The sequence below is a fragment of the Oncorhynchus mykiss genome, chromosome 7 (assembly GCF_013265735.2).
Source record: "Oncorhynchus mykiss isolate Arlee chromosome 7, USDA_OmykA_1.1, whole genome shotgun sequence".
Lineage (NCBI taxonomy): Eukaryota > Metazoa > Chordata > Actinopteri > Salmoniformes > Salmonidae > Oncorhynchus > Oncorhynchus mykiss.
Window position 1 is genome coordinate 8463649 of NC_048571.1, and position 58971 is coordinate 8522619.

General features: G+C 43.2%; 2 protein-coding genes across 9 annotated transcripts; one reads left to right on the forward strand and one right to left on the reverse strand.

The window, feature by feature from the left end:
• The first annotated feature begins 15097 nt into the window (after positions 1–15097).
• LOC110527258 (voltage-dependent L-type calcium channel subunit beta-4) lies at positions 15098–39483 on the forward strand. 5 transcript variants are annotated; one of them, XM_036982414.1, is made up of 14 exons: positions 15098–15309; positions 18083–18166; positions 24067–24249; positions 24611–24733; positions 26945–27072; positions 27672–27748; positions 28597–28616; positions 29563–29643; positions 31192–31250; positions 31677–31786; positions 32268–32419; positions 32872–32967; positions 35733–35918; positions 36123–39483. In XM_036982414.1, exons 1-14 carry the CDS (start codon positions 15244–15246, stop codon positions 36396–36398), a joined length of 1641 nt encoding a protein of 546 aa, XP_036838309.1. In that variant the 5' UTR covers positions 15098–15243; the 3' UTR covers positions 36399–39483. The 5 variants fall into 5 exon arrangements, with proteins under 5 accessions (XP_036838309.1, XP_036838308.1, XP_036838310.1 ...); XM_036982413.1 differs by having other exon boundaries at positions 15101–15309; positions 36120–39483; XM_036982415.1 differs by lacking the exon at positions 27672–27748 and having other exon boundaries at positions 15102–15309; positions 28598–28616; positions 36120–39483.
• A 2446-nt stretch (positions 39484–41929) lies between these two features.
• On the reverse strand, positions 41930–56432 carry LOC118965235 (ETS translocation variant 5-like). 4 transcript variants are annotated; one of them, XM_036982421.1, is made up of 11 exons: positions 56268–56432; positions 52048–52206; positions 51719–51857; positions 50993–51043; positions 48585–48705; positions 47908–48183; positions 47380–47678; positions 46340–46468; positions 45340–45509; positions 44541–44642; positions 41930–44268 (listed from the first exon to the last, which is right to left on the reverse strand). In XM_036982421.1, the coding sequence occupies exons 2-11, from the start codon at positions 52093–52095 to the stop codon at positions 44026–44028; spliced, it is 1578 nt and encodes a 525-aa protein (XP_036838316.1). In that variant the 5' UTR covers positions 52096–52206; positions 56268–56432; the 3' UTR covers positions 41930–44025. The 4 variants fall into 4 exon arrangements, with proteins under 4 accessions (XP_036838316.1, XP_036838314.1, XP_036838317.1 ...); XM_036982419.1 differs by having other exon boundaries at positions 44535–44642; XM_036982422.1 differs by having other exon boundaries at positions 51719–51854; positions 56268–56430.
• Between the last annotated feature and the right edge of the window lie 2539 nt (positions 56433–58971).

Here is a 58971-nt window from a genome sequence, read left to right on the forward strand (position 1 = left end):
TTGTGAAGAATCAACAACAAGTGGGACACAATCATGAAGTGGAACGACATTTATTGGATATTTCAAACTTTTTGAACAAATCAAAAACTGAAAAATTGGGCGTGCAAAATTATTCAGCCCCTTTACTTTCAGTGCAGCAAACTCTCTCCAGAAGTTCAGTGAGGATCTCTGAATGATCCAATGTTGACCTAAATGACTAATGATGATAAATACAATCCACCTGTGTGTAATCAAGTCTCCGTATAAATGCACCTGCACTGTGATAGTCTCAGAGGTCCGTTAAAAGCGCAGAGAGCATCATGAAGAACAAGGAACACACCAGGCAGGTCCGAGATAATGTTGTGAAGAAGTTTAAAGCCGGATTTGGATACAAAAAGATTTCCCAAGCTTTAAACATCCCAAGGAGCACTGTGCAAGCGATAATATTGAAATGGAAGGAGTATCAGACCACTGCAAATCTACCAAGACCTGGCCGTCCCTCTAAACTTTCAGCTCATACAAGGAGACGACTGATCAGAGATGCAGCCAAGAGGCCCATGATCACTCTGGATGAACTGCAGAGATCTACAGCTGAGGTGGGAGACTCTGTCCATAGGACAACAATCAGTCGTATATTGCACAAATCTGGCCTTTATGGAAAAGTGGCAAGAAGAAAGCCATTTCTTAAAGATATCCATAAAAAGTGTTGTTTAAAGTTTGCCACAAGCCACCTGGGAGACACACCAAACATGTGGAAGAAGGTGCTCTGGTCAGATGAAACCAAAATTGAACTTTTTGGCAACAATGCAAAACGTTATGTTTGGCGTAAAAGCAACACAGCTGAACACACCATCCCCACTGTCAAACATGGTGGTGGCAGCATCATGGTTTGGGCCTGCTTTTCTTCAGCAGGGACAGGGAAGATGGTTAAAATTGATGGGAAGATGGATGGAGCCAAATACAGGACCATTCTGGAAGAAAACCTGATGGAGTCTGCAAAAGACCTGAGACTGGGACGGAGATTTATCTTCCAACAAGACAATGATCCAAAACATAAAGCAAAATCTACAATGGAATGGTTCAAAAATAAACATATCCAGGTGTTAGAATGGCCAAGTCAAAGTCCTGACCTGAATCCAATCGAGAATCTGTGGAAAGAACTGAAAACTGCTGTTCACAAATGCTCTCCATCCAACCTCACTGAGCTCGAGCTGTTTTGCAAGGAGGAATTGGAAAAATTTCAGTCTCTCGATGTGCAAAACTGATAGAGACATGCCCCAAGCGACTTACAGCTGTAATCGCAGCAAAAGGTGGCGCTACAAAGTATTAACTTAAGGGGGCTGAATAATTTTGCACTCCCAATTTTTCAGTTTTTGATTTGTTAAAAAAGTTTGAAATATCCAATAAATGTCGTTCCACTTCATGATTGTGTCCCACTTGTTGTTGATTCTTCACAAAAAAAGACAGTTTTATATCTTTATGTTTGAAGCCTGGAATGTGGCAAAAGGTTGCAAAGTTCAAGGGGGCCGAATACTTTCGCAAGGCACTGTATTTACAACTTTAACCCTCCACTTCTCCCTCTTCCTCCTGTCCCCCTCTTCTTTTCCACTGACCACTCACTCACTCACTCACTCACTCACTCACTCACTCACTCACTCACCTTGTGTAAAAGTAGAGCACCGCCATATAAATATTGAACAGGTGTTGGAGGACGTTCACTGAGTGTTTCATTCAGCTGTTTTGTCTTCACTCTCCCTCCCTTTACTCTGAGTAACTTCATTGAGATGGATGGCCATACTACACGTTGCCCTTGGACAGGATTGTATATCAGTCTATAAAGCTGGAAGCACCACTGTCATCACTCAGAGTTTCACTGTGTCGTTCTCCTGCGTTTAAATGTTAGTTTAGCGCTTGTCCTCCTTGAAACTCGTGTCAGCACTTCCTTGACAAGTACGCACACACGCACGCACACACGCGCACACGCGCACACACGCACACACACGCACACAGTCAAAAGCAGAGAGGAGCGCAATAAAGCTTTTTACTGCAGAGCCATTAGAAACCTAACCTGTTGTTGTTTACATAATGGCTGAGGTACTGCAGGTACAACAACCTTCCTTTTGCCTATGCACCATCTCCTGCCGTTATGCCCTTGAGCAAGGCACTTAACCCCCCCACAATTGCTCTGCATCCAAGGGCGCTGCATTGCTGCTGACCCTGTGCCTTTCAACGGGCTTCTCAACATGCCTCGCAACGTGCCTCTCAACGTGCTTCTCAACGTGCCTCTCAACGTGCCTCTCAACGTGCCTCTCAACGTGCCTCTCAACGGGCTTCTCAACGTGCCTCTCAACGTGCCTCTCAACGTGCTTCTCAACGTGCTTCTCAACGTGCCTCTCAACGTGCTTCTCAACGTGCCTCTCAACGTGCCTCTCAACGTGCCTCTCAATGTGCTTCTCAACCTGCCTTTCAACGTGCCTCTCAATGTGCTTCTCAACGTGCTTCTCAACGTGCCTCTCAACGTGCTTCTCAACGTGCCTCTCAACGTGCCTCTCAACGTGTGTGAATCCTGGGTTTATTGGGATAGGCAGAAGATGAACTGCCGTTCTAACCAGTGGACAATAAAGTAATATTCTATTCTGTTCTATTCTATGTCAAGGTTGACCCACTCACCTGACTGAGAGTACACCACACTGCCAGGGAGCGAGAAAGGGGATACTTGGTCAGTTGCACAATTGAATGCATTCAACCGAAATGTGTCTTCCGCATTTAACCCTCTGAATCAGAGAGGTGTTGCCTAGTCTATCATGGCTGAGTGAACGGAACAAATGTTTAATTTATGTTGTGGCACAGATTTCCACCTGTGCTTTGATCTGTGCTCTCAATTGTACAGACTAGTTACAATTTACAAAACAGCTGACACTTTGGCTATTGCATGTGTTAACATGTTGGCACAATGACTCCACTAACCCCACCGAAAGACTTTAAAAAGGAGAACAAAAACAGATTAATCCTTTACTTGGAAGTTGAGTAATCCACGACTCAGCATCCGCTTGTTAGCAAATGTGTCTGATCAAACGTTCTCTTAACATGGGAAGACATAATGCTCCCAGCACAGGAGGCTGCTGAGGGTAGAATGGCTCACAATAAAGGCAGGAAGGGAACAAATGGAATGGCATCAAACACATTGAAACCATGGAAAGCATGTGTTTGATGTATTTAATACCATTCCACTGATTCCGCTCCAGTCATTACCACGAGCCCATCCTCCCCAATTATGGTGCCACCAACCTCCTGTGGCTCCCAGACAATTATGTGAATAGTGGAGAGAGGGTGCTATCCCCCCTCGCACAATAACAACGACCATGTTAAATCACTTGAAGGTTTCGGTTCTAGGGGATTTCTCAGCTAATTACATATTCCATGTCATTTTATTAGGCGCTAACGTATGATTTGAGATCAAATTCAGTTAATGACTTTAAAAGGCTTAAAAATGGAGAATGGCGAGGCTGACCTCTAATGTGGGTTTGCTTTCCAGCAGCTTACCGATGTGTGGATTTCATTTAATTGAATGTGAATTTGTATCTGTTTTTTAAGGTAACTGAGGCCAGACTAGCTGTCTCACTCTTATCAGTATCTGGGGAAAAGAGAGAGGGGGGGTTGATGTGATCTTGGACAGCTGTCATGTTGGATTGGATCATAAACCTAAAAGTAATGAAATCAAAAGGTGAGCAAAAAGACAGAAACAGCAGAGGTTCAGAGAGAAGACTTCATTTGACTATTTACAGCAGAGGTTCAGAGAGAAGACTTCATTTAACTATTTACAGCAGAGGTTCAGAGAGAAGACTTCATTTGACTATTTACAGCAGAGGTTCAGAGAGAAGACTTCATTTGACTATTTACAGCAGAGGTTCAGAGAGAAGACTTCATTTGACTATTTACAGCAGAGGTTCAGAGAGAAGACTTCATTTGACTATTTACAGCAGAGGTTCAGAGAGAAGACTTAATTTGACTATTTACAGCAGAGGTTCAGAGAGAAGACTTCATTTAACTATTTACAGCAGAGGTTCAGAGAGAAGACTTCATTTGATTATTTACAGCAGAGGTTCAGAGAGAAGACTTCATTTAACTATTTACAGCAGAGGTTCAGAGAGAAGACTTAATTTAACTATTTACAGCAGAGGTTCAGAGAGAAGACTTCATTTAACTATTTACAGCAGAGGTTCAGAGAGAAGACTTCATTTGACTATTTACAGCAGAGGTTCAGAGAGAAGACTTCATTTGACTATTTACAGCAGAGGTTCTGAGAGAAGACTTCATTTAACTATTTACAGCAGAGGTTCAGAGAGAAGACTTCATTTGACTATTTACAGCAGAGGTTCAGAGAGAAGACTTCATTTGACTATTTACAGCAGAGGTTCAGAGAGAAGACTTCATTTAACTATTTACAGCAGAGGTTCAGAGAGAATACTTCATTTAACTATTTACAGCAGAGGTTCAGAAAGAAGACTTCATTTAACTATTTACAGCAGAGGTTCAGAGAGAAGACTTCATTTGACTATTTACAGCAGAGGTTCAGAGAGAAGACTTCATTTAACTAATTACAGCAGAGGTTCAGAGAGAAGACTTCATTTAACTATTTACAGCAGAGGTTCAGATAGAAGACTTCATTTGATTATTTACAGCAGAGGTTCAGAGAGAAGACTTCATTTGACTATTTACAGCAGAGGTTCAGAGAGAAGACTTCATTTGACTATTTACAGCAGAGGTTCAGAGAGAAGACTTCATTTGACTATTTACAGCAGAGGTTCAGAGAGAAGACTTCATTTAACTATTTACAGCAGAGGTTCAGAGAGAAGACTTCATTTGACTATTTACAGCAGAGGTTCAGAGAGAAGACTTCATTTGACTATTTACAGCAGAGGTTCAGAGAGAAGACTTCATTTGACTATTTACAGCAGAGGTTCAGAGAGAAGACTTCATTTGACTATTTACAGCAGAGGTTCAGAGAGAAGACTTCATTTAACTATTTACAGCAGAGGTTCAGAGAGAAGACTTCATTTGATTATTGACAGCAGAGGTTCAGAGAGAAGACTTCATTTGATTATTTACAGCAGAGGTTCAGAGAGAAGACTTCATTTGATTATTTACAGCAGAGGTTCAGAGAGAAGACTTCATTTGACTATTTACAGCAGAGGTTCAGAGAGAAGACTTCATTTTGACTATTTACAGCAGAGGTTCAGAGAGAAGACTTAATTTGACTATTTACAGCAGAGGTTCAGAGAGAAGACTTCATTTAACTATTTACAGCAGAGGTTCAGAGAGAAGACTTAATTTGATTATTTACAGCAGAGGTTCAGAGAGAAGACTTCATTTGATTATTTACAGCAGAGGTTCAGAGAGAAGACTTCATTTGATTATTTACAGCAGAGGTTCAGAGAGAAGACTTCATTTGACTATTTACAGCAGAGGTTCAGAGAGAAGACTTCATTTGACTATTTACAGCAGAGGTTCAGAGAGAAGACTTCATTTGACTATTTACAGCAGAGGTTCAGAGAGAAGACTTCATTTAACTATTTACAGCAGAGGTTCAGAGAGAAGACTTCATTTAACTATTTACAGCAGAGGTTCAGAGAGAAGACTTCATTTGACTATTTACAGCAGAGGTTCAGAGAGAAGACTTCATTTGACTATTTACAGCAGAGGTTCAGAGAGAAGACTTCATTTGACTATTTACAGCAGAGGTTCAGAGAGAAGACTTCATTTGACTATTTACAGCAGAGGTTCAGAGAGAAGACTTCATTTAACTATTTACAGCAGAGGTTCAGAGAGAAGACTTAATTTGATTATTTACAGCAGAGGTTCAGAGAGAAGACTTCATTTGATTATTTACAGCAGAGGTTCAGAGAGAAGACTTCATTTGATTATTTACAGCAGAGGTTCAGAGAGAAGACTTCATTTGACTATTTACAGCAGAGGTTCAGAGAGAAGACTTCATTTGACTATTTACAGCAGAGGTTCAGAGAGAAGACTTCATTTGACTATTTACAGCAGAGGTTCAGAGAGAAGACTTCATTTAACTATTTACAGCAGAGGTTCAGGGAGAAGACTTCATTTAACTATTTACAGCAGAGGTTCAGAGAGAAGACTTCATTTGATTATTTACAGCAGAGGTTCAGAGAGAAGTTTTAATTTGACTATTTACAGCAGAGGTTCAGAGAGAAGTTTCAATTTGACTATTTACAGCAGAGGTTCAGAGAGAAGACTTCATTTAACTATTTACAGCAGAGGTTCAGAGAGAAGACTTAATTTGATTATTTACAACAGAGGTTCAGAGAGAAGATTTCATTTGATTATTTACAGCAGAGGTTCAGAGAGAAGACTTCATTTGATTATTTACAGCAGAGGTTCAGAGAGAAGACTTCATTTGATTATTTACAGCAGAGGTTCAGAGAGAAGACTTCATTTGACTATTTACAGCAGAGGTTCAGAGAGAATACTTCATTTGACTATTTACAGCAGAGGTTCAGAGAGAAGACTTCATTTAACTATTTACAGCAGAGGTTCAGAGAGAAGACTTCATTTAACTATTTACAGCAGAGGTTCAGAGAGAAGACTTCATTTGATTATTTACAGCAGAGGTTCAGAGAGAAGTTTTAATTTGACTATTTACAGCAGAGGTTCAGAGAGAAGTTTCAATTTGACTATTTACAGCAGAGGTTCAGAGAGAAGACTTCATTTAACTATTTACAGCAGAGGTTCAGAGAGAAGACTTCATTTGATTATTTACAGCAGAGGTTCAGAGAGAAGACTTCATTTGACTATTTACAGCAGAGGTTCAGAGAGAAGACTTCATTTGACTATTTACAGCAGAGGTTCAGAGAGAAGACTTCATTTGACTATTTACAGCAGAGGTTCAGAGAGAAGACTTCATTTAACTATTTACAGCAGAGGTTCAGAGAGAAGACTTAATTTGATTATTTACAGCAGAGGTTCAGAGAGAAGACTTCATTTGATTATTTACAGCAGAGGTTCAGAGAGAAGACTTCATTTGATTATTTACAGCAGAGGTTCAGAGAGAAGACTTCATTTGACTATTTACAGCAGAGGTTCAGAGAGAAGACTTCATTTGACTATTTACAGCAGAGGTTCAGAGAGAAGACTTCATTTGACTATTTACAGCAGAGGTTCAGAGAGAAGACTTCATTTAACTATTTACAGCAGAGGTTCAGAGAGAAGACTTCATTTAACTATTTACAGCAGAGGTTCAGAGAGAAGACTTCATTTGACTATTTACAGCAGAGGTTCAGAGAGAAGACTTCATTTGACTATTTACAGCAGAGGTTCAGAGAGAAGACTTCATTTGACTATTTACAGCAGAGGTTCAGAGAGAAGACTTCATTTGACTATTTACAGCAGAGGTTCAGAGAGAAGACTTAATTTAACTATTTACAGCAGAGGTTCAGAGAGAAGACTTAATTTGATTATTTACAGCAGAGGTTCAGAGAGAAGTTTCAATTTGACTATTTACAGCAGAGGTTCAGAGAGAAGACTTCATTTAACTATTTACAGCAGAGGTTCAGAGAGAAGACTTAATTTGATTATTTACAACAGAGGTTCAGAGAGAAGATTTCATTTGATTATTTACAGCAGAGGTTCAGAGAGAAGACTTCATTTGATTATTTACAGCAGAGGTTCAGAGAGAAGACTTCATTTGATTATTTACAGCAGAGGTTCAGAGAGAAGACTTCATTTGACTATTTACAGCAGAGGTTCAGAGAGAATACTTCATTTGACTATTTACAGCAGAGGTTCAGAGAGAAGACTTCATTTAACTATTTACAGCAGAGGTTCAGAGAGAAGACTTCATTTAACTATTTACAGCAGAGGTTCAGAGAGAAGACTTCATTTGATTATTTACAGCAGAGGTTCAGAGAGAAGTTTTAATTTGACTATTTACAGCAGAGGTTCAGAGAGAAGTTTCAATTTGACTATTTACAGCAGAGGTTCAGAGAGAAGACTTCATTTAACTATTTACAGCAGAGGTTCAGAGAGAAGACTTCATTTGATTATTTACAGCAGAGGTTCAGAGAGAAGATTTCATTTGATTATTTACAGCAGAGGTTCAGAGAGAAGACTTCATTTGATTATTTACAGCAGAGGTTCAGAGAGAAGTTTTAATTTGACTATTTACAGCAGAGGTTCAGAGAGAAGACTTAATTTAACTATTTACAGCAGAGTTTCAGATAGAAGACTTCATTTGATTATTTACAGCAGAGGTTCAGAGAGAAGACTTCATTTAACTATTTACAGCAGAGGTTCAGATAGAAGACTTCATTTGACTATTTACAGCAAAGGTTCAGAGAGAAGACTTCATTTGACTATTTACAGCAGAGGTTCAGATAGAAGACTTCATTTGACTATTTACAGCAAAGGTTCAGAGAGAAGACTTAATTTGACTATTTACAGCAAAGGTTCAGAGGGAAGACTTCATTTGACTATTTACAGCAAAGGTTCAGATAGAAGACTTCATTTGACTATTTACAGCAGAGGTTCAGATAGAAGACTTCATTTGACTATTTACAGCAAAGGTTCAGAGGGAAGACTTCATTTGACTATTTACAGCAGAGGTTCAGAGAGAAGACTTCATTTAACTAATTACAGCAGAGGTTCAGAGAGAAGACTTCATTTAACTATTTACAGCAGAGGTTCAGATAGAAGACTTCATTTAACTATTTACAGCAGAGGTTCAGATAGAAGACTTCATTTGACTATTCATAGCAAAGGTTCAGAGGGAAGACTTAATTTGACTATTTATATTTCAGACGGATATGTGTCTGGATCGGACAGAAGCCTCATTGTCAGGGAGAGAGACGTAGGCAGTAGTTAATTACATTTTTCTACTTAAGAAATGAAGAACCTTTCTATGAACGGGCTCTTTCAATCAGACTTTTGTCTCTATTCTCTCCTGTATCTAAGACATCCTCTTACAACAAAGATCATGGCTCCAGATACACACACACACACACACACACACACACACACACACACACACACACACACACACACACACACACACACACACACACACACACACACACACACACACACACACACACACACACACACTACTCAAGTCTCTTATACATCACCAACTCTACTAATAACCCAACTCCTTTCACCTCTGGATCACTCTGTCATTCCTAGAACCTTTGGTATTTGGTATTTTATTAGGATCCCCATTAGCTGTTGCAAAAGCAGCAGCTGCTCTTCCTGGGGTCAGTGGATATGACTAGCTTGTATAGTAACACACCAGGCACACCAATCACACCTCTTATAGTCATCTGGCGAAGTAGGCCAATTTATCTGGCAAAGTCCCTGCATAGTGCTCTTGAGAGGTGGAGGGATACAGTCTGAGCTCCTAATAGACTAGACAAAGTACTGCTTGTGTGTTCCTCCTCACATTGTCACAGCAGCACACTGTGCAGGGACTGAAGCCAATGGAACTTTTTTCTCTCACTGAGATGATTAGATCAGACCATCCACAGGCAGACATCCAGTCTAAGACATATTGGTTTTGGCCCTTTACTTATCTGGTCAGGGTGTGAGGTTCAGTGTTGAGGAGAACGGAGGGCTCACACAGCCTAATAGAAATGGCACCCTAAAAGTGTAGACTCGGGGGTGTCAAACTCATCCCATGGAAGGCCGAGTGTCTGCTGGTCACGTTCAATCTGTGTCCAATTAAAACCTAGACAACCAGGTGAGGGGAGTTCCTAACCAATCAGTGACCTTCATTGACCAATTAAGTACAAGGGAAGAGTGAGAACCCGCAGACACTTGCCCCCCCGTGGAATGAGTTTGATACCCTAAAGGTGTAAGGGGACTCAAATCTTCTGACAAAAGTCAGAAAATTATATCTTTCAACAGATGTCTTGATGTCATCATGAAAACTCCAGTTTTGGGGACTTTTCTGAGAGTAAAGGGATAGATTTCTTCACTCGGTTTGATTAGCTTTAATCTAGAGCACAAAATGGTTGCTTGGTAAAACACAACATGCCTTTTCTACAGTATATACAGTATGTGAAGCCATGCCAGGCTTTATAGCCTACACATAACAACACAACTTTATAGCCTATTAATAACAACACAACTGTATAGCCTACACATAACAACACAACTGTATAGCCTACACATAACAACACAACTTTATAGCCTACACAACTTTATAGCCTACACATAACAACACAACTTTATAGCCTACACCTAACAACACAACTTTATAGCCTACACCTAACAACACAACTTTATAGCCTATTAATAACAACACAACTTTATAGCCTACACAACTTTATAGCCTACACATAACAACACAACTTTATAGCCTACATATAACAACACAACTTTATAGCCTACACCTAACAACACAACTTTATAGCCTACACCTAACAACACAACTTTATAGCCTACACCTAACAACACAACTTTATAGCCTACACCTAACAACACAACTTTATAGCCTATTAATAACAACACAACTGTATAGCCTACACATAACAACACAACTTTATAGCCTACACCTAACAACACAACTTTATAGCCTACACCTAACAACACAACTTTATAGCCTACACCTAACAACACAACTTTATAGCCTACACATAACAACACAACTTTATAGCCTATTAATAACAACACAACTGTATAGCCTACACATAACAACACAACTTTATAGCCTACACAACTTTATAGCCTACACCTAACAACACAACTTTATAGCCTACACCTAACAACACAACTTTATAGCCTACACCTAACAACACAACTTTATAGCCTACACCTAACAACACAACTTTATAGTCTACACATAACAACACAACTTTATAGTCTACACATAACAACACAACTTTATAGTCTACACATAACAACACAACTGTATAGCCTACACCTAACAACACAACTTTATAGTCTACACCTAACAACACAACTTTATAGTCTACACATAACAACACAACTTTATAGCCTACACCTAACAACACAACTTTATAGCCTACACCTAACAACACAACTTTATAGCCTACACCTAACAACACAACTTTATAGCCTACACCTAACAACACAACTTTATAGTCTACACCTAACAACACAACTTTATAGCCTACACATAACAACACAACTTTATAGCCTACACCTAACACAATTCTCTTCCAATTCCTCTTTCTTTGACTATTTTCAACTGTCCCAGACAGTGAGAGCAGGATCAAACGTAGCTTTTTCTCAGAATTAATGTGAATAATACTGTCAAGACAAAAATGGCCCCTCTGAAACAAGCAGGAATTTTATAATAAAGTCAGTCTTTGTTGGGCCTTTTAGAGTAAGAGAGTCACTCTACGGAGTGCAGACATTGCACCAGCAGTCCATAGCGAAACCCCTCTCCCCAGTCAGTGAAAGGCAGACCAAGTTCAGCTACGTTCCCCCTCTGACAAATACCCAACTGTGTGAATATAAATACACACCCAGTCCCCATCACACTAAATAAGACATGGACTAGACCTGTCATCTCTACTCACCCTGACACACTCTGTTAAAGGAGCAATCTATGAATGCTTACATCCATTTTTAGACTTGTAAATTATTTATATATTAGCCATGATTCTTCAGGAATATAACCTATAAACAAACGTCTCATGAGCTTTGTTCAACTGTCTAACCCCCCCAGAACCAAACATATAAACATGTTTTACTCCTTTGTTTGTAAACAATTTAATTGTAAACAAGCACTGTATATTTTTTTTTTTACTATAACTTTGATATTATGGAGTCAGTCCTTGCATTCATAGCTCAAATCAAATCAAATGTATTGGTCACATACACATGGTTAGCAGATGTTAATGCGAGTGTAGCGAAATGCTTGTGCTTCTAGTTCCGACAATGCAGTAATAACCAACGAGTAATCTAACCTAACAATTCCACAACTACTACCTTACACAAACAAGTGTAAAGGGATAAAGAATATGTCCATAAAGATATATGAATGAGTGATGGTACAGAACGGCATAGGCAAGATGCAGTAGATGGTAGAGAGTACAGTATATACATATGAGATGAGTAATGTAGGGTATGTAAACATAAAGTGGCATAGTTTAAAGTGGCTAGTAATACATGTATTACATAAAGATGGCAAGATGCAGTAGATGATATAGAGTACAGTATATACATATACACATGAGATGAGTAATGTAGGGTATGTAAACATTATATTAAGTAGCTCTGTCTATGAATTTGAGAGTGGTTACATTTCTCCAGCTCCATCCCCATGCTTTTTTCCCCCAAAATAGTGGCAGGGTGGTGCTTTGTTATTGTTTAAATTAGAGATTGCCCCTTTGAAGGGACAATCAGATTCTCTAGCCCATCGCTCATCTTACCAAGCAAAGGGGTGGGGTAAAGGCTGTTGAAATTGAAGATCTTGGTTATCACTCCTCCTCTGATAAATGATTTAATTGTGTTCTTCTACAGAGAAAGAAAAGAGTCACCCTGTCAAAGGGGAGTGCATTGATCCTATTTCTATGGTGGCAGACTTAAGCCCTAGGCTGGAGGTTCAGCCAGTCATATTACACTGTGATACATTGGCCTACTTTGCCAGCTTACCTGACAAAAGTTAATTCATCTCAAATCAAATCAAATGTTATTGGTCACATACATGTGTTTAGCAGATGTTATTGCGGGTGTAGTGAAATGCTTCGACAGTGCAGTAATATCTAGCAAGTAATATCTAACCATTTCACAATAATACACACAATACGCACAAATCTAAAGTAAAGTAATGGAATTAAGAATATATAAATATTTAGGCGAGCAATGTCAGAGCGGCAAAGACTAAGATACAGTAGAATAGAATACAATACAGTATATACTGTACATATGAGATGAGTAATGCAAAATATGTAAACATTAAGTGGCTAGTGTTGCATTATTAAAGTGGCCAGTGAGTTCAAGTCTATGTATATAGGGCAGCAGCCTCTAATGTGCTAGTGATGGCTATTTAACAGTCTGATGGCCTTCAGATAGAAGATATTTTTCAGTCTCTCGGTCCTAGCTTTGATGCACCTGTACTGACCTCACCTTCTGGATGATAGCGGGGTGAACAGGCAGTGGCTCGGGTAGTTGTTGTCCTTCATTATTTTTTTGGCCTTACTGTGACATTGGGTGCTGTAGGTGTCCTGGAGGGCAGGTAGTTTGCCCCCCCGGTGATGCGTTGGACAGACCGCACCACCCTCTGGAGAGCCCTGCGGTTGCGGGCAGTGCAGTTTCCGTACCAGGCTGTGATACAGCCCGACAGGATGCTCTCAATTGTGCATCTGTCAAAGTTCGTGAGGGTTTTAGGTGTCAAGCCAAACTGAGGTTGAAGAGGCTGAGCCTCCTGAGGTTGAAGAGGCGCTGTTGAGCTTTCTTCCCCACACTGTTTGTGTGGGTGGACCATTTCAGTTTGTCAGTGATGTGTACGCAGAGGAACTTGAAGCTTTCCACCTTCTCCACTACGGCCCCGTCGATGTGGATACAGGGGTGCTCCCTCTGCTGTTTCCTGACGTCCACGATCAGCTCCTTTGTTTTGTTGACGTCGGGTGAGAGGTTATTTTCCTGGCACCACACTTCCAGGGCCCTCACCTTCTCCCTGTAGGCTGTTTCATCAACTGCAAAGTTGCCTAGGAACTAAAATCACGGCTGCCCTACCTGTCGGCTCAATTTTACTCCATCTTACTCCACCACTCCATTAATTACTCCATTACTGGACAAAACAAAGATAAACCCATTTTCCTCAGATCTTAGTGTTTATAGCAAACAGTCATTTTTAGCCTTGCAATAAACCAAAACCATTATTAGATACTCTACTGCCATCTACTGAGTATGGTTCCCATTGTCACAGTCGTCAAACAATATATTTAGCATGTCCTTTAATAGCTTTTGTAATACTGCCCTCTTCTGGCAAAAAGGTTTGGCCTAAATCGCCAATATTGGGGGAAAATTGAAGAAAGAAAACCTTCTCTCCAAACCTTCACAGCAACTGCCAAATAAGAAATAAGCTAACAGACTAAAGGAAATCTCCCAGGGCAATGTCTCCCAGGGCAATGTCTACCAGGGCAACGTCTCCCAGGGCAATGTCTCCCAGGGCAATGTCTCCCAGGGCAACGTCTCCCAGGGCAATGTCTCCCAGGGCAACGTCTCCCAGGGCAATGTCTCCCAGGGCAACGTCTCCCAGGGCAAACACCAGACTAGGCCCTGATCCAGTGCTCTATCTGAGTCAATAGATGGATCAACATAGGAGTGAAATACATTGGATTCAAGGATATGATTTTGTAACAGGAAAAATAATTCAGGCATTACATTTCTACAATACCATTATAGACCTACATTTAACAAAAATATATGTTTAATAAATGCACAATCTGAACGATGTTCTATTGATATTGACATTGATTAAGAATTACATGGCTAATGATCTTAGTACAAGTAAGCTAAGGAGGCCTGCACCTACACTATCATAAACAATATATGAAATGTTATTATGAGTCTTTATGCCTATTGTTTGTTTGTCATCCTCAGACATTTGTAAACAATGTCTACTCAGGTTAATCTCGTTGGCACTCCTATCTATAGATGCGCAATTAGCCAGGGGAACAGTTTAGGCTACTTATAGCCTATGTTTAAAACAATCATGTTGATCTCATGGATGGACTGTCAGTCCTTGTATCCATACAAGGTGTCTATGACTTTGAGCATGGTTAGGTTACAATTCCACAGCTCCATCTCTCAGCTTTATAGCAAGTGGCAGGGCCGCTTTGGGGCTGAAACAGACAAGGGATTGTCAATTGTTTAGGAAGATGCCTTCGGCAAACCGATAATAATTAGCCTAGTGACAAAATGTACAACTTTTTCCACAAGAATAAACCCACTGACGCGCACAATGGGATTAAATCCCAAAAGACGCTGCTAACCATATTTTCTCCGGTGAAGATGTAAAGAAGTCATCTCCTCTCACTTCCGCTGTAGAGGCTCGAGCGAGTTGCAGTGGCGCGAAGCAGCAGTTGCAGCCAGTGCGCGCGCGCCGTGAGCACCTGTCACAAGGTGAAGAGCAGAACGAGTTGTTCGACTAGTACAAGAGGATATTGCAGGGGCTTGAAGCTGGAGCAAGTACACCACACTCCACCACACTTCCACTGGGCTGGGCCAGAGAGGCAGCAACCACCCATTTGGACCGATGTTCTGGCCGAAATGCAGTCTCGACACATCTACATTCGGAATAAGATCGGCGAGGGCATCCAAGCGACCAGCTTTCAGGTAGGTCACACCAACGGGAGAAGATAGACAGTTGTAACTATTCTCCTCAGAAACAGTTTTGTTTTCAAGCAAAACAACTTTGGCACTTGTTTAATTCCTTGTTTTACTACACACCGTTCCTCATGCTGTTTTGGAATGTTTTATCATACAATCTCAATATTTAGTGTCTAGGCTACTGAGTGTTGTTTTAAATCAAAGAAGAGTATCCAACATATCCTAGCTTCACCTAGTAATTACTAGACTAAGTAATACATGTGCTCTAAGTCACATTTGGTAAGGTGTTGAACAGACAGCATGCCCTATTTTCTATTTTCTGGTTTTATGAAACATGTAACGTGTTATTTCCTCCCCTAGCCTATGTGATTTCTAACCAAGTGTTTTCACCTAATTATGGCCACACCGCAGCAAGATGCAATACAAGACAAAGGGACACCCAGTGACTAACGTGACCCAGTTAAGATGGCCCTATTTGGTGTAGATTCATGGGAAAAGTAGGTTCTGATATTTTAATAGTGACATTGCTGCTGACTCTGGAGACTTAGCCATAAGTGGAGCAAATCACTGCTAGATAATTAACCTGCCCCTTAGAGGTTCAGGATGGGCCTATATTTGGCCCTTTTAGAGACTTGCTAATGAAAGTCGGAAACAGTGAAAGTCTTCATTATAGATCGGGTTGAAAATTTCCGAAAATCTTCCCAAAATCCTCAGGGTTTTCATAAATCCTGATTGGAGGTTTTTGGATTTCTTGCATTTTCCCTCCTGATTCCAGGAATGTTCCAACCAGGATTTTGGGAAAGTTACCAGAATTTTGCAACCCTTATAGATCATTATGTTTCCTTGAATTTCAATGTTATTGTGGACATATTACTAGCCTACATAACATTACTAGTACTACTACAGATCTACAGTAAGTTACATCTCTCCTATGTTGGGATGACATTGGCTGGCTAGAGACAGAGTGGGGGGTTGTGATTGGGGGCTTGTGATTGGCCTGTAGGTGTCATGTTGCCGTCAGTGTCATGTCTGCCCTATGGGGGGCGATGTCACCGGGCTGCTCTGATAGTTCTCACACTGAGTCTCATGTGCACACACACACACACACATAGTCTTCCATAGCCTGACAGGATCACAGAGGACAAATGCGACAGGAATCTCCTGACATCAATATATAGATTAGATAGACTAATTGATACTCCCAGTTGGTATTAAATAGAACGTTGCAGCCCCGCCCACCAGTGGGGAAAATAACCCATGGTTACCTTGGTTACCCCATTGGTTCACAGGAAAAACTAGACTTATTCAAACACAATTATCTTGTTGTCTGCTTGTTTTAAACAATTACAAAACTACATTTAAGAAAAGTACAACATGTCTAATGATAACTTTTCAACATTGCCTGCTCCGAAGCATTAACACTACTTAGAAAAACCTAATGTTGTAGAACTTCCCTCATCAATCAATCAATCAATCAATCAATCAATCAATCAATCAATCAAATGTATTTATAAAGCCCTTTTTACATCAGCAGATACATACAGAAACCCAGCCTAAAACCCCAAACAGCAAGCAATGCAGATGTAGAAGCACAGTGGCTAGGAAAAACTTCCTTAGAAATGCAGGAACCTAGGAAGAATCCTAGAGAGGAACCAGGTTCTGAGGGGTGGCCAGTCCTCTTCTGGTTGTGCCGGGTAGCGATTATAACAGTACATGACCATTAAGGCAAGATTGTTCTCCAAGATGTTCAAACGTTCATAGATGACCAGTAGGGTCAAATAATAATCACAGTGGTTGTAGAGGGTGCAACAGGTCAGTAAATCAGGAGTAAATGTCACTTGGCTTTTCATAGCCCGGCATTCAGAGGTTGAAACAGCAGGTGCGGTAGAGCGAGAGAGTTGAAAACAGCAGGTCTGGGACAATGTAGCACGTTCGGTGAACAGGTCAGCGTTTCATAGCCACAGGCAGAACAGTTGAAACTGGAGCAGCAGCATGACCAGGTGGACTGGGGACAGCAAGGAGTCATCAGGCCAGGTAGTCCTGAGGCATCGTCCTATGTCGCTAACGTTAGCCATGTGACTGAGTGCCAGCTAGCTACCAACCAGAACATTAAGCTATCCAAGACCAACAACACAAATGAATGGACTATACATTTACAAGTAGTGAGTGGAGATAAAAACGGACTACTAAACAAGTTAAATGTCTTACCTGTGATGAAATGTTATCCACACACACACACGTGTCGTCTACTTGGACACTGGGTCTCCACAATTCCCCACTCTTCCACAGTGAATAGCCTGAAGCCACAGAGGTCTTCCCGCTGGCTCGTTTTCCATACATGGGAGCATTGCAAACCATAGGTCAGGATTTTTGACCTGGTTACTTGTACATTGAACAACACAGCAGCTCTTCAGATTGTTTTGTTATTTCTGTATAACAAAAAAATGGTGACTAAGTTGACTCTTTTACATTGGGGGTCAATGGGAAATACTGTTTTCCCCAATTTGTGGTCATGCTTGAGGGGAGTTCATTCTTATGACATGAATACCGACTTGGAGTACACATACCAAGTTATAGAACAGAATATAATATAATTAAATAGAATACAACTATGTAATATAGGTAAGATGTAACACGGAAAGCAAGTCCATCAGCAACTGCTGTCTACTGTACCAATATGTATTGGGTTTTTTTTTCTGTTCGTGTTTGTGTTGTTCTTTAGCTTGATTCCCCTTGAGAAGGACTTGGTTGGTTGTGCTGTTTGTCTGATCCCACACAGGTGAACCGAGGGACCTACTCCAGGCGAAGCCGATTGAAGAGGTCTGATGGCAGCACCACCTCCACTAGCTTCATCCTCAGACAGGTAGGGCCCCTGGGGTTACCCCTAGGTACAGATCTAGGATCCCCTCCCCCAATCCTAACCTTAACCATTAGTGGGGGAAATGGAAAACTGACTGAAGATCAGCGTAAAGGGGCATCTTCACCCTATACCACAGGTAGGCTGGGATGGGTTAAATTCCAGAAAGATGATCCCTTCCCAATGTCCTCGTTCACTACCTCTTCACATATCTGATAGGACTGGATAGGTGAAAGCAATATGGCGGAAACTAGCTGGAGCTGTTGCTAGCTTACACCTAGCCATGTCTTCTCGGATCTGTGATGGGGAGTGACCAAGGGCATAGGGGAGTGGACAACTTTCTGGAAGGAAACACAACTTTCTGGAAGGAAACACAACTTTCTGGGATGAAACACAACTTTCTGGGATGAAACACAACTTTCTGGGATGAAACACAACGTTCTGGGATGAGAACCCACACTGACAGAGAGACAGATTCAGCCACAAACAAACACGCACACAACAAGGACACACATCTTGGAAGCATCTGAGTAGTGCTTTTACATAGCCCAGTTGAATTGAACCATGAATTGGTCCTTGAGGCATACTACAGCAGGGAGTTAACAGCTAACCAGGATGAGGGAACAGCCAGAGAACAGTCACTGGAAAAGCAGTCATCCGTTCAGTCATCCATATGTTGCTGACCTGGGGAAACCAACCAAATCACCTTCATTGTGCAGCCCCAGGACAGATCCTTCTAGAGCAGGGGTGGGCAACTCCAGTCCTCCAGGGCCTGATTGGTGTCACACGTTTTCTCCATCCCTAGCAAACACAGCTGATTAATCAAATGTCATTCTAAACTGAAGATCACGATTAGGTGATTATTAGAGTCAGGTGTGTTAGCTGGGGCAAAACTGTGACACCAATCAGGCCCCCCGAGGACTGGAGTTGCCCAGCCCTGTTCTAGAGAGATAGAGAGCAACAGAGTATGCAGGTTGTTTCTCCAACCCCACTCTAACGCAGCTGATTCAGCTAATCAAGGAGCTGATGAGCTGCTGATTAGTACAATGATGTTTCATCAAGGCTGGAGCAAAAGCTTTACTGTACCTATCTCTCTAGGAGGAGGGTTGGCCAGCACTCATCATTTTGTTATTATTTCATGAACTTATTATGCAGATACACTTACAGATATTTTTATAATATAAATACTGTGCAAAATATATCTACAAGCCAATGTCTTTATTTAAAATATTTCTACTAGTGTGTCTTTCCATAAGAAGGTCCAGTAGATTTTATGAACCTGCTATTTTCTTATTTGTCTTTTGCCCCTTGTTTATTTTAGAAACGGATACACTTAAATAAGCATCAAAATGATAATGTGACTATCAGAATGAAAGCTTACAATTATAACATGCAATACATTGTGGTACAGAAAAACATTTTGGACTGAGTAAATTATATTCTGGTTATCCACTATACTCTATACAGCTCCTTTTGTTTTATATTCTGGTTATCCTCTATACTCTATACAGCTCCTTTTGTTTTATATTCTGGTTATCCTCTATACTCTATACAGCTCCTTTTGTTTTATATTCTGGTTATCCTCTATACTCTATACAGCTCATTTTGTTTTATATTCTGGTTATATCTGTGGTGCTTAGCCTATACACTGGAAGAGAGAGAGAGAGATGGATAGAAAGAAAGAAGGGAGAGAGAGAGATAAATGGATAGAGAGGAAGGGATAGAGATAGATGATAGAGAGAAGAGGGGAGAGAGAGAAAGATGAGGGGAGAGAGAAAGATGGATGATAGAGAGAAAGAGGGGAGAGAGAGAAAGATGAGGGGAGAGAAAAAAGGGGAGAGAGAGAAATATGAGGGGAGAGAGAAAGATGGATGATAGAGAGAAAGATGAGGGGAGAGAGAGAAAGATGAGGGGAGAGAGAAAGATGGATGATAGAGATAAAGAGGGGAGAGATAGAAAGATGAGGGGAGAGAGAAAGATGGATGATAGAGAGAAAGAGGGGAGAGAGAAAGATGGATGATAGAGAGAAAGAGGGGAGAGAGATGGATAGAGAGAGAAAGAGGAGGCGAGAGAGCGAAAGACAGATGATAGAGAGAGAAAGAGAAGGGGACAGAGAGAGATGGATGGATAGAGAAATAGATGGATAGAGAGAAAGAGAGGAGGGGACAGAGAGATGGACAGAACGAGATAGATGGATAGAGAGAAAGAGGGGAGGGAGAGAGAGATGGGTAGAGAGAGAGAGAATGATGCTGCTGTCATCCCCCTCTTCCTATACTCCCTCAGTCAAGGAGAGAGTGCGTGTGCGTCCAAGCTGAGTGGAGGGCAGCACAGCCAATCGGCTTGCTGCACAGCCAATCGACTTGCTGCACATTGGCTTTGTCATCGGGTGCTGATATTGAGGAAGGATTCTCTATGCTGCTCCGTTCGGTGTGTTTAGAAGGGCTGATGAAATGCCAGGATTGGGCTGCCTCTAGGGAGAGCCTCTCTGCTTTATAATGTGAGCCAGTAGCATCCAGGCTCGGGCTAACGCACAACCATCGACCAAGCAGGCCTAGGGAAAACCAAGCAGGCCTAGGAGAAACCAAACAGGCTGGCTCTGCTACTGCTATTACCCCTTCTCCTCTTCCAGCCGAAAAAGGAGGGATTTGTTTTTTACCGTCATCCCCCCATCCATCCTGTGTTCTGTGGTGGCTCCCTCCTCCTCCTCCTCCTCCTGTTCCCCCTCCTCCACTACAGCCTCCTCCTCCGCTCTCTCGGTTTTTTCCCCCTCTTCCTTTTATTCTTCTAGAGGTGCTTTTGGAAATAGCAGACCTCCATGTATGACAATTTGTACCTGCATGGATTTGAAGACTCGGAGGCGGTGAGTGGTGGGGGGGTTTAGCTTCAGATCGTGTGTGTGTGTGTGTTTGAGCATGTGTGTGTGTGTTTGTGTTTGTCGATGGAGGTGGCTCAGCTGTGGTGCACACACAAACACAGGGCTTACTGTAGGTAAGCTGACGGTCTCATGCTGTAGATGGAAGGATCGCGGTCTCCGCTGGGGGGGGTTCAATGTAAGGAGAAGACAGAGTCAGACGTGTGTGTGTGCGCGCACACAGTCGTGAGATTGTAATTAGTGATGATGTGTATAAGAATAAGTAGCAATATGTGTCTGTCAGCATCAGCCCAATGCATCTGAATAGCTGCATCATATCATCAGCACATTTCAATGGGTGATGATAGCTATACAATGTACACTGTAGCCATCCATTTAATGCACAGCACACGTAGGAGCACAAAGATGGAGATAGCATTATATAGCGAGAGAAGAGCAGTGTGTAAATGCTAATTCCTATCCCCCAGAGGGCCGTGTCGCTCCCTGCGTGAGGTTATGATTGTATAATGTATCCTCATATCACAGCCTCTCCAAATGTAGGGTATAGCCCTGCTGCATTTACTGCCTTTGTTTAAAGGGCCAAAGCTTCTATTTTTACACCCGGCAACAGCAGTGTGTTGTATTTCTGCTGCTGAGGACAGAGAGGACAGAGAGGAGCGTGCGTTGTGATGTCATATACTGGAGTCAGATAGACATGAGTCACGTCAGTGCTCCGTTGGAAGCCCGGCAGTCATACAATATGGCCGTGAAGAGATTCTGTACCTCAAAATGCACCCATCTAACTACCCATATACCCCGTTATCCATTTTGTATATATCGGCTGATCAGCAACCGGCTATAATGATTTATTCAGATATATAATGAATATATATAAAGGAACATAGTATTTGTTGAGGGGGGCGTGAGAATAAATGTTTACAAAAACACTAGAAGAGCTGGGTGGTAGTGTGTGTGTGGTGTGTGTGTGTGTGTGTGTGTGTGGGGGGGGGGTTGTTCTAACAGGGTGTTCTTATAATATACTGTATGTCAGTTGGGTGCTTGTGAGTGCTTCACAAATAGCACACCGTTATAAGACAGAGTGTGAAAACAGGGAGCTTTTACTATTACTAACAGAAATACTTTGAACAAGAGCCGTGCAGGTTGATTTGTGTCGTGTGTTTGTGCCATAAAGGTTACACCCGGTAAAAAACATTTAATGATTGTGATTAATAATTAGGCTCATAGTACTTTTATCACAGAACCTTAATGTGATCTATTAATTTATATCAGCATCTGTTTCTTAATAGCATTGACTCAAGATGCAATTTTTTTTTTTTTTCAGAGCAATCACTTATTTTTCTAAATAAGCAAACCTCCTCGTTTTTTGTTTCCCAGACCTGGCATTTAGTGATTGGCCCACACAATTCAATAGAGCCCGTGCTGAAGTAAGCCCAAGAAATAGCTTGTCTGTTGTAAAAAAAAGTGCTGTACTATGACTAGCGTCTGTGGATTTTAGCAGACTGCGAGACTTTCTACGTTCCTAAAGCGATATTGACACACATACACAGGCACACACATACACACACACTTGAGTTAATGTTGTTCCCCAATTGGATTATCTTTAGTAGATTCACTCTCTGTTCTTCTAAGGCCAAGGCTTGGGTCAATACTTTAACTCACGCTCCAGTCACAGCCAACCTTTGGGGACAGTTTGCCTAGTGGTTAGAGTGTTGGGCCAGTAACCGAAAGGTTGCTGGATCGAATCCCCGAGCTGACAAGGTAAAAATCTGTCGTTCTGCCCTTGAACAAGGCAGTTAACCCACTGTTCCCTTGGCGCCGAAGATGTGGCTGTCGATTATGGCAGCCCCCCGCACCTCTCTGATTTAGAGGGGTTGGGTTAAATGCAGAAGACACATTTCAATTGAATGCATTCAGTTGAACAACTGACTAGGTATCCCCCTTTCCCTTCCTGGTCAGTCTGGCTACCTATGGGCCACTGCTCACATATGAGCGTAACCGGTGGTAATGTGTAAGCAGTGGTCATGTGTAACCAGTGGTAATGTGTAACCAGTGGTCATGTGTAACCAGTGTGTAACCAGTGGTCATGTGTAACCAACTGGTGGTCATGTGTAACCAACCAGTGGTCATGTGTAACCAGTGGTCATGTGTAACCAACCAGTTGTCATGTGTAACCAACCGGTGGTCATGTGTAACCAACCGGTGGTCATGTGTAAGCAGTGGTAATGTGTAACCAGTGGTCATGTGTAACCAGTGGCCACCAACTGGTGGTCATGTGTGGTAATCAAACATCTGGGCAATCAAGTCTCAGGTGGTGCTAGCTCATCACGAGACATGCTCTTCCTGGTACAAAAGTGCCCCCAAGATAATTAAAAATAAACTGCAGTCATCTCAGAATATATTAGTCAGGATTATTCTGAAACTTCCAGCACGTACTCATTTTGACCATTCCCACTTTGAAAGCCTCCGATAGGTCAAAGTGGAGGAGAGAGTCTCTCAGATTAAAGTGAGTCTCGTACATCAGCTTGTCCACAGACCCAACAGTATTGTCCCCAGGTACCTATTTAACTACTTTAACTTAGTCCGGGATAACCATAACTATTCCACTAGAAGGAGTGAAACTGACGTTGTTCTTTTTAGATGTAATAGTGGTATTAATTAGTGGTATTAAATAGTGGTATTTGTACTCAGCTGCTATTCTTTGAAATAGTCTTCCAAATCATTTGAAACTATAACCTCCATGGGCAGTTTCAAGTTCTCACTGAAAAAAGTCTCAAAAGTGACCTTTCGTACGTGGGTGAGGAGAGTAGAAAATGCTCCCCCCACATTTTTTTTTTTAATGAATCAATCAATTCCAAATCACCTCACCTCTGTTTAGTAAGATAAACTGGATACAGTTACAGAGCATTATGGGTACTGTAGAACGTCATCCTACAACCTCCTCCACCTGGTGACGTCCTGGTGATGATGATGCTGGCTGTGTGATCATGGTGACAGCTGCTGTCTTCCTGTCTGTCCCTGTCCTGTTGTATTGCAGGGCTCAGCTGATTCCTACACAAGCAGACCATCGGACTCGGATGTCTCTCTGGAGGAGGAGCGGGAGGTGCCGGGGCAGGTCCAGGGCCAGAGCCCGAGCCAAGGGGCCCCGGGGACCCAGGCCCCGGCCCAGACCCGAGAGCAGAAGGAGCAGCAGGCCACCGTGCAGCTGGAGAGAGCCAAGGTGAGACCCAGAGAGAGAGATACCTCACTAGGTTGTGTTCAGTAAGGATAAAACATTTTTTAAAGTTTTAAGTGAAATATGAGGGTAGTAGCTGGACTTGTGCAGCAAGAAGACTGTACTATGTAAAGGATGGTAGAAGGGTTATGCCACAATTGGCAAAGAAGCAGATGTAAGGATCTGTTATAGCACCCTTATATTGTATGACATTTGCTTATAAATGATTTGTGAATCATCCATGTAGGCATTATAAAGGGTTTATGAAGGCTTTATTAAGCCTTGTAAGCCATAGTTCATTCATGTGAACTGAAGTTCATACTTTGCGGCTCTCTGACTGAATCTTGTCCCTCTCTCTCTCCCAAAGGCTAAAGCCGTGGCCTTTGCTGTGAAGACCAACGTCAGCTACTGTGGAGCATTGGACGAGGACGTGCCGGTGCCAGCAACCGCCATCTCATTCGATGCTAAGGACTTCCTTCACATAAAGGAGGTAATGTTTTTTGTCACAAGAGACAAGGTTGAACTGTGGCAAACGATCAACCAGATTTTAATAAAATACATTTGTGAAGTACTTTTCAATGTCAAATGATTTAGGTCAGAGTGTGCAGTTTTCGGACTATACCATTGTACCAGACAAACTAGATTTAGCATAGCAATCAGAATCAACGGAGGCTGCTGAGGGGAGGACGGCTCATAATAATTGCAAATGGAATGGTATAAAACACCTGGAAACCATGTGATTGATGTATTTGATACCATACCTCTCATTTCACTCCAGCCATTATCACAAGCCTGTCCTCCCCAATTAAGGTGCCACCAGCCTCCTGAATTTGATATGTATTTGACCCAGGGCCGTTATCAACCACTATTACAACAGTGTCGTGACTTGACTTTAACATTAATCTGAAGACATTTATCTAATTACCTAACTATGTTTAATTGTTATCCGATTAAATTTGTCATGTAACAATTAACTCATTAGGATCTGGGGCACCACGAGAGCGGTTCTTTAAAGAGTTACCATCTCCCGAATTAAACACTGAAGGTCTTTACCTATCACATCTATAAACTTATTAATCATAACCTCGTATCATATCTTCATTCTGAACAGTCGTAACCTCCATGCATCTGCAAAAACCCCAGCCTTACTTATGATTCAGTACTACACAAATTGGTTAAATTATTTATTTACTAGCTAATTAAATGAGAACTCAGGATAAACATACACACTTTGCATCGGTTATTGACTGGAAACCTAATACGCTCAAAACAGGTCCCTAGCGGAATGACAACAACGTGGCTGCTTGTTACAAAAGAGATGGAGGGAGAGGGGGGGACAGAGACACTTAACATTGGTACTTTCAGAAACTACTCTCACTTACAGTAACCATATACTTTGCACATGACCCGCCGCCCGCTTGGTTTGCCGGATCTCTCGGTGGACATGGTCGACTTGCAAAAGGAGTTGGGCCTTTTTGTGACATGCTTTTAAGGCTCTGATTTTCCAAAAGGGTTCCAACAAGTCTACTGTTGTTCTTCTTTGTAGTTTTCTGGTATCCGGTGACTTGTCGTGCAGTCCTGCACAGAACTACACAGTTTATTTTCATTACATTCGATATTGAATATGCTTCTTTGAAGATAGGCTAGCCAGCCATGTCGATGGTTCCCATTGGGGTGATGAGAGTAGCATAATACGATGGTTTGAGCAGAGTAGTATAATGGTCCTACTTAAATTCGCTAAGATACTTTACTTAGGACAGCTAATCAGCCGTACCAGTGATTGTCCAGGAGGTGACTATCGTCTCTACCTCGTGTTGATAGTCACAGTTCAAACCACTTTAAACGTAAAGCTGCAGCTTGACGCTTTTCTGGTCTATTGTGTTCATTTATATAGTTTGTTGCAAAAGGGGTGGTTCCGTCATGCTGACCCGCTCTCACTCTGGGGCATTACTTGTCATTTGTACAAAGTTGTGTAAAACAATGATCTCATATAGCTTCTCGAATCACATCCCTCTCTTAACAAAAACACGTATCATTTTTTATATTACATGCACAACGCATAGTATGGAAACTTCATACATGTCGTGGGTTTACTTTCCAAGTTACAGTAACATTTAACATTTTTTAATGACATCACAAAATAACAAACAAAATGACATTAGTGTTCTATATATCACCTCTGACCATTCCCCACGTTCTATGTTAGAAAGTAGTTGCTTTTGAACATGTTAGAGTTTCAGCGGGAAAAAGGTCTGTTGAGACAAAGCACAACACTATGGTGAATTTGGAGAGGGAGACCTAAATCTTTACAACAGGACTTGAATTGTTAATCCCGTTCTAGTTCTTTCCTCCCGCCCACTGCGGATGAGAGGGGGTCTGACCTATTTGGATTCTCGTGGACAGTCATGACAACAGCAAGGCATATACACTGAATTTAGTACCTGTGTTCTGAAACACACTCACTGTCTGTTCAAACTAGATAAAACTGCTTATTTCCTTATGTTCATGTCATTTTGGCTGCGTTTAGATAGGCAGCCCAATTCTGATCTTTTCTTACACTAATTGGTCTTTTGACCAATCACATCAGATCTTTCACATCAGATCTTTTTCAGAACTGATCGGATTGGTCAAAAGACAAATGAGGACTGCCTGTTTAAACGTACTGAAACTGATTTTTCAACCACACCCCCAACCCATCCAGAAGTTCAACAACGACTGGTGGATCGGCCGGCTGGTCAAGGAGGGCTGTGAGATCGGCTTCATCCCCAGTCCCCTAAAGCTAGAGAACATCCGCATCCAGCAGGAACAGAAGAGAGGGCGAGTCCAAGGGTAAGGCAGCCCATCACCAGTCCTCTCTCGCTCAGTCAGAGACCTTGTTACCCAGGGAAGGGGGTTAGGAAGGGGCCAGCAGTGCTATGTTTAGTTTAGTAAAACTGATTCGGGTTACGACAAATGAGTCAAATTAGTACAACTCATTTGGTTATAAATGTGCTTATGATGTGTTATAAAGAGGGTACTCATAGGAAGTGTTACAGATCATTATGAATAATTACATTTCTCTTCATCCATATCCACAATAGAACAACCTAAATATTTCTAAGGTCTCTGACCTTAATAATCAGTAATGCTTTGGTTCTTCTAGCGACCTAGCTGCTCTGTCTGTTTAATCGCTCTGGAAGCTCCCGTCACCAGTGGTTTGTCTCGTGTGCGTACTAGCCTTCAGAGCCATTCGCGGCACTAGGCCTGTTCAGTTTTAACACTAATTCAGCATAATGAGAGGACTAGACTTGGGATGAGTTGAGAGGCTCACCTCGAGTCCTTCGTTCACCCTATAAGGCCTGGATTCTGCATTTAGAACCCCGTCGCCGTTCGCCACATTAATTCTGTGATTCTTGTGTTTCTTTTTATCTCCCTCTTGTCTTTTCCAGTAAGTCTGGAGGCAATTCTTCCTCAAGTGTAGAGGATGAGGTGTCCGCCTCGATCAGACCCCTTATCTCCTCTGCAGGTGAGAGCCTCTTAGACATGATGGGGGGACGTTGTCCGCCCCTACTGGCCCTCCACTAGGTTAGAGAAGAACTAGACAACTTTGTCAAGGCAACATGAGACGTAGAACAAGGATTGCTTAAGCCTTCCCATGTCTCTCCATAGAACCTAAGATAAATGATTCCCAGCGGGCAAAACTGGTTGCAACAACATCGTTGTGACGTCTTTTTGTGACATCATGGTCAAGTTGTATTATGGCTGTAAAAGGACGTTTTTCTGGACGTCTTTTTAGCAATCGGAGAAAGACGTCTTTAACTGGTTGTAATCTGAACAGATACCAACCAAAGTATGAAAGTTTACAACCAGAATATGATGTCAATTTAACATTGGTTGTAATACAGTTATCAGACTTCTCAACAACAACAAAACCAGTTTACAACCAGAATATGATGCCATTATAACATCCCATACCAACTTTTGCCTGCTGGGTTGTGGATCCATAGAGTGTATATATATAGTGTATTCTCCCATCCTCTTCCTCCAGTTGAGGACTGCAGGCGCTCTGAGACTTGGCTTACCACAGGGTGAAACCATCGACAAGACTTTGACCCCCCCTGAACTTCAGTCATGTGACTTTGTGAATATGCCTCATAGGATATTAGGATCATGTTTATATGTTTGATGATGAATCTAAAGGGTATATGTTTATTTCGTGTGTCAGTTATAATCCTCGGTTGAAAATGTATTTCCTGTAAATCACATTCTGATCATCGCAGGATCATCAGGTCTCTGACCTGACAAGTTATGGTGACTTATGATACAGTACAATACTACAAGACATTGACAATTCTGTTTTGTTTTACTCCACAGGAAAGCAGAAACAAAAAGTGGTAAGTGGGTGATGGTAAAACCAAACTGTCTCCATCAACTATAGCTGTCTACATTACAATAGTACAGTGCACATCCTACATCTCATCTAACATCCCTTCTAACATCCCTTCCCATCTAACATCCCATCTAACATCCCTTCTAACATCCCATCTAACATCCCATCTAACATCCCTTCTAACATTCCTTCTAACATCCCTTCCCATCTAACATCCCATCTAACATCCCTTTTAACATCCCTTCTAACATCCCTTCCCATCTAACTTCCCTTCTATCATCCCATCTAACATCCCATCTAACATCCCTTCCCATCTAACTTCCCATCTAACATCCCATCTAACATCCCTTTTAACATCCCTTCTAACATCCCTTCCCATCTAACTTCCCATCTAACATCCTATCTAACATCCCTTCCCATCTAACTTCCCATCTAACATCCCATCTAACATCCCTTCCCATCTAACTTCCCATCTAACATCCCATCTAACATCCCTTTTAACATCCCTTCTAACATCCCTTCCCATCTAACTTCCCATCTAACATCCCATCTAACATCCCTTCCCATCTAACATCCCATCTAACATCCCATCTAACATCCCATCTAACATCCCTTCCCATCTAACTTCCCATCTAACATCCTACTCACTGACTTGCCTAGTTAAATAAAGGTAAAGAAAGAAACAACATTTGAAATAGATTTGAGTCAGATTGTGCTGTCCCAATGATCCATACATCCCATACTGTGGTGTGCATCGATCCCATTTTATTACTGTGGGAAAATCTCAATTGCATTTCCTTGACTCCTTGCGTCCTCTCTCCTCATCTCATTCTCAAAACCCATTGGATGAGAAGGTAAAAGGTCCCTCCCCTCTGACTTCTCATCCAATGGGTTTTGAGTAGAGGCCCCCTCCCCCCTGCTCCACTGATTCCTTTGTTACTTTGTTACAGACTGAACACGTCCCCCCTTACGACGTGGTGCCATCCATGAGGCCTGTGGTGCTGGTGGGGCCCTCCCTCAAGGGCTATGAGGTAAGCAGCAGCAGTGGCGGCCATCGAGTCACATGATCATCCTCTGACTCCTCCCACGGGGCCCATCCTAGAGCTCCCATTGGTGGAATGACATTAACAGTGCATTATGTTAAATGATTGTTGTTGCGGCTGTCATGATCACATCTCATTGAGAGAAGATCTCCTCATGGCTGGATGATGTTTCTATTGACTTCATGTTTATAATCATTCATGTTTATATGCACGCAATGTTTTTCTAATATTGTGTTGACACAGGCCTGTTAGAGCTCTACTAGAGTCTATATTTAGACTGCTGAGTGAGGTGCTTTGTTGATGTTTTTTCTAGTCATTCTCAGAACACCATAGTACAGGGAGTTTCTTTCCTCTCGCTCTTTCTCTCCCTCTCTCTCTTTCTCTCCTTGCATGGAGGGTACACAATCAGTCGCCTCATCCCACAGTGTGCTCTGTTGCCACGGTAACAACCTTCTGGGTGCAAACGCTCAGCATCAGAAGTAGAGTAACGTTTGAAATTAGAAGGAGAGGAGAAGAGAGAGAAGAGAGAGGAGGGATAGAGTAGAGAAAGGAAAGAAGGGAGAGAAGAGAGAAGAGATAAGAGAGAGGAGAGATAGAGAAGAGAGAGGCGAGAGGAAAGAGAAGAGAGAGTAGAAAGGAGAACCCCTGAAAGCAGCATCACTGTGTGTCTAGACTAGACTGCTGTTAAACCAGCCACTAAAGGATCTTTGTATAGGCCACCATCCTTACTGGCAGGCCTCTGACCAGTTCCATGATACCATCTAACTTCAGTCATGTCAGGAGATCCATTTTAGGCTGAAATTAGTCTATTGTTGACTATGAGGATTGTCCTTTGCATTTCAGTAACATAATATGAATCTATCTAGTGAGTTGACTGATAGTGATTTGCTCAGTTAAATAAAAAATGTAATATCATGGAATTGACCCCAAATCCTGCTTCACTATTGCACTCATCCAGTAGAAGTTGTAGTTGTTTAGTATCAGGGTAGAACTCTATTAAATGAAATAGCATGTTTGATATGATTTTCAGTATCCCCCTGTCAAATTACTGAATATCAGAACTACTAGAATAGAATTGTTAGAATGATAAATGGTTCGTTGCACGTAGGCTGTCGTCATGGGACATCTTAGCACCATGTTTTCCCAGGAAGTTTGCTTGATGTCATGGCTGTTAGAGTTAAATGTTCTCTTTTTTAACCATACTCTCTTTCTCCCTCTCTCTCTCTCTTTGTCTCCCTCTCTCTCTGTCTCTCTCTCTTTCTCCCTCTCTCTCTCTTTCTCTCTGTCTCTCTCTCTCTTTCTCCCTCTCTTTCTGTCTCCCTCTCTCTCTGTCTCTCTTTCTCCCTCTCTCTCTCTCTCTCTCTCTATCTTTCTCTCTCTGGCTCTCTCTCTGTCTCACTTTGTCTCCCTCTGTCTCTCTCTCTCTGTCTCTCTCACTCTCTCTCTGTCTCTCTCTGTCTCACTCTCGTTCTCACTCTCTCCCAATCTCTCTCTCTCTCCACTATTTCCCCTCTTTTGGCTTCTCTTTCTCCACAGGTGACGGATATGATGCAGAAAGCACTCTTTGACTTCCTCAAGCATAGATTTGACGGCAGGTAAAATGAAAGCGTGCTCTTCCTTCCTTCTTTATTTTTTTATTTTGTCTGTTTATTTTTAAACTCGGTTCCACTCAAATGAGTGGACTTATGAAGCCCTTCGAGATAGATTGGCCTCGAAATTCACATGGAATAGAGCTTCAGTAAAGGAGTGTCTGTCTGCAAAATAAGGTTTACAGTATTTATCCACTGAATGCGGCAGGGTAGCCTAGTGGTTAGAGCATTGGACTAGTAACCGAAAGGTTGCAAGTTCAAATCCCCGAGCTGAGAAGGTACATACATATATGTTGTTCTGCCCCTGAACAGGCAGTTAACCCACTGTTCCTAGGCTGTCATTGAAAATTAACTGACTTGCCTAGTTAAATGAAGGTAAAAAAAAATATTTAAAAAAAAGCCTAAATTGGTGTCTTTGTTTGACCATTTCAGGATATCTATCACACGAGTCACAGCAGATATATCATTAGCCAAGAGGTCTGTTCTGAATAACCCCAGCAAGCGGGCCATCATCGAGAGATCAAACACCAGGTCCAGTTTAGGTATGTACCTCCATAATGTATCTATTTTACTGTAGGAGTCTTTTGAGTTGTCCTTGTGTATCGAAGACGGTTGCCTACTCTCCTCTGTAGCTAGACCCGGCTAAAGACGAATGATTTCGCTTGATTGAGCTTACCTCCCACAATGGAATCAATGGAATAGTCCCAAAAGTGCAAACTCCGCCCACCTGGCTCTCCAGACAGGCTCAATCAAATGCTCAACGTATTCATTGGCTTACGTTCCAGTGTCCATACTCGACATACTAGACACCACTTGAATGAATCAATGTATTGGGAATGCAATGAAGGAATGGGAGTCAGTGTGTACCGTTTGTTTACGTATATATAGTGTATGCTGGACGAAAACTGACTGTTTTCAGTGTGTAGGATTCTTGTACGGTGATGCCAAAGTAAAATGTCCATCCTGAATGGACAATAAAGTTGTATTCTAAACTCTTGTGTTGTTTCCATCCTGTTCTCCAAGCGGAGGTGCAGAGTGAGATAGAGAGGATCTTTGAGCTGGCCAGGTCCCTACAGCTGGTGATCCTGGACGCAGACACCATCAATCACCCAGCCCAGCTGCTCAAGACCTCGTTGGCTCCCATCATCGTCCATGTCAAGGTCTCCTCGCCCAAGGTAGGGACTGGAGGGTCATGTGATTTGAAACACACCCATGTCTACTATAGGTAATGATACTATTATATGACCAGGAAGCAGACACATCATCTAAAACAACTCACAGAACCGTCAACATTGTCAATTATACAGTACGCTATAACCTACTGAGCCACTGGGACCTTTTGAAAAAGAATGTCAACATGCTTAGACTCTGATTGGTTTATCAGTGGAGGGCTTTTAGAGTTATACATGTGTATTGTTATCAGACAAATACACTTTAATCTATCTAATGGATTATTAATTTATTTTAAATGATTCTATTTGGCCGGTTTGCCTGGTTAAAGATGTGAAAAGCAGTGTTCCCGTAAAAAACGTGTGTAGATATAACATTACGTTAGAAAAGAGCAGGACCATTTGAACAGAGGTCTGACACTATCTAACACATATTTAAATGTCTTCCCACCGTCTAGGTTCTGCAGAGGCTGGTCAAGTCCAGAGGGAAGTCCCAGAGCAAGCATCTGAACGTACAGCTGGTGGCAGCTGACAAACTGGCCCAGTGTCCTCCGGTGAGTGACTCTCTAACAGCATGTTGTATCTTTAATCTACACCACCCAGTATACTGTCTTTTTGATCTACACCACCCAGCATACTGTGTCTTTAATCTACACCACCCAGCATACTGTCTCTTTAATCTACACCACCCAGCATACTGTCTCTTTAATCTACACCACCCAGCATACTGTGTCTTTAATCTACACCACCCAGCATACTGTCTCTTTAATCTACACCACCCAGCATACTGTGTCTTTAATCTACACCACCCAGCATACTGTCTCTTTAATCTACACCACCCAGTATACTGTCTCTTTAATCTACACCACCCAACATACTGTCTCTTTAGTCTACACCACCCAGTATACTGTCTCTTTAGTCTACACCACCCAGTATACTGTCTCTTTAATCTACACCACCCAGCATACTGCCTCTTTAATCTACACCACCCAGCATACTGTATCTTTAATCTACACCACCCAGCATACTGTCTCTTTAATCTACACCACCCAACATACTGTCTCTTTAATCTACACCACCCATCATACTGTCTCTTTAATCTACACCACCCAGCATACTGTCTCTTTAATCTACACCACCCAGCATACTGTCTCTTTAATCTACACCACCCAGCATACTGTCTCTTTAATCTACACCACCCAGCATACTGTCTCTTTAATCTACACCACCCAGCATACTGTCTCTTTAATCTACACCACCCAACATACTGTCTCTTTAATCTACACCACCCAGCATACTGTCTCTTTAATCTACACCACCCAGCATACTGTCTCTTTAATCTACACCACCCAGCATACTGTCTCTTTAATCTACACCACCCAGCATACTGTATCTTTAATCTACACCACCCAACATACTGTCTCTTTAATCAACACCACCCAGCATACTGTCTTTAATCTACACCACCCAGTATACTGTCTCTTTAATCTACACCACCCAGCATACTGTCTTTAATCTACACCACCCAACATACTGTCTCTTTAATCTACACCACCCAGCATACTGTCTCTTTAATCTACACCACCCAACATACTGTCTCTTTAATCTACACCACCCAGCATACTGTCTTTAATCTACACCACCCAGCATACTGTCTCTTTAATCTACACCACCCAGCATACTGTCTCTTTAATCTACACCACCCAGCATACTGTCTCTTTAATCTACACCACCCAGCATACTGTCTCTTTAATCTACACCACCCAGCATACTGTCTCTTTAATCTACACCACCCAGTATACTGTCTCTTTAATCTACACCACCCAACATACTGTCTCTTTAGTCTACACCAACCAGCATACTGTCTCTTTAGTCTACACCACCCAGCATACTGTCTCTTTAATCTACACCACCCAGTATACTGTCTCTTTAATCTACACCACCCAGTATACTGTCTCTTTAATCTACACCACCCAGTATACTGTCTCTTTAATCTACACCACCCAGTATACTGTCTCTTTAATCTACACCACCCAACATACTGTCTCTTTAGTCTACACCACCCAGCATACTGTCTCTTTAATCTACACCACCCAGCATACTGTCTCTTTAATCTACACCACCCAGTATACTGTCTCTTTAATCTACACCACCCAGCATACTGTCTCTTTAATCTACACCACCCAGCATACTGTCTCTTTAATCTACACCACCCAGCATACTGTCTCTTTAATCTACACCACCCAGCATACTGTCTCTTTAATCTACACCACCCAGTATACTGTCTTTTTAATCTACACCACCCAGTATACTGTCTCTTTAATCTACACCACCCAGCATACTGTCTCTTTAATCTACACCACCCAGCATACTGTCTCTTTAATCTACACCACCCAGCATACTGTATCTTTAATCTACACCACCCAGCATACTGTCTCTTTAATCTACACCACCCAGCATACTGTCTCTTTAATCTACACCACCCAGCATACTGTCTCTTTAATCTACACCACCCAGCATACTGTCTCTTTAATCTACACCACCCAGTATACTGTCTCTTTAATCTACACCACCCAGCATACTGTATCTTTAATCTACACCACCCAGTATACTGTCTCTTTAATCTACACCACCCAGCATACTGTCTCTTTAATCTACACCACCCAGCATACTGTCTCTTTAATCTACACCACCCAGCATACTGTCTCTTTAATCTACACCACCCAGCATACTGTCTCTTTAATCTACACCACCCAGTATACTGTCTCTTTAATCTACACCACCCAGCATACTGTCTCTTTAATCTACACCACCCAGCATACTGTCTCTTTAATCTACACCACCCAGCATACTGTATCTTTAATCTACACCACCCAGCATACTGTCTCTTTAATCTACACCACCCAGCATACTGTCTCTTTAATCTACACCACCTCAGCTCAGCTCTAATGCCACGTTACTCATCATGCGAGCCTGTTTCACCAAACCCTCTCTCTCTCACTCCCTCTCCATCTCCCTCTCACTCCCTCCCTCTCTCACTCCCTCTCTCTCTCACTCCCTCTCTCTCTCACTCCCTCTCTCACTCCCTCTCTCTCTCACTCCCTCTCTCACTCCCTCCCTCACTCCCTCTCTCTCTCACTCCCTCTCTCTCTCACTCCCTCTCCATCTCCCTCTCTCTCTCACTCCCTCTCCATCTCCCACTCTCACTCACTCTCCATCTCCCTCTCCCTCTTTCACTCCCTCTCTCCCCTCTCTCTCTGTCCCTCTCTCACTCACTTGCCCTCTCTCACTCTCTCCCTCTCTTCACCCCCTCTAACAGGAGATGTTTGACATCATCCTGGATGAGAACCAGTTGGAGGATGCGTGTGAACACTTGGCTGAGTATCTGGAGGCCTACTGGAAGGCCACACACACCTCCATGGCCACGCCGCTCAACCCCCTGCTGGGACGCAACCTGGGCCCCACCGCCCTCACTCCTTACCCCACCACCATCTCTGGACTGCAGGTTGGTCATCAACAGATAGCTACAGCGCTATGGGGTTAAAGCGACATTACACTCCAAAATCAAAGTTTGTCCAAAAATGTTGAGTTTGGAGTGTGATGTCCCTTTAAGGGGAGCCAGTTAATTGTCATAAGTTAGATGAGTTGATTAATGCCCAGTGTAACATACAGAAATGTAACAAAAAGGGGATGTTTGTGTGTGTATGAGGTGAACCAGCAGACTCAAAGAATAAGACAACACAGCAACCACACGGGAGACCACTCCACGCCCAACGAGCGTCGCAACCTGATGACCGCCGACGAGAACTACCACAACGAGCGGGCGCACAAGGGACGCAACCGCATGTCGTCGGGCTCACAGCACAGCCGAGACCAAGACCCGTACCACCAGGACTACCAGGACCCCTACCAAGACTCCTACAAACCCCACCGCAACCGCTCCTCCCCGGGTAGCTACAGCCACGACTCCCGGCACAGGCTTTGAGCCCGAATGACGTCCCAGCTTCACAAGTCAAGTCAACAAATCTGGTGGCAACAGAGTCAAAATGGTTCCCGTTCAAAATATTGTGTACAATTCTGTTGTTTTCGATTATTTGTTTTACTTCAGGCGTTAGATGAGGAGTAGTCCCGCCCTCCTGAACAAAACCTCCAATCACCTCTCATTCCCATTCTGTCTCTCAGTCTTGCCTTGGCACTGGCAGGGACCCCTGTTAAGCAATGTGGTCAGGATGAGGAAGAAGGACATGATGCTAATGCTACATAACTGAGTTAATACAACTCATATGACTGATTTGCTTTCCCTCACAAGGGGACTTTCCTAGTTCCTGTGTTCCCCACACAAAGAGATGGGTGGAAGAGGAAAGCAGTATGAGATTGAGATGTGGACTTTGCTAAGCTAACAACAAGCTAAGCTATTTTAGCTAGCATGGTTAGATTGTGGGTACATGTGTGCCCCCCCCCCCCCCCCCCATGAGTCGCCATAGCAAGTGGTGGAGTCACTGCTGAAAGTCCCCAGACCGTTCAGTTGTTTGCATGCTGACTGAGAGAGTTTCGCTAGTATCGTCAATATATTCACTTACAGTACATGTCTGTTGTCATGGGGAGTTGTATACGTAGACCTGCCCCACCATGACTGGCAGTGGTATTTTTCCAGACCTTTACTGATTCCTGAGAGGAGCATGTGGAGTATTTGGTTGTTTTGTTAACAAGTGCTTTCACATGTCAGATACTGTATGTGCCATTTGAACACCTGTCTAGCTTGGCCTTTCTTCGGCAACAGTCGATACTTTGCATATCTCAGTATTTTTCGCTACTCTGATTCGGTTGTGTCAGAGACTCATAGAGGTATTATAACAAGAAGCAGGGGTGTCAAACAATCAGAGTTCGCCTCATCTCTGGCCAGCCTCGTGATTGGTTGACCGTCCATGCTGCTTCCTGTGTTTCTCTCTGGCCAGCCTCGTGATTGGTTGACCGTCCATGCTACTTCCTGTGTTTCTCTCTGGCCAGCCTCGTGATTGGATGACCGTCCATGCTGCTCCACTAACGTTGGATTGTGTCTTCCCAGGGTCCTTTGCATCATGATCATTGATTCTCTGTGTAGCTGGCATGTTTTCCCTGACTTGAAAAAGTAATGCTCCCTTTGGTAGTAATATCCCTGTGTAAAATAGAGGGTGTGTAAGGAGGGAGAGCACACACTGGTGCAAAATAGGTGCAGTCTAATTACTTGAGAGTGGGTTATCTGAACTTTTTGGGGGTATTTAAATACATGAACATGGAAATGAAAGAAATTAATTTGGTTAGTTTATTTCTAGCAACAATTTTTCTTCAGTAATAGTGGGTTTTTGGAGTTTTTGTTGAGATGAGAAGCATGCAGTTGTACCCAAGGGGGTTCGGTGACTAGTTGCATTGGCTCGCCGATCCAATGCCTAGGCTTTAGTTTAGTGGGCAAATAGACACTCCTGGCGTGCAGGAGGCCCGGGTTCGAACCCGGTCGGTCACAGAGACACAACCACCCTCCAGGACCAGGGTTTTCCCTGCGGTGGATAGGTCATCTAAACTGGAGCTTTGACCATGATGGAGATGGTGGTCCCTCCCTGTGCATCCTGGGAGAGTGAGTTCTTGGGGCCGCGTATTCTGAGACATTGTTAAAGAGATGTGCAGAGTTAACTTGTTATAGCTGTCTTTTAGTGTAATTCCCTCCAATAGAGTCGAAGGTACTGTAGTGACATTTGTAGCACCCGCAGCAGGTGGTGCCTTAACATTCTAGAGCCAGTTGATTTCCTTGCTCATATCTATGTCTCTTATGCTAGTTTGTTCACTGACTGAAAACAATAGACTGTAAAACGAAGAAGAAAAGAAATAATACAAGTACATCTGCTGTTGTTTATGAGCATGCTTCTCTGTCATATTGTGATTCAGGCCAAAGGGAGTGTTGGCTGATTGAATGGGGAGTTATTCACTGTCCATTAAAAACCAGAACCAAGAACCAGAACTAAGATTCAGCTCTGTTGCTTGAGACAATCAGAGGGATTTTCTAGCCCATTGACCTCTGTCCCACCAGAGTCCCCAGACCAGTCTGTGAGGGTTTGGTAACTTAAGGTCGGGTTACTGCTACTGGGTGTAGCATGTCTTAGCCCTTTTTGAAACATTGGGGGGGATCTCCTTTTCTATTAACAATTAATTAACTGAATTCCAATAGATTTTCTGAATTGACTGGAAATGAAAATTTACCTCTCTCTTTTTCCTATGAATGCCCTGGAAAGAAAACATTTGTTCTTTGAATGGTGTAGATATAATTTCTAAAGGTCTCTGTTACTGATCTGAGAAAAAAAAAGCACGTGTCCTGTACTCTTCTTTTGTCTTCTTGTAAGAAATGAAGAGGCTACATTTTTGCCTCTAAATTAAGTTGAATTACAATTCTCCTTATTTGATGAAATAACATGGGTTTAAACTCGACCAGACCATTTAAAACAGTTAAATGTTTTTTTCTTTGGTAAAAATGTACAAAAAATAAGAAAAAATCAAAAATGTATCTCAATATAGGAAAAAAGTAAAAGAAACATCTTTGCTGGTGATTATTTTTATAATAAATAAATACATGTACATAATGTCTTTGAGAGATGCTATTTGCTGTATACTTGCATTCTCATTAAGAAACTACGGTCCTCGACGGGACAACTTGGAACAACAAAACGTTTCAGTCTACAGAAATGTCAGTATGCTAAAGTTTCAGTAATGTGCAATACAAAAAGCATGCTGTTTTAAAATGAGGAAATTCCATGTACTATGCAACCACAACCATGTACATCGCTTCATGCTGTGACTAATTCTCCAACGGTCCTTTTCCAAGCAGCTTCATCAGAACTCTTTAAGGACATTTTGTGTTGATACTTTTTGTGGAAGACGAACAACTCAATGGCTAATGCGGTATTGCATGCATAATGTACCATTTTAATTTATTAAAACGAATGAAAATAAAATAATGTGAAACGCGAGATGATTGTGTCAAAGGCGAAGCTAGAAGTAACTTAAAAAGTTTTCTTTTACAAAATAAAAGAGTCGTTCTACAACTGTCTCAGGTAACTTTTTTATCATGTATTATCTACATAGGCTTTTATTATTTTTTATCAATATTTTACGTAGCAACGTACCTACCAAATAGAATCTCATTCTGGTTCTGTGGTACCTACAATGAGGAATGCCACACTTAAAAGGTCCCTGTTGTTTATGATACTGTTGTGCAGTACACAAATCAACCACACAGTGGCACTGTCTAGTAACAAGAGAGTATATCAAGTCTCATTTCAGTCTCTTGCCCTGGCATAGCCTGGTGGAAACAGACCTATCGCTGCACTCACCATTCTCATTCACTTTACGTATTATCACTAATTAAAAGATGATTGATATATGAAGTGAAATAGAAAGGTGAACGGTGTGATCAGGGTGGTTCCACCAGGCTAACCCTGTCATAGGCTACCGCTCCAGTAAATCCATGTGTTCTCTTCACAGAGGAAAAGGTCTGATCCAGAACTGATCCAACTCAAGATCCAGTAAATATAGTACAGGACAACATTAATCAGATTTTAATCTGATTTATTTTGGACTGAGCTGTCAATGATATCCAGAGATCTGAGCTATCAATGATATCCAGAGATCTGAGTTGTCAATGATATCCAGAGATCTGAGCTGTCAATGATATCCAGAGATCTGAGCTGTCAATGATATCCAGAGATCTGAGTTGTCAATGATATCCAGAGATCTGAGCTGTCAATGATATCCAGAGATCTGAGTTGTCAATGATATCCAGAGATCTGAGCTGTCAATGATATCCAGAGATCTGAGCTGTCAATGATATCCAGAGATCTGAGCTGTCAATGATATCCAGAGATCTGCTGTGCTTGTGAGTTTGACAGACGAAGAGGGAGTCATGCAGAAAGGATCCTTACAGAGAGGAACATCATGTTGAACTATGGGGGTTTGTCTTTGGATGCATCCATTTATTGCCAACCTACCTGTGTGTCTGTCTGTGTGTGTGTGTGTGTGTGTGTGTGTGTGTGTGTGTGTGTGTGTGTGTGTGTGTGTGTGTGTGTGTGTGTGTGTGTGTGTGTCTGTCTGTCTATGTCAGTGAGCATGTGAAACCCTGTACAGTTTTCTATAACAGTCCCTTTCAGAGTATGTGCAGAACTCGTTAGCTGCCTGAAGCAGGTTGATTATGTAACTGGAAAGGAGGATGAGAGACGTCCTTATACACGTGTCTAAAAGGCGTGTAGTAGTGGTCAAGTGTGGAATTTCCACGAGTAGGACAGTCAATGTGTTGGTAATAATTCTGGAGCACGAACCTCAAATTACCTTTGTTAATCAACACATTGACTGTCCTACTCGCGGAAATTCCACACTTGACCACTACTACACGCCTTTTAGACAGGTGTATAAGGCCGTCTCTCGTCCTCCTTTCGGTAAATCTCACCGAAACGATTTACCGAAGATCACATCCATTGAAAATGTATGCCGGCTTAATTTAGATGTGTTGTTTGTGCACAGAAGTTACAATTACATTCGCTACATTTCAATGTCACACAGAGGTTCTGAAACATTTTTGATTGTCTAGGACCGAGATTGGGAAACACTGAACTAGCTGACTGCTGTGGCTAGCTAGCTGACTGCTGTGGCTAGCTGGCTGACTGCTGTGGCTAGCTGGCTGACTGCTGTGGCTAGCTAGCTGACTGCTGTGGCTAGCTGGCTGACTGCTGTGGCTAGCTAGCTGACTGCTGTGGCTAGCTGGCTGACTGACTGCTGTGGCTAGCTGGCTGACTGCTGTGGCTAGCTGGCTGACTGCTGTGGCTAGCTGGCTGACTGCTGTGGCTAGCTAGCTGACTGCTGTGGCTAGCTGGCTGACAGCTGTGGCTAGCCTAAAAGGGACTTGTTTTGAAAGTTTGATTATCTTATCATTTGAGGTTTTAAAAGTGTTCTTCCTCTATGAATTTGAACATTCACAGCAACTGGGAAATGTCTATGGCAGCCATTGTTGTCACCTTAGCTTGCTACATAACTTCTGAGTGACAGGAAGCCTATACCACTGTTCACACACCCGTCATTACTATGGCGTTGTTACAACAGTATCACAACTAGCGTGACCATGTCAGCAAATAACGGCTGTCTGAACACACACAAATCCGATTTGATCACTTGTAACTTGCTGTTTGGACAGTCAGTATTCCAAAACAGAATAGAAGAACCAAACTATTCTGACCATTAAAGCCTGCAGGGTGAACAAGGCTTAAGTACAGGCGCCATTCTAAAGGCCACATCTTATTGCCTGTTCTTCATAGGACTATTGTGATACTGTGTCCTGAAATCAGGAATGTGTCAGATGTTGTTATACATTCATAAGAAGTGGATAAAGAAGTGCATAAGAAGTGGATTCAATAAAAAAGACCCAACTCAACTTGAACCACAGTAATACGTCACTGAAAGCTAGATTGGTTGGTCAGAATAGGAAGAGACTCAATACAACAGTTTGAAGCAGAAAGTATAGTTTATTGTATCCAGTATAGAAAATCAACCAAAAGCAGTGGAAGGCACACATTGTTTTTGTGGGGAAGGGGGTGGGGGGGTTGTCACTTGTATAAGTGCCAGCAAACGTCAACGTCGTGGACAAGATACCCGCAACCCACATATAGACAGAATCATATCAAAATATACTGTTACACACGTGTGACGCCGACACAGCCCACCACACAGTCAACGGGGAGGTCTTTCTAGGCTCCAACCCACTGCCTTAATACGGTGTCCATATTAGGACAGCCTCAGTCTTTGCAGGACTTGACAGACAACCCCTGCAGAGACTGGGGATATGTCCTAATATGGACGCCGTAACTTCATGACAAGAATTAAAAGATGCAAACCCGTTACCAGGCCAAACATTCCAGCGTGTACAATGTCAAAACATATGACTTTGCAAAAATATATTCATATATACATTTACATTTTAGATGTTTGTTTCATATACTCCCCGATAAACTATACGAAAACCAGAAAACTTGAATGGTACAGCAATAGGTTGGTACAGCTTTCTGTGAGAAAATGCGAATGTTTAGCTTACTATTGGCAGTTATAGTTTTTGGAGAAGGGACTGCGTGACAGTTGCAGTACTTTTGTCATCGTCATAGTACATAAACATGTATTTTTCAATACACACTTCTTAATAGGAAGTCAACACTTCAGGAAAAATACTGTTTTGTATGCGCGTCCCTTTTACATGTTACGACAAAATGAGTCAAATGAAAGAGCTAAAAAACATATTGGAAAGATACATCTGGTAGGACACGCCAACATCAGGAGTAAAGAGCTGCCATGGTTAAATGCGGTGGAAAGATACATCTGGTAGAGGACACGCCAACATCAGGAGTAAAGAGATGCCATGGTTAAATGCGGTGGAAAGATACATCTGGTAGAGGACACGCCAACATCAGGAGTAAAGAGCTGCCATGGTTAAATGCGGTGGAAAGATACATCTGGTAGAGGACACGCCAACATCAGGAGTAAAGAGATGCCATGGTTAAATGCGGTGGAAAGATACATCTGGTAGAGGACACGCCAACATCAGGAGTAAAACAGCACCGGGAAGGCTTTACATTTTTGGGTAAGAGAAAAAAAAAAATCCCCAGAGTCTGAAGAGAATGCTGAGCTAGCGAGTCCGGAGTCCACCTCTCCCATTTCAGATTGGATTTCAGTGTGTTGTTGTTTTTAATGATTGGCCAAAGCAACTTGCTCCGGGGTACTCGCGTCCCAGCTTCTTTATAGTCGTACGATGTATTATGGATTAATAAGAACAGTCGGTTGCCTGTGTGTTTGGCCCATTCATTGCATACAGAGCTACGTTACATCACCACCTGCGGTACTTAAGGTTCATTGGAGTCGTAGATTCTCTCCAAGGTGAAGCCCCTGTGCGCGTGTCAAGTGTACTACTCTTTTTGTTTGGGATCAAGCCATAAAACGATTGCTTTATCAATGTTTTATATCCTTGCCATTACTTGTCATACTCGTACCGAGCAGATTGTGGAAACTGCATGGCTATTGGCTACAATCCTGGCACACTCGTGCCCATTACTTGAGTCCCATTATAATCACGTGAACAGTGTCCTCGCTCAACCCCCGTAAGGGAGATCACTCAGTTCAGTTTATGTTGATGAGGACCGCACACCTTTCGCCACAATTCAGTTTGATAACAGAGGGCAAAGAATAAGCAAGATGGCCGTCTCAGGGTTGACCGTTTTTTCCTTGGGACTTGGGGAGGGTAATCTCAAGACTGGCAAGAGGAGCTGAGTTTGGGATAGGAGTAGGGGAGGGGGGTTACAGAGCTCCAAATCCGCTCAGCAGTTTGGGCTCTGGGTGTGTAGTTAGGGGACTAGGGTTTGGGCTCTGGGTGTGTAGTTATGGGATGTGGGGTAGGGTAGTGGTGTGTAGTTTTGGGATGTGGGGTTGGAGTGTACAGTTAGGGGACAAGGGGTAGGGTAGTGGTGTGTAGCTAGGGGACCAGAGTTTGGGGTAGGGTAGGGGTGTGGCAGGGTACCAGATGACAGCTGTCTTTATTCCGTCATTGGTCAGAACATTCAGAATGAATAGTTATCGGGGAAGCCCAGTAAGGAGACGCACCGCTCCCCTCCGTCGGCCAGGTAGGGGCCACAGCCATCCTCGTAGTGGGCCAGGGGCACGGTGGTGTCGTCCTCCCCCGCAGACGGCGGCAGGCAGTCCGGGTCCTGCTTCAGGCTGGGCCTCTGGTTGTCAGGGAAGGCCATGGAGAAGAGCGCCTCGGGGTCACACGTAAACTTGTACACGTACCTCTCTCCAGCCACCTGACCCCACCCGAAGAGGAAGAGGGAGTTAAACAGTCGTTCAGCGCACAACCACTAGTAGTTTGAAAATAACGTTTGACTTTATACCCAACCTTCTGAAACTCTCAATGCATCTGACCTGTCCTTATATACAACCAATGTACTATTTATTGGTGCAATGTAGCCCTCAATTGTACTGTGATGTTTTCCATCAATTCACAAAGCCTCCATTGAATTTGAACCAAAACAGAAAATTCCAAATTGACTTGAATGAAATTAAAATTTACCTTTACCTTCTGCATGATGCCCTTCTCGTAGTAGTAGCGTAGAGAGCGGCTCAGCTTGTCGTAGTTCATGGCAGGCCGGTTCTTCTGGAGGCCCCAGCGCCGAGCCACCTGCCACAGGAGAGAGAAACGGTTCAAATCAACCTGTAGATACATACACCAAGCTCTTCTGATCAACCTGTAGATACACACACCAAGCTCTTCTGATCAACCTGTAGATACACACACCAAGCTCTTCTGATCAACCTGTAGATACATACACCAAGCTCTTCTGATCAACCTGTAGATACACACACCAAGCTCTTCTGATCAACCTGTAGATACACACACCAAGCTCTTCTGATCAACCTGTAGATACATACACCAAGCTCTTCTGATCAACCTGTAGATACATACACCAAGCTCTTCTGATCAACCTGTAGATACATACACCAAGCTCTTCTGATCAACCTGTAGATACATACACCAAGCTCTTCTGATCAACCTGTAGATACACACACCAAGCTCTTCTGATCAACCTGTAGATACACACACCAAGCTCTTCTGATCAACCTGTAGATACACACACCAAGCTCTTCTGATCAACCTGTAGATACACACACCAAGCTCTTCTGGGGTTAGTTTCTGGTGTGCCACTTCTCGTGCCGTAGTAATACTGTGTGGTTATTCCTGGAAGCACAGCGACTTATCACGACTTGTTGAAACACTCTTCTACTTTAAACTCAGAGACATAATGATGAAAAACTCCAAGAAGCCCTAAAGTCTCTAAACTCACTAGGACCACAGCTCTGCCTGCTGACCAACTGACCTCTTCGGGCTCGATGAGTTTGAACTCCATGCCGCGGCCGGTCCAGGAGATGAAGTGACCATTGGCCGGGTCGTCCAGCAGAGTGACCAGGAACTGCCAGAGCTGCAGGGAACCTCGGCGCTGGTAGGGCGGTCCGTCCCGGAACACTCCGGCCTCCTGCTTGATCTTGCCTGGATGGACAGAAGGAGAGGGGGAAAGAGGGAGTGAGTGTGTAAATGAAGGAGTGACGTGGTGGGGTGGGGCGGCAGGGTAGCCTAGTGGTTAGAGCGTTGGACTAGTAACCGGAAGGTTGCAAGTTCAAACCCCCGAGCTGACAAGGTACAAATCTGTTGTTCTGCCTCTGAACAGGCAGTTCTTAACTGACTTGCCTAGTTAAATAAAGGTAAAATAAAAAATAAAAAAAGTGGTCACAGTCAGGTGAAAGACTCCAGTGATTGGCAGTCTGAGCGTGGGGATACAATAAGAGGCTCTGCTCATGTCACACAGGCTTTCTGTCCAAGGCCCCGTGGATCTACTCTGGCATCCACACTGCCATGACATAAAGAGAAGATGTCAGATACCAGGATTTACTACCTGCTGCCATTTACACCTAAAGCCCTGTGTCAAACCAGGATTCACTACCTGCTGCCATTTACACCTAAAGCCCTGTGTCAAACCAGGATTCACTACCTGCTGCCATTTACACCTAAAGCCCTGTGTCAAACCAGGATTCACTACCTGCTGCCATTTACACCTAAAGCCCTGTGTCAAACCAGGATTCACTACCTGCTGCCATTTACACCTAAAGCCCTGTGTCAAACCAGGATTCACTACCTGCTGCCATTTACACCTAAAGCCCTGTGTCAAACCAGGCAGAGGTTAAAATAGTATCTGTCTTTTTAAATATTTTCAGTGTTTGATTCTGGATGGACGGGGTTTGCACTTTTGGGACAATTCCAGGGGTTCCATTGTGCCGGGCAAGCCCTTGTTTTTCATAGCAATTTACGGAAGAATGTCTCACCTTCTAGTCTCTCTGGAACCACGCATGTGTCGTCGTTGTACAGATGAGGCTCTCCGTCGTAGATCAACCCATCACTGTTTTGGTAGAAGTTACCGGACTTCCTGAAAGAAGACTGGCAGTTCTGCATTTCTGTAAGACACAAGGGAAAAGAGAAAATATTAGACATATTTTTCCTTAACATGCTCTTCAAACCAGAAAGATACAAAAACTATTAGGTGTTTCTTTGAATAGATTCTTACTACTAACTTCATTTCCCAACCCCATCTTTTAAAGTAGCCATTAGCCTAATGACATAATACCCAGTAGAAGGCGGACATACATTCTCACACAGCCAGCGGTCTCTTAACAATCCCCTGGGGTTTTCTTAGCTGGGACTTTATTAAGAGGATTTGACTGTTACATCACTGACAGAAAGTGGCCCAGACATGGAGAGTGAAATGAGGTCATCTTAGCTTAGTAGAGTCTTAGAATGCTACACTGCTACATACCCAACCACTACTGCTAATACTAGTGTCCACATCAGTCTGAAACATGCTTACTGTTTTATCCCCATAGCTGCACTATTAGCTGTGTACAGTAGAGTCTCAAAGGAACTTGGACTACCTCCAAACCCTTAGGGCCTTCCTGTCCGGACTCACATTAAGCCTAGGCATGGAAGGAGAAGCACTTCCTATTGAGATTCTCCATTGAACATGATTTAATCTATGAGTGTGAAACTGAGTCTCAAAGGAACTTGGACTACCTCCAAACCCTTAGGGCCTTCCTGTCTGGACTCAGATTAAGCCTAGGCATGGAAGGAGAAGCACTTCCTATTGAGATTCTCCATTGAACATGATTTAATCTATGAGTGTGAAACTGAGTCTCAAAGGAACTTGGACTACCTCCAAACCCTTAGGGCCTTCCTGTCTGGACTCAGATTAAGCCTAGGCATGGAAGGAGAAGCACTTCCTATTGAGATTCTCCATTGAACATGATTTAATCTATGAGTGTGAAACTGAGCCTCAAAGACCGTTGCCATCCAGCGATTCCCCAGGGCTCACCTTGGTCAAAGCAGAAATCCCGGGGCTCCTGCTTTATAGAGAGGCCCTGGAACGGGGTGCGGGGAGGGCCCATGGTGGGGACCCCCTGCTCGGTGTAACGGAGGTCCACCAGCTCCTGCTTGAAGCCCTGAGCAGGGAGGAGGACCAAGGGCTCTGACAGGTGCCGCTGGTAGATGGGGCGGCCGTCCCGGGACAGGGGGGCCCGGTGGGGGTGATGGGGCTGAGGAGGGTAAGGGGTACAGGCGGCACCGTCAGGCGGAGGGAAAGGCAGACATGGCTCAGAGAGCTGCCGCTGGAACCTGCAGAGGGGAACGAGACAGAGAGACAAAATAAGGACAAATTTGTCAATTAGGATCTTAAACCAGAGAATCATACAACAATGGGATTTCAACTGTAGCACTGAACATGCATGCTGAGTCCCAGCCTACAGTAGTTCCAATCATGCCTTTACAACCAAGCTATGGGGTCAAACAGTGCATGGTGTCAACACATGGTGCCAACCTGAGCCAACACATGGTGCCAACTCACCTGTGTTCTGAGCTGTAGGAGGCATCGGAGTGATTGACAGGTAGGCGGGGCACGGCGAAAGGCTGGCTTTGGCTTGGGTGTGGCGGGAGTGTCCGGTGGTGGGAGGGGCTGTGCCCGTGAGTTGGACGACTGTGGCCGGGGTGTGTTGCCTGGACAGGGGACGTGATCTGCCTCTGTAGGGGGTGTGTCCCCGGGGTGGGGGCGGGGCTGCAAGGTGAGGCGGGTGTGGAGGGTGGGGTTAAAGTATTGATGCCAAGTGGCTTCCTGTTGTAGGCACTGTGGAGGGAGGAGGGGGATGGAAGGGGTTAACTTGGGCCTGTAGAGCATGGCTGTACACCTGTTGTATTCGGCGCATGTGACAAATAAAATGTGATTTATAATAGCACTAAGGCACCTTGGGGGTTTGTGGTATATGGCCAAAATACCACGGCTAAGGGCTGTATCCAGGCACTCGTAAGAACAGCCCTTAGCTGTGGTATATGGGCCATATGACACACCCCTTATCAACTTGATGTAGGTATATCTAATTAAGCAATGTCTTAGTAGAGAACTTTATTATGCCTTACCCTCTTTTATGATCTTTTATTGGTTGTAACTGAAAATACCTCTTGCTACTGAGAGTACAATTTGTGTGGGGTGTCAAAACCTGGTCCGTCTCAGTGTGTACTGTAACGTACCTGTAGCTGTAAAGGCACTTGTCTGTGTAGAGTCTCTGTTGTTCCTGACTGCAGGGGGACAGATCTCTGGAGGCGCTGGACTCTCGCTTCACTTTATTGGCTGGAGGTCCATGGAACATTACTTTGAAGAAAGGAGAAAACATTTTAAAAAACTGAAATATATAATATATGCCATTTCAAAGATTCACAAAATAATCACTACGTTGAATATATTTACTCAGTATTCTTGTTTTGTGTGCTTCACTAAGGAATAAGAAGATAAATAGTTTTCTATCAAAGGATCAAATGTGTCTCCTATGCTGGGATTTGTCTTTAATTCCAACTTCCCAAATGTTTGTTGTTTAGTGAATTGGTGAGGTTGTAAATCTGTCCTTCCATTTGGGAGGGAAAACTATAAACCCAGCACTGAAAGACAAACAGTGTACTTTCACTATTTTTTTTTATCGTTTCCAAGGCAACAATCAGACCAGTAACAAAGATGCCTTTGTATTAAATGACACAGACCAAAACAGCCTGCTCCGACTTCCACCACCAGTTAGTAACTTAGGCAACCATTGTGTGTCTGTACATACAGTAGGACTTTAACTGGGTGCTGTGTTGGCATCAGAGGCCGGGTCTGTCAGAGGCCGCGTCTGTCAGAGGCTGGGTCTGTGCCTACATCAACTCTCCATTTCCTGTTATGCCACAGAACGGCCATCATTCAGCTTCCGCAGCCACGGGTCAGCAGTCTACACACACTCATGTTATGGGGTTAGGCCTCTCAGTGTCCATAGTGACCTCCATTATAAGATCAAATTTTGAACACCTAGCATCTATGAATGAAACACAGTGCAACTCTCAAGCGTGGCCAGAAGACATTTAAATCTCAGGTTTCAAATCATTTGCAACGTTTCTTTAAATCACTAACTGGTAGTTAATAAGAGTGTGTTCTCACTTCTCAGCCAAGTTCATTGCTAAATTAAGGAGTAAGGAGATGATGGCATAATGCCATTTGATCGCTATGGACACTGCCCCTTTGCCCAGCTGCAGAGTCCACACACACACACACAGAGAGAGGAGGACTGCTGAATGAAGGGTCTGTGAGACCAACTGGCAGCGTGCCAAACTAGGGAGCGTCATGCCAACCCCGTCGCCGCACACACACACTCAGACTCTTCAGCAAACACAACAATCGCCCGGCTGTGCCACGACACAATTCACTCAGTGTGTACACACTGCATTAAACCTGTCACTAGCTGCATCCGCGACAATGAAATACAACGTTACAGGGAAACAAGGCGATACCGGGCCTCTAAAAACACTCTTTCTTCCTCCACAGGATCATTCACATCTTGAAACCGAGGCCTGCAACTACACCAGGCCTACAGCTCCGTCTGGAGCCCAATCAAAGGCTTCCATTCAAACCCCATGCATATATTATTCTAGACAGAGAAAGGAGAGAGGAGATGAGTATAAAGCAAACAGCATGAGGGTTCTGTGGGCTTGGATTGGAACGTAGCCCATCCTAGCAGCCAAGAGCTGTGGTTAGTAGGTTGGGACTCCATGGAAGGCCATCCCAGGCTGCTATGGTGCACCTGGGTCATGTTAAGTAAGGCCCACCGTAGCAAAACTCTAATGCAACAGAACATCTCCCCGTTTCAAACCGTTCTCTCTTTATTTCCTCTGATGTTAATGTGGTGGATTTGGGCAGAGATCAGAGAATAGGATTGTTCTCATCCGGGTTGACGATCAAAGAGGAGAGCTGAGGGATTTCTGGTATAAAACCACAAGATTCTTGATTTTCACAGAGTGAGTAACGTCTTATTCTGAGGTAGCTCTATTATTCCTGTGCCTTTGTTGGAACACAAATCCCTACAATACAATAATCAAATCAAGTTGTATTTGTCACATGGGCCGAATACAACAGCTGTAGACCTTATTTACAAGTCCTTAACCAACAATGCAGTTTTTTTTTTAAATACACTTCTTTTTTTAAATATACTTTTTTTAAAGTAACAAAACAGCAAGGTGTGCATTAAGGACACTGATTGGCAACAGGGCAGAAGTAGGTCCACTGCAGGGTGAGTGGAGGTTGGTTAAATCAGGGCTCAATGACATCAATTGGATTTCTGCTTTCGACGAGGCAAATCTGTCGATAATGTTAGCCCTCAGCCTACATAGGCAACCCGAAAACCCCAACCACATACCCATAAAAACACACTCACTGTGACGCACTGAGTTAATATGCCAACTGGATAAGACTGGTATTGGAAAACCAGTTCATCTCTTTGTTGTGCTTGTATGTTGTGTCAAAGACCATGTCTGGGAATTAAAGCATCAATTAGGAAATGCGCAACTATGCAGGAGCAGACGCTGTCGATTCCCCTTTGTAACACACATACACATATATTTCATTGGTTGGTACTTACGGTTATCCGACTGGAAATCTGGGACAAACTGTTCGTCATCAGGCACCTGAGCTGAAAGAGGGGACAGAGAGAGTTAAATGACTAACTTATGGAAGGCATGCCACGTGGCTGAGTCACTTTAATATGCTTCATAGAACAAATATAATGCACTTGATACAGTACAGTCAAAAATACAGTAAATATGTATGATACAGTACAGTCAAAAATACAGTAAAAATGTATGCAGTACAGTCAAAAATACAGTAAATATTTATGATGCAGTACAGTCAAAAATACAGTAAATATTTATGATGCAGTACAGTCAAAAATACAGTAAATATTTATGATGCAGTACAGTCAAAAATACAGTAAATATTTATGATGCAGTACAGTCAAAAATACAGTAAATATTTATGATACAGTACAGTCAAAAATACAGTAAAAATGTATGCAGTACAGTCAAAAATACAGTAAATATTTATGATGCAGTACAGTCAAAAATACAGTAAATATTTATGATGCAGTACAGTCAAAAATACAGTAAATATTTATGATACAGTACAGTCAAAAATACAGTAAATATTTATGATACACTTGTTAAAAAGAGGAAGTTGTATAAAGTTCTTATAACAACCTATTTTCCAGTTTTTCCTGATTCAATAGCCTCGGGTAAACCACTGATGTTACTAAAAACAATGAGTATGATGCAAGATTGAAAACCTTCTGAAATACAAGAGCAGAACTCACCTTCTGCAATCCATGTCTCTTGAAGTTGCATGAGGTCCTGAAAGAGATCTTCTGTGTCCTGGGCGAGCTCAGTGTCAACAAACTTTCTCTTCCGGTCGTTAAATGGCGTGTTCGCTGGTTCTTCCACGTGACAATTCTGCTAGTACAATGTTTAAAACACCTACAACATTAGTGATTGCATTGGTGTGAACAAATCCCTAAGCATTCATATATGTTAAAAAGTAATTGTTATCTTAATCCACTATGAAAAGTTTCAGATTAGTGCTTTGATCAAAATCCTGTTGAAAAACTATCAGAGAAAACACCCAGAGAGTCATCCAAACACTCACCCTGGAGGGGGCCATGAAAGGGACTTGCTGGTCATAAAATCCATCCATGTTGCCTGAATATCTTCACGCCCTCGGGACTGAAGTTGGTCTTGGAGGGGTGGAGGGGGAGGAGGGGCTGACGGTAGCAGCAGGAGACGCTCGTTCGTCTGTCTGTTCTTTCTGTGGAGAGCAGGGAAAAGTGTGCCCCCTGGTCAGTAGCTTATACCCAAATCACCTGTCATATAACATCAACACAGACATAGGATGTTTCCCAAATGGCAACCTAACCTATTCCCTGTATAGTGCACTATATCCTATGGGCCTTGGTCTAAAGTAGTTCCCTATGGGTCCTGGTTTAAACCAGGACCCATAGGGAATAGGGCACTACTTTAAACTAGGACCCATAGGGAAAAGGGCACTACTTTAAACTAGGACCCATAGGGAACTACTTTAAAGTAGTTCCCTATGGGTCCTAGTTTAAAGTAGTGCCCTATTCCCTATGGGTCCTAGTTTAAAGTAGTGCCCTATTCCCTATGGGTCCTGGTTTAAAGTAGTGTCCTATGGGTCCTGGTCTAAAGTAGTGCACTATGGGTCCTGGTCTAAAGTAGTGCCCTATGGGTCCTGGTCTAAAGTAGTGTCCTATGGGTCCTGGTCTAAAGTAGTGCCCTATGGGTCCTGGTCTAAAGTAGTGTCCTATGGGTCCTGGTCTAAAGTAGTGTCCTATGGGTCCTGGTCTAAAGTAGTGCCCTATGGGTCCTGGTCTAAAGTAGTGTCCTATGGGTCCTGGTCTAAAGTAGTGCCCTATGGGTCCTGGTCTAAAGTAGTGTCCTATGGGTCCTGGTCTAAAGTAGTGTCCTATGGGTCCTGGTCTAAAGTAGTGTCCTATGGGTCCTGGTCTAAAGTAGTGCCCTATGGGTCCTGGTCTAAAGTAGTGCCCTATGGGTCCTGGTCTAAAGTAGTGCCCTATGGGTCCTGGTCTAAAGTAGTGCCCTATGGGTCCTGGTCTAAAGTAGTGCCCTATGGGTCCTGGTCTAAAGTAGTGCCCTATGGGTCCTGGTCTAAAGTAGTGCCCTATGGGTCCTGGTCTAAAGTAGTGCCCTATGGGTCCTGGTCTAAAGTAGTGCCCTATGGGTCCTGGTCTAAAGTAGTGCCCTATGGGTCCTGGTCTTAAGTAGTGCCCTATGGGTCCTGGTCTAAAGTAGTGCCCTATGGGTCCTGGTCTAAAGTAGTGTCCTATGGGTCCTGGTCTAAAGTAGTGCCCTATTGGTCCTGGTCTAAAGTAGTGCCCTATGGGTCCTGGTCTAAAGTAGTGTCCTATGGGTCCTGGTCTAAAGTAGTGTCCTATGGGTCCTGGTCTAAAGTAGTGTCCTATGGGTCCTGGTCTAAAGTAGTGTCCTATGGGTCCTGGTCTAAAGTAGTGTCCTATGGGTCCTGGTCTAAAGTAGTGCCCTATGGGTCCTGGTCTAAAGTAGTGCCCTATGGGTCCTGCTCTAAAGTAGTGCCCTATGGTTCCTGGTCTAAAGTAGTGCCCTATGGGTCCTGGTCTAAAGTAGTGCCCTATGGGTCCTGGTCTAAAGTAGTGCCCTATGGGTCCTGGTCTAAAGTAGTGCCCTATGGGTCCTGGTCTAAAGTAGTGCCCTATGGGTCCTGGTCTAAAGTAGTGCCCTATGGGTCCTGGTCTGAAGTAGTTCCCTATGGGTCCTGGTCTAAAGTAGTTCCCTATGGGTCCTGGTCCAAAGTAGTGCCCTATGGGTCCTGGTCTAAAGTAGTGCCCTATGGGTCCTGGTCTAAAGTAGTGTCCTATGGGTCCTGGTCTAAAGTAGTGTCCTATGGGTCCTGGTCTAAAGTAGTGCCCTATGGGTCCTGGTCTAAAGTAGTGCCCTATGGGTCCTGGTCTAAAGTAGTGTCCTATGGGTCCTGGTCTAAAGTAGTGCCCTATGGGTCCTGGTCCAAAGTAGTGCCCTATGGGTCCTGGTCTAAAGTAGTGCCCTATGGGTCCTGGTCTAAAGTAGTGCCCTATGGGTCCTGGTCTAAAGTAGTGCCCTATGGGTCCTGGTCCAAAGTAGTGTCCTATGGGTCCTGGTCTAAAGTAGTGCCCTATGGGTCCTGGTCTAAAGTAGTGCCCTATGGGTCCTGGTTCAAAGTAGTGTCCTATGGATCCTGGTCTAAAGTAGTGCCCTATTCCCTATGGGTCCTGGTCTAAAGTAGTGCCCTATGGGTCCTGGTCCAAAGTAGTGTCCTATGGATCCTGGTCTAAAGTAGTGCCCTATTCCCTATGGGTCCTGGTTTAAAGTAGTGCCCTATGGGTCCTGGTCTAAAGTAGTGCACTATGGGTCCTGGTCTAAAGTAGTGCCCTATGGGTCCTGGTCTAAAGTAGTGCCCTATGGGTCCTGGTCTAAAGTAGTGCCCTATGGGTCCTGGTCCAAAGTAGTGTCCTATGGGTCCTGGTCTAAAGTAGTGCCCTATGGGTCCTGGTCTAAAGTAGTGCCCTATGGGTCCTGGTCTAAAGTAGTGTCCTATGGGTCCTGGTCTAAAGTAGTGCCCTATGGGTCCTGGTCTAAAGTAGTGCCCTATGGGTCCTGGTCTAAAGTAGTGCCCTATGGGTCCTGGTCTAAAGTAGTGTCCTATGGGTCCTGGTCTAAAGTAGTGTCCTATGGGTCCTGGTCTAAAGTAGTGCCCTATGGGTCCTGGTCTAAAGTAGTGCCCTATGGGTCCTGGTCTAAAGTAGTGTCCTATGGGTCCTGGTCTAAAGTAGTGCCCTATGGGTCCTGGTCCAAAGTAGTGCCCTATGGGTCCTGGTCTAAAGTAGTGCCCTATGGGTCCTGGTCTAAAGTAGTGCCCTATGGGTCCTGGTCTAAAGTAGTGCCCTATGGGTCCTGGTCCAAAGTAGTGTCCTATGGGTCCTGGTCTAAAGTAGTGCCCTATGGGTCCTGGTCTAAAGTAGTGCCCTATGGGTCCTGGTCCAAAGTAGTGTCCTATGGATCCTGGTCTAAAGTAGTGCCCTATTCCCTATGGGTCCTGGTTTAAAGTAGTGCCCTATGGGTCCTGGTCTAAAGTAGTGCACTATGGGTCCTGGTCTAAAGTAGTGCACTATGGGTCCTGGTCTAAAGTAGTGTCCTATGGATCCTGGTTTAAAGTAGTGCACTATGGGTCCTGGTCTAAAGTAGTGCACTATGGGTCCTGGTCTAAAGTAGTGCCCTATGGGTCCTGGTCTAAAGTAGTGCACTATGGGTCCTGGTCTAAAGTAGTGCCCTATGTTTCCTGGTCTAAAGTAGTCACTAGGGCATAGTGCCAGCCGGCCTTCAGGATAAGACAGTTGTTCCTTTCCTCTGTCTTGGGTGTTTGTTTTGTGTTGTTTGTTTGCGTAATCCTCCCTGCATCGTAGTGCTGGCGGGCTGTACACTATGCCAGTGAGCATGTACTCAATACGCTGGGGACTACGTTCTTACATAAGCAAGGCAGCAAGGCACAGTAAGCTATTTGGAGAGGAGACTGTTGACATTACAATAAGTAGAAGGACTAGGAGGGAGCTGTTTTGAATAAGTGTTCAAAAATAGGATGCAAATCAGGGTATTGAGTTAAGTAGTCGTTGATATCTAAACATTGGATAAACTATCTTCATAATGGGAACATATAAAACGTATACATGCAATAATGTGAATAAAACATTTAGAGATCAAATTTCAGCATTATTTGACAAGTATTGGATAAAGTTATTTATTCAGGGCAGCAGAGGGTTAATCTCAGCAAAGAAAATCTGAGCCAGTTCAAGAAGTAGCTAAACTCCCCCCCAGACCCTCCTCCCTCTACCGTTTCCTATTCCCCCTCTCATGGCCCCAGCTTGTTTTTCTCAATGAAGTGAAATTTGATCCCTGAGCTAAGGGGGGGGGTCGAACCTTCCATTCATAAATGTTAGAACCGTCTATGGAGATGCTGCATGCGCCGTAGCAAGTCAAAATACTGCAACATAAACATTCTCACGTCAAAGTACTGCAAAAACATTTGACTACAAATAAGAAAATGGTTCCCAAATTAAGATACATATAAAATGGCGTTCACATTTCTACCCCCCCCCCCCCCCCCTCACCAGACAGCTAGAAAATGCTTGGCAGAGAGCTCGCATTCTACGGATACTAGTCGGTCAAAGTAAATGCATTATTACAGGCGCTAGAAATAAACTAACGCAAACACCTTATACGCATCTTTTTTTGTTGCGGTTGATAGTTTGATGTTAAACTCACATTTGCGAAGATTTAATTCCTTTGCAATGTTGAAAATAAGTTATGTTTCACTCCACGCTGTTGCAAACGTTCTTTCAGGGTTGTCGTCTATGCTCTTCTCACACAAAGCTTGACTGTGGATTTCTGAATGGAATCGTCTGGTTTTCCCTGAAGCCAAAATAGAGGACTCCATAATACACGCCAATTGGTTGTTACACAATGCCATTCTAGTGACTGGCCAATTGACGTTCAGAGAGCTCTTTGGACCCCAGTGACCAATGGTAAGCGAGCTTGTCTTGTTTTTATGAATGACTGCTTTTCATTCACGTCTGACGGCCAGACACGGGGCGGAAACGAAAAATGTACAGTAGAAACAGATACTGACATCTTGAAACTTATAACTCGAGTACATTCATACAACAACCAGATACAATGTTTTGCCGCAAAGTTGTTACATAGTTATTACAGCATCTTGCTACATTGCTATTACAATATCTTGCAACATATTTTCCATTTTCAGTTTAGAAAAGCTGCCTTGTGTAGGAAAACAGCAGGATATGCAGTTTCCATTTTCACATGTTTTTCTGTTTTTTCTTCTGACATTGATTAACTGCTTGGAGTTGGGTACGTTGTTGTGATATTCTCAGGACAGAGCTGGCTGTAGGGAGTCTGGACACAAGTGATCACACAAACACACACGCATGTACTGTATGTATGCACACACAGACAGACACACATGCACGCTACACGCACGCAAGCTCACACACACGCACGCAGACACGCCCCACACACACACACACACTATTCTGCCCAGGGTTGAACTGCAGTCAGATAAGAAAAGGCTAAAATTGTTACAGTCGATTAAATGCCAAACATGATCTGACTTGCAGGGTAATTATAGGTCCCATAATGACCTCATACTACCTTGTTATGGTGATACAGAGGAATGCTCCATTGTCTGCACAGACTCTATCGTATTATAGAGATGGAACTATGGTATTACAGAGATATACACTGAGTATACCAAACATTAGGAAACACCTTCCTTTAAAAAAAAAAAACGTTTTACCCCTTTTTCTCCCCAATTTCGTGGTACCCAATTGTTTAGTAGCTACTATCTTGTCTCATCGCTACAACTCCCGTACGGGCTCGGGAGAGACCTAATATTGAGTTGAACACAGGAGAAACTTCTGAGCGTGAAAAACCCAGTAGTGTTGCAGTTCTTGGCACAAACAGATGAACCTGGCGCCTACAGTGCACTCGGAAAGTATTCAGACCCCTTGACTTTTTCCACATTTTGTTACGTTACAGCCTTATTCTAAAATGGATTAAATCATTTTAAGTACATTTTTACACATAATAATTATAATACTCCATAATGACAAAGCGAAAACAGGTTTTTAGAATTTTTTGCTAATTTATAAAAAAAAATGCAAAACTGAAATACCTTATTTAAATAAGCATTCACACACCTGTCTATATAAGGTCCCACAGTTGACCGTGCATGTCAGATCAAAAACCAAGCCATGAGGTCGAACAAATTGTCCGTAGGGCTCCGAGACAGGATTGTGTCGAGGCACAAATCTGGGGAAGGGTACCAAAACATTTATGCAGTATTGAAGGTCCCCAAGAACACAGTCGCCTCCATCATTCTTAAATGGAAGAAGTTTGGAACCACCTAGACTCTTCCTAGAGCTGGCCGCCCAGCCAAATTGAACAATCCGATGGTCACTCTGACAGAGCTCCAGAGTTCCTCTGTGAAGATGGGAGAACCTTCCAGAAGGACAACCATCTCTGCAGCACTCCACCAATCAGGCCTTTACGGTAGAGTGGCCAGACGGAAGCCACTCCTCAGTAAAAAGCATATGATAGTCCATTTGGAATTTGCCAAAGACACCTAAAGGACTCAGACTATGAGAAACAAGATTCTCTGGTCTAATAAAACCAAGATGGAACTCTTTGGCCTGAATGCCAAGCTTCATGTCTGGCACTATCCCTACAGTGAGGCATGGTGTGGCAGCATCATGCTGTGGGGGTGTTTTTCAGTGGCAGCACACAGCTAAGACAATGCAACAGTGGCTTTGGGACAAGTCTCTGAATGTCCTTGAGTGGCCCAGCCAGAGCCCGGACTTGAACCCGATTGTCACGCCCTGGTCTTAGTATTTTGTGTTTTCTTTATTATTTTGGTTAGGCCAGGGTGTGACATGGGTTTATTATGTGGTGTGTTTTGTCTTGGGGATTTTGTAGGTATTGGGATTGTGGTATAGTCTGGTTGTCTAGAATAGTCTATGGCTGTCTGGAGTGGTTCTCAATCAGAGGCAGGTGTTTATCGTTGTCTCTGATTGGGAACCATATTTAGGCAGCCATATGTTTCGTGGGTGATTGTTCCTGTCTCAGTGTTTGTTTGCACCAGATAAGGCTGTTTAGGTTTTCGCGGTATGTTTATTGTTTGTATTGTTCGTGTTTATCTTTTTATTAAACATGAATCGAAATAACCACGCTGCATTTTGGTCCGCCTCTCTTTCGACGGAAGAAAACTGTAACACCGATAGAACATCTCTGGAGAGACCTGAAAATAGCTGTGCAGCAACACTCCCCATCCAACCTGACAGAGCTTGAGAAGATCTGCAGAGAAAAATGGGAGAAACTCCCCAAATATAGTAGGTGTGCTAAGCTTGCAGCGTCATACCCAAGAAGACACAAGGCTGTAATCGCTGCCAAAGGT

Bases quoted from the DNA above. Each gene is read 5' to 3' on its own strand.
- LOC118965235 (XM_036982419.1), bottom strand. From the start codon at position 52,095: ATGGATGGATTTTATGACCAGCAAGTCCCTTTCATGGCCCCCTCCAGG. The intron at 44,643-45,339 runs GTCAGTTGGTCA...CTCCTGTGGCAG, and splicing joins AACTCATCGAGCCCGAAGAG to GTGGCTCGGCGCTGGGGCCT. The intron at 44,269-44,534 runs GTAAATTTTAAT...GGGTGGGGTCAG, and splicing joins GCATCATGCAGAAGGTAAAG to GTGGCTGGAGAGAGGTACGT.
- LOC110527258 (XM_036982413.1), top strand. From the start codon at position 15,244: ATGCAGTCTCGACACATCTACATTCGGAATAAGATCGGCGAGGGCATC. The intron at 18,167-24,066 runs GTAGGGCCCCTG...GTTGTATTGCAG, and splicing joins CTAGCTTCATCCTCAGACAG to GGCTCAGCTGATTCCTACAC. The intron at 24,734-26,944 runs GTAATGTTTTTT...CAACCCATCCAG, and splicing joins ACTTCCTTCACATAAAGGAG to AAGTTCAACAACGACTGGTG.